At 36.4% G+C, this 67376-nt stretch overlaps 1 protein-coding gene across 2 annotated transcripts; it reads right to left on the reverse strand.

Moving 5' to 3' along the window:
- Nucleotides 1-34592: 34592 nt before the first annotated feature.
- chst3a (carbohydrate (chondroitin 6) sulfotransferase 3a) lies at nucleotides 34593-50333 on the reverse strand. Of its 2 annotated transcripts, XM_038293074.1 has the most exons (4): nucleotides 50151-50333; nucleotides 44965-45130; nucleotides 39848-40390; nucleotides 34593-38611 (listed from the first exon to the last, which is right to left on the reverse strand). In XM_038293074.1, the coding sequence occupies exons 2-4, from the start codon at nucleotides 45042-45044 to the stop codon at nucleotides 37915-37917; spliced, it is 1320 nt and encodes a 439-aa protein (XP_038149002.1). In that variant the 5' UTR covers nucleotides 45045-45130; nucleotides 50151-50333; the 3' UTR covers nucleotides 34593-37914. The 2 variants fall into 2 exon arrangements, with proteins under 2 accessions (XP_038149002.1, XP_038149003.1); XM_038293075.1 differs by lacking the exon at nucleotides 44965-45130.
- Nucleotides 50334-67376: the final 17043 nt, after the last annotated feature.

Below are 67376 nucleotides of genomic sequence, written 5' to 3' on the forward strand. Positions count from 1 at the left end.
TAATAAACACACAGACAAAATACCCTCATTTGTTGACACAAATCCACTATTTATATGCAGGATCTGACGATAATTAATGCACAGATCTGAATTACCAGAAAATATATTTTATGCTGTTTACTTAGTCATTGTAGAGACTCCTATTAATAGGAATTTATTTGTATTTTGAGTCTGCTCGATTATATGTTTTCACAGTTTATTTAAGAGATACAACAATTTATGTAAAAATTAAGAAAATATTCCAATAATTTAGTCAAAAGGGAGTTTATTTCTCATGTCTTTCAATCAGCATATCTGGATACATTTCTTGAGTGTAATAATAAATAAATTAGTTTTAGGAACAGAGCAAACAATCCATATCTTAAGCAAACATTTGTAAGCTCCCACCGTGTAGAAGGATCTCCTGCTAACAGCACTCCCTCCCATCTATCTCCACGGCTAAGAGCAAGAAAATGTCAGGAGCCTGGGAGGTTTGAGAAACATCAAAAGAAGAGCCTCCCAAATAACTATGGCTCTGTTTTTCTAGCATCCCATGAAAAGCACTTCCACAATGTTAACTAACACCAAAGATAGTTTACTCTGTTGCTCTTTGCGCAGACCTTAAGCTCAAGCATTAAATTCAGATTGCTTTGGGGCCTAAGTAAACCTTGAATGACCGCTGAGGTCGGCCTGTGTTTTTATTTCTTTATGAATAGCAGTTAGGCTACTGTTCTGGTTTCTTCCCTTTCTTTTTAAAATGCCAAAGCTATTTGGTTAAATCATTAGAGATGTTATGGTCATACAATGGCTCAGTCGAGTAGCATCCCCATGTAAGACTCAAAGGTTATTTTCTCCATGAACACCTTGAGGGTCCACTGATCCCCTTTAAGTGTCTGTTGGAAAATGCATTGACATTTTACGTAAATGAAAAAAACCCTTTTCAATAAACTTTCTATAGGCTTCAGGCAGTTGTGCCCACCGTCAGGAACCACTCAATTTAACTTGGTATAACACATTTCTCTTAGTAAAACTTAGTAAAAGCATTTTGCTAATAAAAATTCTCTCTTGTAAATTTTAGGCTAAAGGAAGAGATGGAAAAAAATCTATGGGAATGTGTTACCATTATTGGGTATTTTGTGACTTTGTCTATCTTAAAGATGGCCATTAAGGCAAAAGCTTTACCCTTTATATAAAAATCTATAAGGCCTTATATTATTGTGGACATTTTAGTACATAACTTTTGCAACATTTTTATTTTTTTTTCTGATTATTTTGTTTGAATATATTCTGCCAGAAAGCATAACTGTTTAGTCAAAATCTAAATTCATACAGTAAAAACTGGTTTGTAAAGAAAAAAAGGAAGAAACCTCTAAGTCATTTCAAAACACCACTGACCTATGTTCTCTATATATCTGGACTAAAGATTAGGGTTTCCTCCTGGCCACAATATTGCAGGATATGGTGATTAGGTCTGATAAAGCTGCACATGAATCTTGTTGCCACGGTTTTAATAAGATATGTTTTGCAATAGAAGAATCTTGTACATCACAAGCTCAAATCCACACCTACAGTAAAACAAAGAATTGCATTATGTTCATCAGATACAACTGCTCTTCTTTTTTTTTGGTCAGAGTAAATCAAAGTTTTAAGTGGTCCCAGATAAAAGTCAGTTCTTGTTTAGAATCTTAAAGTTTGAAAGGGGATCACATTTTCTACATCATCAAAATGGGTCTGATGTAAGCATTTCTCAAAATCAGTGTTTTCCAACTAACATGATGGAGAATAGGAGTTTCTCTTAGAACTTGTGTACTAAGGCATCTTTAACACTGCTAATATCCTTCTGACCCTTGAGTACACAATAAAAAAACATGCATGACTTCTTATCTGTTAAAATTGTATGCAGAATAAAAATGTAGGACATTAAAGCTAGTGTGTTTCTATGAAATCAATGTTACTTCAAAAGTACTATAGATAGATAGATAGATGATAGATAGATAGATAGATAGATAGATAGATAGATAGATAGATAGATAGATAGATAGATAGATAGATAGATAGATAGATAGATAGATAGATAGATAGATAGATAGATAGATAGATAGATAGATAGATAGATAGATAGATAGATAGAAAGATATTAATGAATATATAACCAAGAGGTGTTTCTGTTATTGTGCTTTCAATATTTTTGAAAAAGATGTGCATAGGTGAGTATACTATAATCACAAAAAACTGGGTAAAAGTTTAGAAATCCTGCTTATGTGCATCCAATCTGAAAAATGTTAATTCAATGCAGATTCTGTGTTAAATGAGTTGGGCATATTTCTAGGATTCGATGAAAACTTGCTTGATATTATTTAGATAGGTCAATTTGCCATTTCACGCACCAGTATACCAGCAATCTGCAATGACATGAAGACATCTTGTGACAGGATTAAAAGTTTAAGATAACAATACAAATCACACACATATCAACCCTACCTTATCTTCTCATCTTTGCTTTCCAAAGTTATTTTTGAATCTGCTACATAACTTACTGTTATATCTTTTATCAGAGTGAAGACTTCTATGCATTGTGGTAAACACACTGTAAATCAGGCATGTTCATATATCAGCACAAAGCAGTTACTTCAAATAACCTATAATTCAGGGGGCTGGCAGCACTGAAGGGTGCTGTAGTACAGAGTTGGCTGGAGGTCTGTGTTGGATAGTAGCTGGCCAAGCTTCTGAGTCCCGTCAGGCTGAGTTGGTACACAGAGATAACGTGGGTAATGGTGTTTCTGGAAGAGTGAGGCCAGATGAAACACACCGCACCAACAGATACCACAGGCACGCTGGTCCCTTCTGTTGGAAAATTTCATTTTTTCCGGCAGGAAGCCATGAATGCAGAAGCTGAATCCAAATCCGGTTTTCCACACTTTATCAGCGTGTGGCCCACCAAGTGGTGAGATGGTGGGGGTGGCGTGGGGCTGGGCGGTGGGGGGGTTGACCCACTCAGGCGAGACCCTCCACTTTAATCCAATTTACAGCCTCCCCCAGCAAAAGATAATTACAACCCTTAAATCAGCTAGGAGAGGACTAGAAGAAAAGGCCTCACTCACCAAAACTGTGCCTCTGGCCCCTGAAGTCTCCACCTAGAGCAGGAGAGGGAGGGCTCTTAGCAGGGCTCAAGCAAAGGCATTGTGACAAACTAAGAGTGTTTGTAGCTAATGAGGCAAAGTGATTTTTTTCTAGCAAATGGATGCCTGCTGGGCACCAGCAGAATGCACCCCGGGACTTCTTTTTCTGCCTGATGTTCACCACAGACGTAGGGGAGGTATATTTTAGGTTGGTATTTCAATATCACTGTTTGTATCAGGCTACTTTGATATACGGACTCTTCACTTTTGCAATATGATAATAAATTGTTTAATTTATTAAACATTCACTGCCCATTTTCAACCTTTAAAGTTTTTTCATGTTAATTTTTATTTTGCTGTCTTTTTCAAAATTTCTTTTAATTAATTAAACCCAGATTAAAGAAACAGAATTAACGGTTCAAAAAGAATGTGAGGAAATAATAAAAGTGAGGTTCACAGGGGAGCGGAAACTCCCCTAGTTAATTGAAGGAAAGACACTCCCAAAGTCTCCCATTCAAAGCCCAACAATGGAGATCACCAGCGAGCAGAACCTGGAATGATATAAGGGGAGTAAAAAAAGAAAAACTAATTTATTTTGGAGCTTTTTTCTTTTCTTTTATGCCATTAGCAACAGGCCTACTTTGCCTATAGTCCACTTCCAACTAAGTCAGGCTGGTATCAGTTCAGTTTTGTAAATATGAGGCCTAACATCATATATGAAAGGGTGGCACATCTCCAGAGCTCAACAAATGCAGGTCTCACCGGCTTTACCATCTCCTCACTGTCCGCCTCTCCACTAGTAGTGGCTGAAGTCAAGGGTGCTGTTAGCAGAGGGGGTTTTATTTTGCTTAAAGTCAAGTTGGGTGGACGGGGAGGAGGATGGGGCAATGGGAGAAGTGTGAGCCCACCTGCCACTGATTATCCTCTCAGTTAGAGGGTTTAGTCTTGACCCCTGAACTTCAGAGCTGCCCCACACCACTAATCTGTTAATTAACCAAGAAATACCCTGGAAAAACTTTAGTGAGTCTTTGTATGCATGTGTGTTTAAGTAAGTGTGTAAAGGAACGACACAACTGAGAAAGCAGTATGACATAAGGTGATTCTGTATATAGCTGGCACATTCCCTGACTGCGGCACTGATGGACAATGCTTTTGTTTTTGTTCTTTGTTACTGAGCCATTTTTTACTTGTTATAAAAAAAGATCAAAATGTCTTTAAGTTTAGCCTAACCTGCTAAGCTAAAACTTGCACAGCTGTATTGATATTCAAATTACCAAAATAAACCAGGTGAGCTTCTTTTAAAAAGATAGGATACACTATACTATGAAGTTTCTGAGTCATATCATTGAAGGTATATGGAATACACTGGAAAAGAACACTTCTCTTTCAATGTTAATATTTTTGCAAGTTTATCATTTTAGAGTATTCACAAAAAATATCTCTAATCTAAAAGATTTATATATGGGCATTTATATGAATATATTTTAGATTTTTTTTGTACCACACTCAGACAATTTGGTCATATGTGGAAAATGTCTGAAAATTCTGCAGTAAAACTTAGCTTACCGGCTTTTTTTATATGTATGTCTATTCAGTCACACAAAGTTTTGTCAGGTTTTTATGTTTTTACAAGTACTGATATTGTTTTTTTTTTTTTTATGCGGCAAACCATTGCTTACAGGTGCTGGTCATAAAATTAGAATATCATGAAAAAGTAGATTGATTTCAGTAATTCCATTTAAAAAGTGAAACTTGTATATTATATTCATACATTACATACAAACTCATATATTTCAGATGTTTATTTTGTTTAATTTTGATGATTACAAATGACAACAAATGAAAATCTCAAATTCATCATATCAGAAAATTAGAATATTGTGAAAAGGTTCAAAATTGATGGCCCCTGGTGCCACACTCTAATCAGCTAATTAACTCAAACCACCTGCAAAAGCCTTTAAATGGTCTTTCAGTCTAGTTCTATAGGCTACACAATCTTGGGGAAGACTGCTGACTTGACAGTTGTCCAAAAGACGACCATCGACACCTTGCACAAGGAGGGCAAGACACAAAAGGTCATCGCTAAAGAGGCTGGCTGTTCACAGAGCTCAGTGTCCAAGCACATTAATAGAGAGGCGAAGGGAAGGAAAAGATGTGGTCGAAAAAAGTGTACAAGCAAGAGAGATAACCGCACCCTGGAGAGGATTGTGAAACAAAACCCCTTCAAAAATGTGGGGGAGATTCACAAAGAGTGGACTGCAGCTGGAGTGAGTGCTTCAAGAACCACCACACACAGACGTATGAAAGACATGGGTTTCTGCTGTCGCATTCCTTGTGTCAAGCCACTCTTGAACCACAGACAGCGTCAGAAGCGTCTTGCCTGGGCTAAAGAGAAACAGGACTGGACTGCTGGTGAGTGGTCCAAAGTCATGTTCTCTGATGAAAGTAAATTTTGCATTTCCTTTGGAAATCAAGGTCCCAGAGTCTGGAGGAAAAGAAGAGAGGCACTTCATCCACGTTGCTTGAAGTCCAGTGTAAAGTTTCCACAGTCAGTGATGGTTTGGGGTGCCATGTCATCTGCTGGTGTTGGTCCATTGTGTTTTCTGAGGTCCAGGGTCAACGCAGCCACATACCAGGAAGTTTTAGAGCACTTCATGCTTCCTGCAGCTGACCAACTTTTTGGAGATGCAGATTTCATTTTCCAACAGGACTTGGCACCTGCACACAGTGCCAAAGCTACCAGTACCTGGTTGAAGGACCATGGTATCCCTGTTCTTAATTGGCCAGCAAACTCTCCTGACCTTAACCCCATAGAAAATCTATGGGGTATTGTGAAGAAGAAGATGCAATACACCAGACCCAACAATTCAGAAGAGCTAAAAGCCACTATTAGAGCAACCTGGGCTATCATAACACCTGAGCAGTGCCACAGACTGATCGACTCCATGCCACGCCGCATTGCTGCAGTAATACAGGCCAAAGGAGGCCCAACTAAATACTGAGTGCTGTACATGCTCATACTTTTCATGTTCATACTTTTCAGTTGGCCAACATTTCTATAAATCCTTTGTTTTTATTGGTCTTCAGTAATATTCTAATTTTCTGATATGATGAATTTGAGATTTTCATTTGTTGTCATTTGTAATCATCAAAATTAAACAAAATAAACATCTGAAATATATGAGTTTGTATGTAATGTATGAATATAATATACAAGTTTCACTTTTTAAATGGAATTACTGAAATCAATCTACTTTTTCATGATATTCTAATTTTATGACCAGCACCTGTATAGTGGTACATACAGTATGTGATTGGACTCAGTTTTGAGTAATTGGATATCATTTATTTTGCACCAACTTACAATTTCTCGCAAAATTTAACTTGCATTGAGTCCATTCTGTCCAGACTCACATATATTGGATTTGACCCTGAGATACAAGTGTTGTAAATCTAGCATGTATTTAAATCTACTGTTAAATAGCTGTACTGCCAACTGTTAAAGTTGGGAAAATGTAGTTAAAATGTAAAAACTAAATCAAGTTGTCTTGAAGAAAAAATGTGAGTCATTTTGAAGGGAGATAAAATCACCAGCTTCACACTGTATGTATGTAATTTTAAACCCAAGTTGGTAGCTACCTGCATCACTTAGCCTCTCCCTATAGGAAGCCCCAGAAGCAGTAAGCAAAGCTCCCCTGAGTCACTGACTATGCAGGAATCTCTTATCTTGTTAAAGCCTGTGGAAACAGTGGAACAAAATGACATCGTTTTAGAAAATCCCTTCAACAAAACCAGAGAGCAAAAATGTGTGGTGTGGAGACAAAAATCAGGCCCAAGGATTTTATCTGAAGTGGAAAAACAAAGATAACATGAACTTCATAACTTCAATAATTTCATTAAAGACAGGGAATCACAGGAACAGAAGTAGTTTCTGAGGAAAACATCAACTTACTGTTTCAAAAACAGATTAAAGTGTCTAGATTGTTTTCAAATTTTAATTTGAGGCATTACCAACTCATTATCAACCTGGCATCTAATTGGGTTTGATGGAGCTTGGTATTGCATGACTACTGACATTGTGACTATAAAGATCTTCAGTGGTCACTTTATGCAAAAACATTTCAGTGATTTTCTAAATGTCTGATTTCTGATGTTCATGTCTAGTGAACAGGGAATTACCTGTCCATATTAGCAGAGATCTTTTGGGCTGAGTACTTAACTGGGCATGTCACAATAAACAACATAACAAACTACCTATAAAGTGCAGGTTTAAAATCCTATACATATAAATATTTTTTATTTGGAGCATCCAAGCTTTGCTGCCCTCGTCCTTGTACATATTTCTGAGTAGTTCTAAGAATGCTGTCCTTTAATATAATAATAGTAATATATAATCATATCATGTAATGACCTAGTAATAAACATATTATAAAATATCTCTTTCTTGGTTGATAGGACACACCTGGTCGTCCTGCTGTAAATAAACAAATATCTCCATAGTTGCTGAAAGGTAGCTGATAAGTGGTTCAACAAAGTCAATTAGTTCCGTGTTTATTAGTATGTGACAGTTGCTGGGTCATGCAGATTAACTCACAACCCTTGGAGGGATGGGACAACAGTAATGGTAAAACATGGCCAGAAAGTAAAGGTAGCAAAAGGAACACAGCAAAGTCTGCTCAATTAATTATGTGGATTAATGAAGTTCTGGTTGATTAAACGTTCGTAACATTAAAAAAACAAAACAAAACAAAAAAAAAAGCCTATTTTCCTCCTACTATGACATAATGGACACTTGTGCACAAACTATGGAATCCTTCATGGTAATGGAGACCAACACATTATATGGCTAAAAAAACAACAATAAAAACAGCTCCTCCTCCTGATCACTGCGTCAATTAATCAAAACTAATACCCTTGATTATTAAATAACAGATTTTGTAAACGTTTGACCTCAAACCTACAACCTTCCCTGACGGCAGGGTTATTGGTTGAAAGTAAAGGTCTATTTTCAAATGACCAGAACATTACCTGTCAAGAAGGCAACAAACAGACTTTCTTTTAATGTACATCTTTGAGCTGCTTTAGCTGATGTTTTTGTAGAAAGTCCAAAAATAAATATCTTGACAATCACACAGCACATATTTAGACATCTATTACATTAAATAATTGTCAAAAGAATATAATGGATCAAAGCAGCTATTGTTCTCTAAAAGTTACTGATGCAAGAAGTAAACATGTTGTTCAGGTAACAGAACATACTGTTTGATATTCTCAAGTATATACACTTTTTCCAGTATTTAACCATATGTTACTGCAAAATTGTAGATGTAAATAATTAGGGTAAATCTATTGTTGATAAATAAATGCTTCATATAATTGATTGGAAACTGAAAGATACAGTCTTAACCGTTTTTAGGGCACTCAGTAAAAGACTGTAAATGTCTAACTTTCAAGCAAAGAGCTCAATGCAAATAACTGAAATCTAAGTATGTCATTTTTTCTTAAATTGGAATAAGAAAATTTACATTTATAATAGGGAAAAAAAGTTCAATCTCCTATTTCAAGTACATAATATCAAAAAATCTGGTTTTATGGATAAAATGCTCCTTCCACTGGGAGATTTTCTTATTTACCTACTCAAATTAAGGGTAAATACACTTATTTTAAGACAGTTTCACTAATATTTAGATCATTACCTTATTATCTTTGTAACATTAAAAGAATATGGATATTTTGATGGCAAAAATGAATGTCAATGTAATAACAAGAAACGCCAAAATATTTCCCCGAACATATTAAGGAAAATAACAAAAGTGGGGGGTTCCATTTCTAAGTGGTATGCAAGTGATGAAAAACTGTAACTTGCCCAATAAAGGGTCAACAATTGATAGTACAAAAAACTATGAATAAGTTACTGTATGTATCATCAAAATGATCCATTCATGGTTCACATACTCACAGTTCTTCCATAATCTCCTGATGGACCAGATCTCATTGCAACAGACAGATGAGCGCCTCAACCACCCTGATATCAAACTGGTAGGCAAACTTCAGTGGATTCAAAGACAATTTCAACAGGAAGCTTAAATGTTTGCAGATGAGCCTCTCAAGGGCCTTTATCTCATGAGAGGTGAGTGCTTATGGCCTGTAGATGAATGGGGTATGTGGCCCTATGAAAAGTATAGTAGTGTTTCTGTCTCTTCAAAATTCAAACACAAATGTTTTACCAAGATTGTTTGCCAAGAGGAAACATTTTGGGATTGTATAAAACAAGTTTATAAATATGTATATATATATTTTTGCCTGAATCAATTAACTTTCCTGTCTTTCAGGCTTTAAATTCTAGGACGGTTTCTTTCCTTGAGTAACCTAATGAAATGTTGACAGGCCTTTTCAAGATCATGTTGCATCATTGTCAATTGATATGACACTGTAAGTGTAGGGCTGCCCCCCTTATTCCACTCCTCTACCTTACTTCTTTTTCTTTTTGCTTTTGACTTAACAATTCTCTATACCCTTTTTTTTTTGCCTCATTAAATTTTTCTACCTTTCTCTTTCGAGCTCATGAAGCTAGTCTGAAACTTGGCTTTCCTGTCATCAGCATGGACTCTACTTTAAATAGTTTTAAATGTTGATATTTAACCAGCTCCAGACATGACACAAGTTGAGAACACTTAACTAGAATCAGCCTTTTGGAGTGTAAGTATTTTGTTAAATATTAATCAGAGTTCAAATTAGTGTGTCCAAGCTGGGTTTTTTATCCTCTTTTTTCAACCCTAATCCAGGCACAGTGGCTCAAATATTTGTCCCATCACACGTTCCTCAAGTGAATTTGAACTGCAACAATTCATGTGAACAAAAGAAAAAAAAAAATCCCCCTGGCAGAATTCGAAACACCACTGATGTGTCAACATATCAAATAACTGTGTGATATGTAAGGGCTGCATTCATTTCTTGTTTTGGTGCTTGTTGAACAAGGTGGCGTGGGATTGCACTCCCTAACCCTGTGGTCTGTCCTCTAGGGTAAAAGGAATCTAAGTCACTCACTGCACATCAGGCTTTTCCCCCCAGGGTCTCTGGCACCGGCAGAGACAGGTTAACAAACTGTAAAAGGCTTCAGCTGAGCAGCACACAAACAGTTTTCTCTTCACAAAAGGAAGGGGCTCCAACAAATGCCATAAGCCTATAATGAGATAGCTGATCTCTGTTTTAAAGAAGAAAAGAAAAATGTTTCCCCTCTCTACTCTGTGGCTATTAGAGTCGGTAAGAGTAAAAAGGGGAAGCTGCCCCGTTTTCTTAGAACCCCTCGGAGGCTGGCCAAAATGACAATGCTGGTGAATTAATTGGTGAAAAAGTGAAAATCCAATTAATGTGTATCAAGCTGGCAGTTTTGCATGATGATGGCTCATTAGGAGACCAAGCTGAGAGTGGGAGAGTAGAGGGGTGGAGGGGCTTAAACCCTACTCATTAGACCCCTGACTTTCTCAGTGGGGTATTAGGGACTGACTTATTTATGCAACAGGTTGTAAACAAAACCTAAATGTAACGCTCACTTGGTGGATTTGAACCTATTGAATCCCTAAATTATATAGGTGGGGAAAGCTGTGCAAATTTTCAGTCATCCAGGTCATGGCCAGCACAAAACAGATGTTTTACATAGATTGGGTTCTTCTTCAATTTGGGAAAGAGTTACTTTGTTTTTGGATGTTTTATGTCATACATGTGCATATTTATGTTTAATTATTGATACCCCTGATAAATATGTATAAAAACCTTTAATTAAACTTATCTTTTATTGCACCTGTCTTATTCCTATGCTGAAGATGTTTTCCCTTGCAGCAAGTTTATTCATGTTAGATAACAGCAATAAAATAAAACCTTTTCAAGGCTATGTTTTTAACATCTCTATGGGTTGGTAATAAAGAAAAACCCTGAAAGTTTAGGAAGAACCCTTTCTGCCCAAGCAAGCATTACAGGTATGGTAGTATTACATGTCAATAGGTGTTTAATATACAATGTGTGGAACATTTATCTTGCATGCAAAGCTCACAAACTGAATGTGTGTTCTTGTGCTGTTTTTTCTGAAGTCTTTTTTTGCTGTAGTTGTTTCCACATTTATGAGGAACGGGATGCAGCTACCTTTTTTGAGTGGTATGTTGTCTTTTTTCCCCCTGTTTTGAAGAGTGGTAAAGAGTGATCATTGTCTGTATTACTGATTACCTTAAACATTGAATCACAGTTTTCAGAAATACTTTACTTATTCTTGTTTTGGATAATTGTTTGGCATGCCAATAAGTGGGACACTGATTATTTAGTCTGAATATAAATGTACAGATTCCACTGAAACAAATAAATTAGTTTAAAAGTGGATTTGAAATAAAAACATTTGAATAAAGAGATTTTTATATTGTAATAAAAGATTTATAGACAATTCATATGTCTTTTAGTGGAATGTCAATAATCTTGTGGGAACTATGTATTTAGAAGAAACAACCATTTTCAGTTGCAAATATTAACAACGGTTAAAGAAAAAAGTTGAACACTTTTCTCTTTGTCCTAGGATATACAGCATACATTTCATGTAAAAGTGCACTTAGCATAATATATTGGCTATGAAACATCTAATTAGTGTCTTAATTTTTCTCTATTGCTATATATGAATGAAAAAAAAAACAAATTTTGTACAAATTTTTCTCTGTATTAAAATCATAAAGTGTTAAATTTAACTCCACTAAAGTGTTTCCAATTTTAAAGAGATTATAAGAAATTTAAAGATGAATAAAGAAATGCACATTGACATGTAACAGTTTAATGTTGTAAAATTTTCCATGAAACACTAACAGGGGTGAAATGACCATATTGGTTCAATGTAAGAGGAGATGATAAGAACCTCATGGGTACTTCTAAATCTAACCACATACTGACAAAATAAAGAATGTACCGTCATGCTGTTGCAGTCTGCTTTTGTTTGTCCAGCCTGTGCCTCAATGTGTAAGATTAATATTGTTGCCACTCTCTCATAGAATAATGTCACTTTAATCTTGTTTGGGGCGAAATTCGAAGTGGAGTGTGTCTACTTGTTTCCTGAGATTACTTCATCTTTCTTTTGGCTGCGGTGTGTGACTCTGCTGCCTGCTGTCCCCTGGCGTTGGATGTCCCATTACCCTTCACACGCCGCAACTTTCTGCTGTTTGCACAGCGCTGGCCACAGGACCTATAACAGGGGACCACTATTCTACTTGTGTTGCTTTAGTATAGCAAATCTCATTTTGCCTGTGCGACTGCAGCAGACTATTGCCGGAGGCTGCTTTATTGTGCAAATTTTAGATAGTTCAAAACATTTCATGCAACCAAAACCATCAGCTACTTTGCTTTGCCTTTATTTTATGCAGCTTAGGTCTTGTTTTTTTTTTTTTTTTATTGTAGAAAAAATGTGAGCACATGAAATACTCATATTCGACTACTTTCTAACAAACACAAACAAAATTGAATTAGAGGTTCCCTTTTTCAGATCATTTGCCATTTGGTAATTCCATTTCCATATTCTATTTTGATCATTTACAATATTTGTTTTACAGCTCAAGGCTTTACACTGTGTTGGCCTCGACGTTAAGAGGGAATGGGCTGCATTGCGTCAGCCATAAATCTGTAATGAGGCTTGATGTAAACACCAATGAACAAACTACATCAATTCCTAAAGCAGCATCTCATCATTGCAATCTCTGGCATACAGACACAACATAACCTCTGACCAGCAATTCAAAATCTGCTTGCTCTTGGCTTATTGTTTGACATCTGTAATTACTGTGTCTGTTGTTTAAATATGGTGGATTATTCAACTGTTTTCCCTTTGATACTGTAGGCATGAATAAACTGTTCTACACGGTACCGGTCAATGTGCAAACCGCCAGGGTTGCTGTCTCTGCAGCTTCCTTATGTCTGAGGTAAAAAATCACATTTTGTATGGCAAGCTTTACACTATTTGGAGAAGCAGTGTGTTTTTCCCCTCTGTTCCTAATAATCTATTCTGCTCAGCCAGCTGCATACGTTGACAAATGTTTCCAGTGTTAGGTATTTACCCGGTGAAAGGTAATAGATGCAAGGGTTTAAAAATGCCTGATGGAAGAAACAGCAAGCACACTGGGAAATGAAAAGAAATACACAATAGGCAGCATTTGTCTCTTCTTTGCAAAAAGAAGGAGGAAAGGTTTTTTCAAAAGACACTTCAATATAATGCAAAGGCAGTTTTTTTTATTATTATCATACAAATAGAAAGCAAATCATTTTTGGAGGATATATCTAAAGGACATTTCATGTTATTCATGTTGCTGATGTTCTGAATATTTCATTTCCTTCTTTGTTTTTTTCACATTTTACACATTTTATATAAAAGGGACTCGTAAAACTGGCTTCTAATTGTCACAAACAGCTGCATGGTCTCCATGACATAGAAAGCAACAAAGCATGAGTGCAGTTTGTCTGGCTTTATATAAGATCAGATTATTAAAAACTCTGGCAAACTGAGTGTGAGTCATTACCACTGAAGCTGAGTTGGTTTCTCTAATCTCTTGATTGTGTTTTGTCAATTATTTTGGTTGCATCTCTTTCTCTCTAGTTTATATTTGTTTACCTTGTTCTTGGGAGCTAATGAAAGCTGTGACGGTGCATTAATGAGCCTCCTCAATTCTGCTGAACTCCACTTCATCTTGCCTCCTCCGCCTCTTTCCTAGCAGTCCACAGTTCCACAATTGTTCTTTTTTCCTTCTTGTCATGCAACTTCCTAACAGGCTTTTTTTTTTCTTTTTCTGAATTATCATCTTGATTTATGAGCAAGGATGGCAGAGAACTTCTCCATGGGGGGTACTGATGAATGCCAGTGATTATCTTGGGAGTGGCACAACAAAAAGGAGATTTAGTAGTTTTATTATAATATCAAATAAGGGATATGCTTTTAAAGGTTATATGTGTTAAATGAAATATATTCAATTAGTGGTGATGAAAAGGACCATGAATTAAAGACTATTTAAATGCATTTTTGGAGGTGGTAATTGTATAAAAGGTGGCCTAAGGTAACATTAAAACCGAAAGCTAAACGGGGTAAGATACTGTAAGGGACAAGGGGAAATAAAATAAAAGTCTCTCTCCATCTGAATATAAATTTACATTTCTAATCAGGAAAAAAGATAATAGTTTTATAATTACTCATGCAATTGTTCTGTCCTCTTCCTGTCCTTAGATAAACTCAAACATCCCCAAAGCTAAATCATAAATTATAAAAAAAAAAAAAAGCCAAATTATATTTTGTTGTTGCCACCTTGGATTTTAAAACAAAACACTATTAGCAAAAGAGCTGAGAGTGACAGAGTTTGTTGGTGCTGTTCTCTCAGGTCGCTGGGATTAATGAATAACTCTAGTGAGAAACGCCTCTGTTCTTAGGTAAGACAAAAATGACCACAGGCAGCCAAAGAATTTGGTGGTCAGTAACTGTTCCCGTGTTTCCCATACATACATTATTATAGCAATAGCGGTGGTGGTGATTGAATTTCTGACCTTTTGTTGAAATGGAAAATGAGGGAGGGTAGTGCATTGCAATTTTTGTTGTGTCATTCATGTCTTAAAATAACTACGGGGAGGAAAGATCATGGCTTGATTCAATTACAGTGCTGTGTAAAGGCTAAAGATGACTGTACTTTACATGAAACCTCACCTGTATTGCAGATTTAAACACTTTCAGTCTGTTAAAAGGGTTCAATAAACAGCTTTTCTTTTGCTGTTTAAAGACAATTTGAATTTTTTGAGTTTTAAATTAAAATTTACTCTAAAAAAAGCTCTTCTTTACATCCTTATTCACAAATAAAACATAATTCAGTTATAAATTCCTGAAGATGACAAAGCCACAGGCAACATACAATAGTTAGGACACATGAAACCATCTAACTAAATAAATTTGCTCTGCAGCTCGGTCAATCTATAACAAAGTTCACATTAAAAACTGCTGACAGCTGTGAGAGAGTTCCCACTTTCATCTATCGCTCTCTGGCTTTTTGGCGAACCTCCACAGAGCTCCTTTTTTTTAATAATCTGTTGTAGGTTCCCACATACCAAATCATAGAAGTCCAAGCAGTCACATTTTTCACTTATCATCAACCTCATGGCACTCCCTTTTTTAATCTTTGTCTTCTCTAGTAAAAAAAAAAACCTACATAATTTGATAAGGTTGAAATGATGGGCCTCAAGTCTCACTTTCAGAGCCCACCCAGGAACTCTGTCTCACTTTATCACCTTGTTTGCTGAAAGAAGGAAAACAAGTTCACTAAATGAAAGCTATTAATGTTCGTCTGTTGGATTTTAATGAGAAACTCGCTGATGAGGAGCAAAAAGGTTCTGGATAAACATGTAAGAAATATGTCCAATTTATTTCTTGTGTGCAAAATTATAACTCATTGTTTTAAAGTAATTCTTGATCATGAAGCAATCAGTTCTTATTTGACTTTCATCACTCACTGAGTAGCTGACAGGGTTTAAACAGGTCTCTGCTGCCCCTTAGGGGTGGGATTTAGAAATAAACACTGTAGAAGCAAAATAGGGCTCAACTTGAACTGTCCTTTTATTTTTTATTTTATTTTTTTTTCAGGAGATTTTGTTGGCTTATTTGTTTGTTTTTTTAATCAATATACACTTACACTTTCACTCCAAAAACTTCCCACAAATCCTAATACCCTGACCTTTCAATATAGAATATTTAAAGCTTTGACCAATGGACTCCAGCATAAAAATGACAAATTAAATTGATCAGCTCTTTGAAAAGAACAGTAAATACATTTTTTTTCTTCTTTTGAAATTATCTAGTTATTCACATGGATTCAGGGGGCAAAAATAGGATATATAGATCTTTGCAGATCATAAGATCAAAAGTGAGTGATCTACAGTTGCAGCAAAGTTATGAGAGTTGATCATAATGAAAATCATTCAGGTTATGGTGTATCTTTTTAGTATAGTAAGTTTCAATAATATATTTTGTTTATCTTTTTCAAATAAATATATTCAAATATTTTCTTTTGTTTGATGGATTTATGCTTCCATTTTTTTACTGGATTTTTTACTGGATTTAAAAGCAAAATGTATTGTGTTTTATATTTAATCTCTACTACTTAAACTACCTGAAAAAGCAAAGGTGAGTTTGCATGTATGTTAAAGTCGAGCAGGATATGCTAGTTGTGGCTTCTTGAAGGTAAGGAGTCCAGAACAGGCAAACACTATTTACCTCAGATGACGTTTCATGTCACAACATTCATTACAACAATTTAGATTGAAGCTATACTGAAAAAAAAAAACATTTTAACAATCTTTATTGTCATCTTTATTTGAAATGTCTAATAGAAAAAGACGTTTAGAATGATATACCTTCTTATTGTGCTATTATTTACCAATCTCAATTTAAGCATATGTAGTTTAACCTGTTGCTATTAAAAATAAGAGGCAATATACACTTTTTTCAGTGCAAAAAAAAGTAAGTTTCTTCCCACACTGCCAAAACATGACTTCCCTGGTGTGTGCATGGTTGTATGCTTCTATGTACAACTAGCCTCTGAATCAGCCTCTAGAAATGATCGCTTAAGAATAAATATTCAAATGGAAGAATGTAAACATTTTGACCAAATAAACTTTACTCGCTGTTAATCAGTTTTACTATACCTGATATGTAGATATGAACACAATATGGCTAAATAGTGAATTGTAGATTAGTTTGTTTGTTTAAAGTTTAACAGAGAAATGGTAAAGGATACAGAAAAGAATATGGCATTATGTGGCAATATCTTCTTGTGCCTTTTAGGTCACAGCATCTATCTTTTAACATGGATTAGCGTATGTTAAAAAGTCTAGCATTTCTGACTATCATATAGCTTGCTGCTGATTAGACACAACACCCAGCTGTTTTAACAAAGCCAAGTTCGATAAATCTGCAAGAAAAGTCACATGAAATACTGAATGGCCGTTTTCTGAAAAAGATGTGTCCTGCATTAGGCTTGTCCCGATCCGATCCACGTATCGGATCGGGACGCCGATATTGGCAAAAAAATGCGTATCGGCAAAGCATGTAAAATGCCGATCCAGACTGCCGATCCAGTTTTTAAAAAAAATCCGGTCCGTATTTTCCAGTTTCGCCGATTGAAACTATCCATTCCACTATTTTGCGCCAGTGTTTCCCTGTTTTGAATTTTTATTAAAACTTACAGTAATACTTGCACCTTTAACTGTTTGCGGTTTTACTGTAAACTGTGCAATTTCAGATTGCTATTCATAATTTTGTCCAGTTTGTGTTTATCTCTTAATAAACAGGTAAGTTTGTTGTTACCAAGCATTGTGTTTTATTCAATCTCACCTAATTTAGCTGGCTAGATGTTATCAAGAGTACTAAAACCCTTTTCAACATGAGTCTTACAACTAAGGCTAAATACTTTAACTTAAACTTAAATACATGCTCGGATAGGCTGGTATCGACCAGTATCGGTATCGGATCGGAAGTCCAAAAACAATATCGGATCGGAAGTGCAAAAACCTGGATCGGGCCATCTCTATCCTGCATAGCTGATATGAAGAATGGATAATTCCAGTAGAATTTCAGTTTTATCAAGAAATAATTTAGGAGACGGGTTTTAAAAAGGATTAACCTCCCATTAGGTGTATGGCTACAGTCTTTTTAGTGACACATCACATTCACATTTGTCTTCTTGTATCGTGCAATTAGATAAATCACCAAAATCAAACAGGAGGAGGAGACCCAAAGAAAGGTCAAGAGGAAGTATCTGCAGTGTCATATGTGTGGTGTTATAATCCTTTTTTGTGAGGATTAGTACATGCACTTAACCTTCAGCCCCATGCCACGGCCCCTTTGGGCCTCTGACCTGAGAAATATGTCTACTCTTTTCTCTTGCCCTGAAACTTGTCATTAGGACAATGTGGAAGGAAGGAAGAGATAAAGTTGCGAGGCTGTCCTTCTGTGCAGTGTTTATTTGCCGTGTCAAGAATTGAGAGATTACACCGTTTCTATGCAGCAAGGGAAGAATCTGGTCAAGCATTTCCTCAGGCTAAAGCCATCATCTGAAGAGCCTGAGAAGGATTACTGACACCTGCATTAGGAGCTAAAAATCCAGACTCAGGCCCATTTGCTTGGAGTGTAGAGAATGTTCATCAATCATGTATTTAAAGTGTTGAGAGGCCATTTGGAAGCTTTAGAAGCTGGTAGTCAAAAAACTGTGTACAGTATCAAATTGCTTTTCTCCCTTTTTACCTGTTTAACTTAAGCGGAAAATATGCTATTGCATTTATTTATTTCATTATTAATCTAGTTATGCACTCTTATAAATTGTTACCTGTGTTCTGTGTTTGGTCTGTAGACAGTCAGTCAGAGGCAGCAAGGATGGTAACACTAACCCTCATGCTGTCAGCTGTTTGATTGATCACCAGCAGATAAACATCAGATTGGCGAGAGAACAGGACAGACATTGATCCCCAGAGGAAGAGAGAACTTGTCACATATCACCATACACAAACCTCTGTGAAGCATCTGTCAGAAAACAGAGACAAGAGAGAACTGTACCTGTGTGACTAACATGGGAACCCACAGACAGCTGTCAGATGTTTTAATGCAGCCCGGTGACCAAAGAGTACAACTCTGTCTGATTTCCTTCTTATGAAATTACTGTCAAACAGACCCTTAGTATTCATTCAAATCTCAGAAGAAGCACAATTGCTGGGCATGATCTTTATTGGTGAAATACACTCCCAATAGGCCCATGGTAACTGGTAAAAGGTTGACATGAAAAAGCTATTTTAATAAGAAAGTCATTTGAAAGGCAACTTTAATTTTAATAGAAGGGGGGAAAGCAAATATGTAGAAAAAATGTAAACTGGTTAGTTAAGACCAAAACAGAACTGTGATTAGAACATACAAAATTATATGTGTCATAAAAAAAAAAACACTTTTACTCTGACCTTCCTACTGTAAAAAAAAAAATAAAATAAAAAAAGAAAAATGGTAGTGGCAGCGTTATGCTGTGGGGAAGCTTTTCATTAGCATAGCTAGGCACGGTTAATGGGAAAAGAAATTGAGCTACATACCAGGCAATCCATGAGGAAAATGTGATATAGTATGCTAAGAAAAATTTAGGTTTGTCAAAGGTTGATCCTCTGGTGTGTTAACATCCCCAAGTCTACAGCTGAAGATGCAGTGTTTTGGTTTAGAAAGACTAGACCTGGAGACATCTGAAAAGACTGAAGCAAAATGTGAAAACCGGTGTTTACTGACCTCTAGTAATCTAGTCTAATGGGAGTTTTAACTGGCATTAAAAGTAAGTACAGTAAACACTCAGGAGAAAACTGACAGATTGTGCCGATAGTTTCAGTGGGTATTTTATGTAACCACCAATACCTTCAAGAATAGCCCTAACTCTATTAAAGTGCAGTAGCGATTAAAAGGCTGCCACTCAAAACATCTTTCATTTACTCATTACTATATTATGGAGCTATTTGAAAATGGAGATTTGCTCTCCTCTGCCTTTTGTTTGAGGATGGCACAAAGGGCATAGGTCTGGAGTCCAGTCTACCACCTTTACCCTCAGTTTCTTTAATAATGTAGTAATTGTCTTGTGGGCTCTGTTTCAGTGTGTCACAGGACATGTATACATTCATGTTGTCTCAATTAAGTCATGAATTGTTGCTCCTTACAATTGACAACCTTCAAGCCATTACATTGCTGCCACAATGCTTGATTTTAGACAAGACACACTTTTATTGTGCTTCTCACCTGGTTGCTGTGACAGCATATGGATCCAATAATGTGTGTCCTTAGTTTACTTACCATTAGCTTGCTGCTTTCTGGTGCATCTTCGCTGGACTAGACTACTTTCTGGGTACATCCATGCAGAACAGAACAGTGTAATAAAGTTCACTGCATGTTATCTGTTTATCTGTTACCTATTTTTCAGATCCTCACATAGTTCTTTACCATATCCTATCATGTTAAAATTGTGAACAGCATTAGACAGTGTGAGAGCAATATGAGTAATTTTAACACACCTGCTCCCCATTTACACCTATGAATGAGGAGGGAAAATAGCTCGTCTGACACAATTTTCACTTCACTTACTTTCATTGCCCTCTGTTTAGACCTTAAAGAATCTGGTCAAACATTTTCTTGACCAGATATTAAAAAATGTTGATGATACATCAGATTGTTACAAGGTTAACAATACAAGCTATACAGTCCCTACTTTATATCAATGTCATACTGTCAGGGATTTTCAATGAAAAGATAAAGTAATGAAATTACAAACATTTGAGTGGTGCACTCACTTTTTTGAGGTACTGTACTTATATATCTATATGGTACTGTATTTATATATCTATATATGCATTTCAGTTTGTTATTATGTGACAAAATGTAAAAACTTTTGAAAGAACTCATAATTGCTGCTAGGGAGCAAGAAGGGAGACCCATCCTGAGTGAGATACAATGAACAGTTTAGAAACTTTTTTTTCTCCCTATTTGGTTGTCTTGGAAAAGAAAAGCCTTGGAAGTTAACACTGCCTTGTATCCATCTGAACTAAGCACTGATGGATTCTCACCTGGCTGGGTCCAGAATATGTTTTTCTCATTGTTAGCAAAGGACCTCATGCAATGCCTTTCTTAAAAAAAGAAAAAAAGTAGGAGGGGAAGAAAATGAATTGGAGCGAATGGTTTTGTCTGACAAAAGGAGGCCAGCCTTGCGTCGACAGGAAGAAAAGCATTAGCACCCCTTTATGTGGTTGGCGGTGGATTTCCGCATGTTACACTGTCAGTGTACTTTTCTCTTAATTAAAACAGTCACAAGTTTCACTGGGCGGTGAATCAAAGGGCGGCTAGACCATAAGGCAGACTCAACCCCATAACCCCACCAAGTGTTTTTGTGTGCATCTGAATGTGTATTGTTTAAAAATCAGACGTACACCCACTCAGGGACCAGAATGGAGGGAATTTAAGCTTTAACTATTCCCACAGTCAATGATTCAGAATAGCTAAAAACATAGCTATGAAGACAGGAAAGACACATGGCCATCTAATCGATCTTAATGCATGTATCTTATTTAAATGGATATTGCATAGAAGTTTCCTGATGCTAGTTTACATCAAGTTTCATGACAAAAGGTTTATTTACAGATCAAATCATTACAAAGACCATCCACCCTCTACAGCCACACATTTAGACAATGGCACTAAACCACCAGTTCCTCTGTCATTTCTAACTTCCAGATTGCATGAAATCCAGATGCTGAAGTGCCAATAGTTTCCAGAGTACTTGCTTCATTGATTATGGCAGGGCAAAGCTGTCTAATAACATTTCTTTAAAATCTCAGTGGTTGGGTATAATTGTGCATTATTTTCTCCTTGTCCATAGGTAAATTATCTTTTTTTTTTTGTTTTTTTAACAGTCCAGGATTCCTTTTTTTGCACACAGGTCAAAGAAAAAAAAAACCTTAATTATGCAATTAGTATACAAAATGGTTTAATTGGCTAACGATAGCTCATGTAATTTGAGAGGAGGCCTGGGAGACTAATAAACCATAGGATGCAGCAGAGACAACATAGGATAAGTTAAAACTCAAGACTGACGCCTTATTATTCATGACAAAGAAATGCTAAAAACAACTGCTGTTTTTTCTCACAAAACTAATGTCTCATTTTATTAAAATTTCAAATCAGCTTAAAATAAAACAGGATTTTTTTCTTCATATTGATTTGATAAAACTGATAATATTTATAACGAAAAACCCCAAAAAAGATTAAATCAGGGGCTAGATTCTATGTAGATAGGTGAACTTTGATCAATATTACAGCATCAGCTTTACGGCCGCATTATCTGGCAAAGCTGACATTTCCAGTCCTGACATTTCCAACAGACTTCTCTGATAGGGCTTTACATTCAGCAGACACTAAACTAAACACTAGAAGATTTTGTAACCTGTCAAACAAAAATAATCTGACAGTGAACATGAAAGTTAACATCGCATTTAGGGAATGAAAGGGTTTTTTAGTGCACATTATTACATAATATTATTACATAATATGGCTGCTCAGTGGACAGGGGGTAGCAATGCTGCCTTGCAGCAAGGAGGTTCCGGGTTCAATTCCCAGCCCAGGGTCTTTCTGCATGGAGTTTGCATGTTCTCCCTGAGCATGCATGGGTTCTCTCTGGGGATTCTGGAGATCAAAAACATGACTGTTAGGTTAATTTGCTTCTTTAAATTCTCCTTAGGTGGTAGTGTGTGCATGAATGGTTGTTGTGTCTGTGTTTCCCTGCGATGGACTGGCAACCTGTCCAGCGTGTACCCTGCCTCTCGCCCATAGACCGCTAGAGATAGGCACCAGCACTGCTCATGTCCCCAGCAGGGATTAGCATGACAGAAAATGGATGGATGGATTATTACATAATCTTCTTTTACAGAAAGTTCTGCAGGCAAAGGTTAATGCTGTTTGAATTCCATTGTATTCTTTAACCGCTTACCTTTATTTTTTACAGGGAAGTTATTAAGAACAAGTTCTTATTTACAATGGCGGCCTGAGAAATGAAGTAACCACTTAGGAAAAAGGAAGTAGGGCTAAAATAAATACAATACATTTGTAATACATGCATAAAATCCAATTTAAGATGCAACAGACAACCCAAAAATGACAATGTAGAGAAGCAGCTGCAAGTGTCTGTGAACAAGGATGATATAATTTTTTTTAAAGGATGAAATTGAAATTAGTCTATCTAGTTTATGAATATTTTGCACAGCGTTCTTGTCATGAGCGGCAGCAGACTAAAAAGAAGCAAGACCAAAAGTAGTGTTAGTTTCTGGAATACTTGTAGATGAAGTGAGGACCGGTTGATGTAAGTGACAGGCTTTGGCTTCAGCAGGTGACAAAAACCTGCCTAAAAACTATTAATTATAGAATTTGTTTACATTCATTATTAGAACCAATGCAGAATGTCTGGAGAAGTATGAAAATGCATGGACTGACTAAGCAAGCAAAGTGGAATCTGGAGTTTAAAAAATTGTAAAAAAAAAATAATTGAAAATATGTGTTTATAACACTTTTATATTTTTCTAAAACAGAATATCAGTTATATTTAATAATTCTAATAATAAAATTGGACCTGGAACGATAACAACACCATTTACTAATATAAGAATTTACATGAATCGACTGAAAAACATCGTTTTGGTTTTAAAAGCATAAGTTAAAAAGATAAGCAAATAAAACATGACTTAGTGTCGAAAGCATGTAACAAAGCTCTCTTCATCATGGCCTTTCAGCACTGTTTTAGTTTAACAAGATTAGAAATGTTTGCATAAACAGGTAATCAGTCCCTAGCTAGATCTAAACATAGCAAATCAGTAAGAACACTTTAGCCAAATAGGCCAGTGGTTGCTAAAATAAGCTTTTTCTGAAATGTGCTGACAGTAAACAAGAAGGTAGGAAAAGGAGCCTGTATGCTTTCTATAATAGTGCATCAGCCTGTTACTGCCTGTGTTAACTAATTTATGTACAAGCTTCTTACTTGATGGACATGGTTTTTTTTCCCTTTGACTATTTGTCACTTGCTCTATTTGGACTCTTAGTGAAAATCATTCCAGACAGTGAAAAGGTATATTTGAATGCTGTCTTACCTTACCTTCAACTCTGGGTAAAAACATACTAAGAAAAGCCTGGGAATTGAGTCCATATTGGGTGTGGCCCAAATCATACAAGCAGCCAGATAAGAGGGAAAGAGTCTCAGCTGGTACATTTAAAGACAAACTAGATCACATCTGAAAAGTTATGAAAACCTCACAAACTTCAATACAGTTAGGTACACTGTCACTACAAAACATTATTGCAAATGTTTAGAAGTGTTATCTCTTCTTTGTTTTTTACTGTGGTTATAATACATTTTCTTCTTTTTAAATGTTAATATATATTTGGATTTGGATTTATTGTGTTTGTGATCCATGAGGTAAAAATAAACTTTTGTAGTCCCGAAGGTTTGACAATACACCTTGTTCTAGCGGTATACAGGTTTGTGTAAATTACAGCTTTAGTCCTTGCAGTTGCTGCCATATTTTTTTTTATGTACAGAGAAACACAACATTTTATTTAACAAAAACAATTATATCAGTTTTATTGTGAACTACCCAGAGGATGTTAGTTTGTGTGTCTGAAAGATAATTGTAAAACATATGAAGCACCTTAAAGTGTCTGTCAGTTGAGTAGCATTATAATTTGCCCAAGTTGGCAAAATCTGACATCAAAACCTTTGAATTCTTTGACTCTAATCCATCCAAAAAAGACTGATTGGACCTAAACAAGTGAAAACTACTTGGGGTTGATGTGAGGAATAAGCTAAAGAAAAATAAATATTTGATAAAACTGGGTATTTTAAAAATAGAAATAAAATAATTCTGATGTTAGGAATTTAATCATTATTTTTTAAGTCTTTTTGCTTGTTCTTAAATACAATTTTAATCCATAAAGGAATCATGGTTGGTATTTTAATGTAGTCAATGTTTTGTTGTGTTTATCATGCTATGGGTATCCACAAGGCATTTTTAACTATGATCAGTGAGGCTAAAGTTGTTGTTAATATGTCACACACACTACATTACACGGTAAAGGAGTTTTTTGCACTCAGGCTTTCAGTTAACTTAACATTTATAGATTTATATACATTTCTCTATCTGATGCTGGTACGACAAAAAAGGACGGTTAGCATTGAGCAGTTGCTGTGTTTCTTGCCTCTGTCACAATGATGGAGTGTCTGTGTGATGGGAGCAGTGATTTCCCTGACCCCATTGTATTCAAACAACATGGGCTCCTTGCACAGGAAGAGCAGAGGAAACAATGGTGCAGGTGAGTATGGAACAATTTCCCCTGAAGCGCTCTCCACCTGTCAGTTTAAAAAAAGATGTGCTTCTGTGTTGAGGCAGTGTTGCCTCCAAATGAAATTAAAGAAACATTCAGAATTGAGAGATGTAACATGACTTCTAACCCTTAAAAGTGATAATTGGCCTCTTGGCTCCTTTTGATTTAGATCATGTAAAATAATTCTAATATGTTGATACTGAATACAGTTTGTGCTTTCTCCAACTCATAAAATCACAATAAAGTACACTTTAGTGGTTGTAATGTGAGTATATATAATGCAGTTCAGGGCTGTGAGTACTTTTGCAAGGCACTATTTATTCAAAACGGAGCCCTCTGTATCACAGTGCCCTTTCTTAGTTTAAAATGCTTCCTCTTCTATGTTGGTTTTATAGTAGAAAGCTTCAATGCTTAAAAAGAGAGGGAGGTAGGAGAAAAATGTTTTGGTGTAAGTGATTATGCTGTGTTTTCTTTTGAGTTTTTGAATATTTGAAGGCAAATAACGCAGGAGACAAAGTATAAACAACAGAAAATTATAGAAAATTTGTTCAGATTTAAATGGCTGAGCCTGAGCACACCTCCACATACTCATATACTTTTAACATATAGCTATGTATATATTAATATGGATAAACACAGTGCTGTGTTCACAAATATGGTGTATCTTATGTACACATAAAAATGCACATGGAAACAACATAATCCGAATGATATTTAAGCTTCTGCTGCCCTCTACAGGCCTAACTTAAAATAACTCAGTTGCAGTCACGCACAAGAGCTCCATATTTTATCTTTCACACATCTGGGAAGTTATCTAAAGGTAGATTTAAACATTTAAAGACATCAATGAAAGTTAATGTTTTCAGATTTTCCCAAATAAGGGGTTTTTCCACATGTAGCATGGCTGTGCACATGGACTGAAGCAAATTGTAAAAGCAGAAACAAGGACTCATTCAGTAACACCTGAGCCATATGAGGGCTTTCAGTGTTCTGCACTATCCACAGAAATTATTTACCTACTGAAAGGGCCCCTCTTGGAGGAAACGTTTGCAATGAGAGAGGTACCAAGAGTGTGTGTTTGTCTTTTTATGGAGGGTTGAAAGCTCAGTGGTTGGGTATAATTGTGCATTATTTTCTCCTTGTCCATAGGTAAATTATCTTTTTTTTTTTGTTTTTTTAACAGTCCAGGATTCCTTTTTTTGCACACAGGTCAAAGAAAAAAAAAACCTTAATTATGCAATTAGTATACAAAATGGTTTAATTGGCTAACGATAGCTCATGTAATTTGAGAGGAGGCCTGGGAGACTAATAAACCATAGGATGCAGCAGAGACAACATAGGATAAGTTAAAACTCAAGACTGACGCCTTATTATTCATGACAAAGAAATGCTAAAAACAACTGCTGTTTTTTCTCACAAAACTAATGTCTCATTTTATTAAAATTTCAAATCAGCTTAAAATAAAACAGGATTTTTTTCTTCATATTGATTTGATAAAACTGATAATATTTATAACGAAAAACCCCAAAAAAGATTAAATCAGGGGCTAGATTCTATGTAGATAGGTGAACTTTGATCAATATTACAGCATCAGCTTTACGGCCGCATTATCTGGCAAAGCTGACATTTCCAGTCCTGACATTTCCAACAGACTTCTCTGATAGGGCTTTACATTCAGCAGACACTAAACTAAACACTAGAAGATTTTGTAACCTGTCAAACAAAAATAATCTGACAGTGAACATGAAAGTTAACATCGCATTTAGGGAATGAAAGGGTTTTTTAGTGCACATTATTACATAATATTATTACATAATATGGCTGCTCAGTGGACAGGGGGTAGCAATGCTGCCTTGCAGCAAGGAGGTTCCGGGTTCAATTCCCAGCCCAGGGTCTTTCTGCATGGAGTTTGCATGTTCTCCCTGAGCATGCATGGGTTCTCTCTGGGGATTCTGGAGATCAAAAACATGACTGTTAGGTTAATTTGCTTCTTTAAATTCTCCTTAGGTGGTAGTGTGTGCATGAATGGTTGTTGTGTCTGTGTTTCCCTGCGATGGACTGGCAACCTGTCCAGCGTGTACCCTGCCTCTCGCCCATAGACCGCTAGAGATAGGCACCAGCACTGCTCATGTCCCCAGCAGGGATTAGCATGACAGAAAATGGATGGATGGATTATTACATAATCTTCTTTTACAGAAAGTTCTGCAGGCAAAGGTTAATGCTGTTTGAATTCCATTGTATTCTTTAACCGCTTACCTTTATTTTTTACAGGGAAGTTATTAAGAACAAGTTCTTATTTACAATGGCGGCCTGAGAAATGAAGTAACCACTTAGGAAAAAGGAAGTAGGGCTAAAATAAATACAATACATTTGTAATACATGCATAAAATCCAATTTAAGATGCAACAGACAACCCAAAAATGACAATGTAGAGAAGCAGCTGCAAGTGTCTGTGAACAAGGATGATATAATTTTTTTTAAAGGATGAAATTGAAATTAGTCTATCTAGTTTATGAATATTTTGCACAGCGTTCTTGTCATGAGCGGCAGCAGACTAAAAAGAAGCAAGACCAAAAGTAGTGTTAGTTTCTGGAATACTTGTAGATGAAGTGAGGACCGGTTGATGTAAGTGACAGGCTTTGGCTTCAGCAGGTGACAAAAACCTGCCTAAAAACTATTAATTATAGAATTTGTTTACATTCATTATTAGAACCAATGCAGAATGTCTGGAGAAGTATGAAAATGCATGGACTGACTAAGCAAGCAAAGTGGAATCTGGAGTTTAAAAAATTGTAAAAAAAAAAATAATTGAAAATATGTGTTTATAACACTTTTATATTTTTCTAAAACAGAATATCAGTTATATTTAATAATTCTAATAATAAAATTGGACCTGGAACGATAACAACACCATTTACTAATATAAGAATTTATATTTCTAATATAAGAATTTATATTTCTAAGAATTTACATGAATCGACTGAAAAACATCGTTTTGGTTTTAAAAGCATAAGTTAAAAAGATAAGCAAATAAAACATGACTTAGTGTCGAAAGCATGTAACAAAGCTCTCTTCATCATGGCCTTTCAGCACTGTTTTAGTTTAACAAGATTAGAAATGTTTGCATAAACAGGTAATCAGTCCCTAGCTAGATCTAAACATAGCAAATCAGTAAGAACACTTTAGCCAAATAGGCCAGTGGTTGCTAAAATAAGCTTTTTCTGAAATGTGCTGACAGTAAACAAGAAGGTAGGAAAAGGAGCCTGTATGCTTTCTATAATAGTGCATCAGCCTGTTACTGCCTGTGTTAACTAATTTATGTACAAGCTTCTTACTTGATGGACATGGTTTTTTTTCCCTTTGACTATTTGTCACTTGCTCTATTTGGACTCTTAGTGAAAATCATTCCAGACAGTGAAAAGGTATATTTGAATGCTGTCTTACCTTACCTTCAACTCTGGGTAAAAACATACTAAGAAAAGCCTGGGAATTGAGTCCATATTGGGTGTGGCCCAAATCATACAAGCAGCCAGATAAGAGGGAAAGAGTCTCAGCTGGTACATTTAAAGACAAACTAGATCACATCTGAAAAGTTATGAAAACCTCACAAACTTCAATACAGTTAGGTACACTGTCACTACAAAACATTATTGCAAATGTTTAGAAGTGTTATCTCTTCTTTGTTTTTTACTGTGGTTATAATACATTTTCTTCTTTTTAAATGTTAATATATATTTGGATTTGGATTTATTGTGTTTGTGATCCATGAGGTAAAAATAAACTTTTGTAGTCCCGAAGGTTTGACAATACACCTTGTTCTAGCGGTATACAGGTTTGTGTAAATTACAGCTTTAGTCCTTGCAGTTGCTGCCATATTTTTTTTTATGTACAGAGAAACACAACATTTTATTTAACAAAAACAATTATATCAGTTTTATTGTGAACTACCCAGAGGATGTTAGTTTGTGTGTCTGAAAGATAATTGTAAAACATATGAAGCACCTTAAAGTGTCTGTCAGTTGAGTAGCATTATAATTTGCCCAAGTTGGCAAAATCTGACATCAAAACCTTTGAATTCTTTGACTCTAATCCATCCAAAAAAGACTGATTGGACCTAAACAAGTGAAAACTACTTGGGGTTGATGTGAGGAATAAGCTAAAGAAAAATAAATATTTGATAAAACTGGGTATTTTAAAAATAGAAATAAAATAATTCTGATGTTAGGAATTTAATCATTATTTTTTAAGTCTTTTTGCTTGTTCTTAAATACAATTTTAATCCATAAAGGAATCATGGTTGGTATTTTAATGTAGTCAATGTTTTGTTGTGTTTATCATGCTATGGGTATCCACAAGGCATTTTTAACTATGATCAGTGAGGCTAAAGTTGTTGTTAATATGTCACACACACTACATTACACGGTAAAGGAGTTTTTTGCACTCAGGCTTTCAGTTAACTTAACATTTATAGATTTATATACATTTCTCTATCTGATGCTGGTACGACAAAAAAGGACGGTTAGCATTGAGCAGTTGCTGTGTTTCTTGCCTCTGTCACAATGATGGAGTGTCTGTGTGATGGGAGCAGTGATTTCCCTGACCCCATTGTATTCAAACAACATGGGCTCCTTGCACAGGAAGAGCAGAGGAAACAATGGTGCAGGTGAGTATGGAACAATTTCCCCTGAAGCGCTCTCCACCTGTCAGTTTAAAAAAAGATGTGCTTCTGTGTTGAGGCAGTGTTGCCTCCAAATGAAATTAAAGAAACATTCAGAATTGAGAGATGTAACATGACTTCTAACCCTTAAAAGTGATAATTGGCCTCTTGGCTCCTTTTGATTTAGATCATGTAAAATAATTCTAATATGTTGATACTGAATACAGTTTGTGCTTTCTCCAACTCATAAAATCACAATAAAGTACACTTTAGTGGTTGTAATGTGAGTATATATAATGCAGTTCAGGGCTGTGAGTACTTTTGCAAGGCACTATTTATTCAAAACGGAGCCCTCTGTATCACAGTGCCCTTTCTTAGTTTAAAATGCTTCCTCTTCTATGTTGGTTTTATAGTAGAAAGCTTCAATGCTTAAAAAGAGAGGGAGGTAGGAGAAAAATGTTTTGGTGTAAGTGATTATGCTGTGTTTTCTTTTGAGTTTTTGAATATTTGAAGGCAAATAACGCAGGAGACAAAGTATAAACAACAGAAAATTATAGAAAATTTGTTCAGATTTAAATGGCTGAGCCTGAGCACACCTCCACATACTCATATACTTTTAACATATAGCTATGTATATATTAATATGGATAAACACAGTGCTGTGTTCACAAATATGGTGTATCTTATGTACACATAAAAATGCACATGGAAACAACATAATCCGAATGATATTTAAGCTTCTGCTGCCCTCTACAGGCCTAACTTAAAATAACTCAGTTGCAGTCACGCACAAGAGCTCCATATTTTATCTTTCACACATCTGGGAAGTTATCTAAAGGTAGATTTAAACATTTAAAGACATCAATGAAAGTTAATGTTTTCAGATTTTCCCAAATAAGGGGTTTTTCCACATGTAGCATGGCTGTGCACATGGACTGAAGCAAATTGTAAAAGCAGAAACAAGGACTCATTCAGTAACACCTGAGCCATATGAGGGCTTTCAGTGTTCTGCACTATCCACAGAAATTATTTACCTACTGAAAGGGCCCCTCTTGGAGGAAACGTTTGCAATGAGAGAGGTACCAAGAGTGTGTGTTTGTCTTTTTATGGAGGGTTGAAAGCTGAGCTGAGCATCTGGATAGTATGACTGTGAAGTGGATGTCAGCATCAAAACAACACAAGGTAAAAATAAACAAAAACATATTAATAGAGTAACAGACAAAAATCTGTCTGAACAATTTTTTTATTTTATTTTTTTAAGCATTATTTTGGATGAACTCAGTTTAGTTCATGTGAAAGGGGTGAAAGAGGCTTTTACTGAAATGGAGAAACGTGAATCGGAGCCACAGAAACTGAACAAGCGAGGGTGGGTTTCCTGTTTTCTGAGCTTTTTTTCCTCCCTCATAGAGTACAAGCGGCATCATTGAATCCATGTGTGCCCAAAAGCATGCTGTGCATATAAATGTCCTTAGAACCAAAACCAGTGGCACTCAGAAAACTAAATATTAGAAAATTATAAAAAGAGTTTATTTAGGTAAATAAGTAAATACTGAGGTCACTGTACACAACATAATTTAGAGCACTGTGAAAAGTATTTACCCCCTTGGTTTCTGATGTTTTCATTTTAGGTCCTGAAACTGATTTTAACATCAGTCTGAAAACAATAGTAATACAAGATACATTTTTCTGAATAACTGTTTAAATTTTTGAAAAAAACGTAGACCAAACAAACCTGGTTTTGTGTGGAAATATCACCTACTTCAATTGCAACACAAGCATGATTACCAGCACACCTGCAGATTAAAGAAAACCTGTTTAAGTGTAACCTAAAAGCACGGGAAACATTCTTTAGGACCTTTTTCAGTATCACATTATGTCCCAGTGTAGATAAATTCAAGACTAGTAGAAAAGAGAAATTACTATTACATAAAAAAGGCATGTATTTGAAGACAACACCTTAAAATATGTTGCTTACTTGTGATAAACAAAAAATTTAAGAAATCAGCCAAATCATGCGTATTAGAAAGTTTGTTCACCATTGAGTATAATGTCCAGATGCTTGATGGGGCGACACCACTTTCATATGTTCTAAAGTATAATCAGCATGATAATGTTTATGAAGCATACAGTTTGCAAAGGTCTCAGAACTTATGCTAAAAACCAGCTGAAAATGCTAACCGAAGTTGCGTTACAGTGAATCACGTCTTGCACCAACAGGGACTAAAGGCCCATATAGAAGGGAAACAAACATTACTCACAGTGTAATAGTAATGGGCAGAATGTTGTTTGAAAACACACTTAAAACAAATACATGAATTGTTGGATAAATGCCTCTGATCAAATTTCAATATTTGTCAATGACACTTAATGACATTTCAAGGAATAAAATGAAGTTAAAAACTTTGCCCCATGGTTTCAGAAGATACTGAGGGCACCCCATGTGGTCCTTGAGGGCCCCTTGGTGCTCACGTTGGTGACCCCTGCTCCATGGGTTTCTTGCTGCAGAGGGCCTGATGCACCTTATAGAATAGATGGGAATATGTGAAAAGAACATTACAGGAAAATACTGAACCAACATCCCTGACCTCAAACAGGAAGCTAAACCTTGGGTATAAATGGATCTTCCAAATTGACGATCACCCAAATCATACAGTCAAATTAACTACAAAAAACTTGGGAGTAGCCACTGTAAAGCCATGCTCTCAATACAGTGAGAAATATGAAGGCATAGATGAAAAGGTTTGTGTGAGCTAGTCACCTACAAAACTGACTCAGTTACACGGGCTCTGTAGAGGAACCATTATTTAAGCAAATCATTGAGAGAGGCTTACAGGAAAAGATTTAAATGTTGGACCCAAGTAATACAGTTCAAAGACCATTAAAATGGGACCTGAAAGAAAATTTAATTAATTTTTTTTTTTTTTTTTTCTGAAATTACAAAAACTGAAATAAAAAATGAATCATAACTCTCCTAAAACCAAATTTTATCCATTAATTGTCAGGCATTGTGTAGCTGAAACCAGATTTTTGCATGCGCTTTATGCAATCACCTGCTTTCAACTGTATACACAGATAAAAGTGGTACCACCTTCCTTACATTTGACACATTATGGAACCTCTACTGCGATTAACCAATCATACCAATCTACATCTTTCAAAAGTGCCCAAATCTATTCAATAAAAATGAAAGCATTACAAAAAACACAAGACGATCCAGTTATTATTGTTTGGGCATATACCAACAAATAAAATTTGATAAAGTAAGGTCCGCTCCATCTCATTTTTAGTGATTGCTCAATTTGCCAATTTTTTCCTTTTTCTGTATGGTTAATCTTTTAACTGTCCCATCATCTGGCTCCTCCAAACTTGCAGATTCAGAGTTTCACAATTATGCTACTACCCGCCATTACAATAGTTTTATATGGCAAGCTATAAAAGGCCTTTTTTAAAGGTGTTTCAAGGTGATTTTGGTGTGTAAAACTTTTAGAATTTTAGTGCTGTCCATTGAGAAATACAGTGTCAGATAATTTAAGATAAAATTAGTGTGACACAAATGCGACACATTTGATTTGAATCTGCCACTGTTCACTACATTTGGTTTTATCCCATTTGTCTGCAGGCAGTGCAAAAAATATTGAGTGGTACTGAAGTTAGGTTGATACATCTGTCAATCCCTATTGAACAAAAAAAAATTACCTCTGGGGTATGTATCTTTCTGTAACATATGGACAACAAATGGGAGACCCTACCACAGCACGTGGAATGTCCGTGCGCCAAGCATAATGAGCCTTTAAGTAGTACTAGTTGCAAATTTAACAACTACCTTTTCTGCTTTTGGATGTCTTTGTTTTTACTGTTAAGTTTACAAGTGTTAACTGTTCTAAAGCACACCTTGAACAAATCTTACCTTCCTTCTTCCACCAAAGGGTTAGGTTAATGCGTTTTGTGAGTTGGTGAAAGGGGGGTTGGGATTCCCAACTGTTTCTATTTAGCAGGGAGCTGCAAAGGCAACATATCTAGCCCCTATAAAACAGCTACTCTTAGAAAGGAAAATGTAATAAGTTTTCAGCTAAATAAAATTGCTCCTAAAAGAACTATCACCATGTGGAGGATAATGCAACCATTTTTTATTACTATTGACAACTCTCCTCAGTAATTTCATTTTTGAGGAATATCACTGTCACAACAAGAAAAACAACTATAATAAACTGTAGTGCACTTCTTGATTAATTTCAAAGTGCTGCAGTTGTGGTCAAGATTTTGTTTTCTTTATCAATAAGAATAGAAACATTTAGCTCAATTAGAAAATGAAATTTTCTTTTGGCTAGGTAGTAGAGCATTTCACATGGGCAGGCTATCCTTCTTGCACAGATGATGATGCATCAAGTCCGTAATCAGGTTTTCAGTATTTATAAAAGGAATTTAAAAAATTCCTTCAACTAAGGGCCAAGCAATAACTTAAGGAGTCAGTAAAGTTGAAGGCATATAGTTAACAAATCAGAAATAGCCTGTTTTGATTACAACTTCACTTATAGTGAATGGCTCGCTTATTTAATGGACCTACTCTCCAAACTCAAATATTATTTCCAATGATTTTGAGGGAGAAAGTAATATCTTTAGTTTTACAACAGACGTAGAAACAGTAGAATGATCTGCTTGCCCGGCAGCTGTTGTAACGCGTACATGCTTCACAGCAGCTGGGATAGTAAAGACAAGGAATGCAGAGCTGAATGGGGTCCCTGTTTTAGTGTAATTCACACGCTGCCGTTTGGGGAACCCAGGCAACGATGTGCATTTAAACAATACCCTGTTCATATACATCTATCAATGCTATACACATACAATTTTAAAACAGGGTTTAATCTAAATTCATGGCACATTTTATTATCACTCAAAACCCAAATCAAATACATTGAGGTTTGGGGCTGTATCATTTTATAAGGAGAAACAGTTCAAGAGGTATAAATACTTTTGCAAAGCATTGTTTATAAACGACAGGTTAAGTGTATGTTTTACATTCTTTTTCTAACTTATCATGTCTGAGAGAATTCTTCAAAAGTAAGACTTTTTAAAGATCTAAAGTGCTCACATTAAAATATATGTACTGCAATCACCATTTTAAAAGAGTAATACATTTTAGAAAAGTACAGCTCTAATAAATAAGGAAGGTTCAGATATTTAACATCTTGTTTCATCAGTAAAAATGTGTCAAATAAAAGTACACGCAGCTAGCAAATAATACTCTGGCTTGCTTCATGCTTGCAAGAAAACCATCCTTAAAAATGCTTCTCCTTCCTTTTAAACTTCTATTTAGGTATCGAACATAACATAATACTTATAACAAACACTCAGTAAAAGAAGGCATGAGATGTAAGAAACAAGAATGAGACAAACTTGGTAAAAACCAAGATTGATACATTTTACTAGCAAAAACAAAAGTGAGAAAACACTGAAAACATGATGAAATGTTCTTTGTATAGGTTTGAGCTGGAACCAACCAATGCTTTGTAAATGAAACAAAATGTAGAGTAGATATTTGTTCAATAAAAAAATGCTTTCAACCAAATTTTGAATAAAAAAAGAAACTTTTGGATGTACAAGACAAAGACTGAGACTCATTTTAATAGAAAAAATACAGATATCATTGAATCCAAAAGAAAGTAAACACATTTTTAAAGTGATACCTTTGAAAAACTGCTTTATTTAAGAATAGGTTTCAGCTTTAAAAACACAAAGTGAGGATAGGTCCACTCTACAAGAATCCCTGAAGCACATTTTCTTTCCTTGACAGCATGGTAGCATTACTTGAGCCCCAGCCAAGCTGAACACAATGCTTTCATTGAATCATAGTGACAGTAGTTACCTTTATGGACCACCAATGCAACACCACCTGGATTTCACTGAATGATATACAGACTTAGGCAAGGACGCACACATCACACATATCGCCTAAAAAACAAACAAAAAAAATATTTTCTGATGATTAAATTACTCTATGTTGGTTTATTTTCCTAAAATGTGTTAAATTTTATTTTATCAACTAACACGAACTGAATTTCATAAACAGCAGTTCTCCAATAAGTATTTCTTTTAATGGTGTAGGTTTTTATCTAGATAGTATGATGAGTAGAGCAACATAAAAAAAAAAACGTGGAAAAAAAATAAAGCCTCACAATCCCTTGGAGGCTTAAAAATACCAGTCGATGCTCGGAAACATAGATAGCTGAAAAGCCCTCTGAGGTAAGCGATGTATAGTTTTTCCTATCTTTATAAAAAATTAATGTGTATAAATCTATTTCAATCTCTTAAGTCCAAAGTTGCTTTATGTTTACAAAGTATTGCAAAAGAGCATTTTGTAAGGTTTTGTGACATAGAATAAGCTGAAATAATTTCTGGGTTCGATTCCTGGTCCAGGGTTTTTCTGCATAAAGTGTGCATGTTCACCCCGTGCATGTGTGGGTTCTCTACGAGTACTCTGCCTTACTCCAACAGTCTAAAAACATGACTGTTAGCTTAACCTACTTGCCTGAATTATCTTTACATGTGAGTTTGTGTATGCATGGTTGTATGTCTCTGTGTGTCTCCATGTTCCCCTTTGACAAACTTGCCTGTCCAGGGTGTACCCCTCATTGCACCCACAGACTTCTGGAGATAGGCAATAGCTTCAGCACTCTGACAGAATGAGTGGGAGAAGACGGATGGTAGTCTAAATATTGATAATGCAATTGAGTGGTATTTCACCTCCCCCTCATTTGCATGTTTTTAGCAGTCTTGCCACTCTGTAAGAGGTTCAGCTTGATGGAGGCCAAAACAAATCCACAGGATTAGGACAGGGTTGTCAGAAGCGTGAGCAATGGAGCAAAGTGTTTGCTCCGTGGCAAGACCTAAAACAAAACCTAGGATTCAAAACTGATGGAGACCTATTATTGAACTTGTAAATACAATATCTGAATACCTCTTTTAGTATTATGAATGTGACTTGGGATTAATTGATTTTCACCATGCCACTATAAAACATGAAATATCCAAATAGCATTATTAAGAAAATGCATTTTTTTTCTACACAAAAGGAACTGCGGACTGCTGTGTTGTACCCAGATAGCCCTCAGCTTTACATGGTGGACATGCACATGACTGACACTGGTCAAATTGGGACTACATCCTACAGGAGAGCCAAACGTACGGCTGAAGCTCTCAGTTATAAAACCCATAACATACTTAGGTGAGGACATTTGCATGTGTGCAATAATCTATTTTTGTTAAAATCAATGAAGTGGGCCTATGCGGTCCGTTACACAAAGGATTGTGGTCAAATATATAGCCCCCAGCGGCACCTAGGGACATCAGGAGGTCCCTATGCAAACTGCATCGGCGCCAAAAAGCATACTGCTTCCTGGTCCTAGCTCCCTCTTAACTGCCTGCACTGTTCAGAACCCACTTATTAGGGTAGATGTACTTCCACTATGACTTAAGAGTCAAATAGCTATGTAGCAAAATGTAAACTCTTAACTAATTTGGATCTGTATTAGGGACATTCCTACCACAGACACTATCCAAAATTACCATATAGATTTTGCTTAACACTAGAAGTACTGTCGTCTTTCATTAAAGCCCTACATTCCATGCAGCACTCCTAATAAGCCATGTCTAATTTGATATTTAAGGGTCATGGTACAATTCAAATGACTGGCAACTGAGGGATTTCAGTACACAGTAAAGTTGTTGCCTATAAAATAAAGGTAATTTGTTGGTAAAGGGAGGCACATTTTTAATATTATACTTGTGTAATTTTTTTTATTTTATTGCAACCGCAGAGTAACGTAACCCTGTCAAGAAATCTTGCCCAGGAGATTTCTATATGTAGTTTTCATATTCTCCCTTAGCTTCCTCTTTAGGTACAAAATCTTGCATGACACATAATCCGAGCTAAGTAAATTGTCCTTAAGTGAGAATTTCTTGTGCATGATTTGTACAGCTCACCAAAGAGCTAATGAATTGGCACACTGTGTAAGGTGTACCCCACCTCTCGCCTACTGATCAATAGAGACTGATCAATAAGGAATTTTGTAGGTACTGAGTATGGATGAAGGATTTATTATTTTAGCTTTTAAGTTTTTACCTTATTTCCTGCAACTGTGATGTCTGTACAGCACTTTGGTCAACACCGGTTGTTTTAAATGCACTTTATAAATACATTTTGAGTTGGGTTGAGTTTTGTAAAAAACTGTATTTGATTATGGAAATTGTTTGTCTTCAAGCAAACTGATAGACTTATTAATTAATGTCTTTTCATCTTCCACAAATTTGTATCCAAACAGCTTCATGGTGGGACCGCACACTTTCTGCACAACCTGAACAAGTGTAAAGGGGATTTTAATCCTCCATTTTTCTGCCTGTTCTGAAGAGTTCTTCTGTGTGGAATATATTCCACTGGCTTCCTCTGTAGTCTGTGTGTTCCTCAGGATCCACTCCCTTGCTTGGGAGCTGAAAGGTATCCCTGTAAACTTGTACATCTCCTCAGCTTTTTGCATTGGGTAACGAGCGATATCCTCATACCGCACCAACAAGTAGCGCCCTTTAAGCCAATTTGGCTTGCTAAGTCCAAGTTCTGCAGATACCCTAACTTGATCACAGTTTCCTTTAAGTCTCTTTACTTCCTCATCATTTTCAGGAACCTGGCCGTCCTGCGCCCAGGCTTTCCATGTCTTGTATTTTGAAGAGAAGGCCACCATGCGCGATGCTAAAATGGCTCTTGGATCTCGGACCAATTGGATAACTGTGACGTCCAGATGAAGGTCTTCAATCAAAGGCCGCAGTGTGTCTAGCTGTCTCACACGGACAGCTTTTATGGCATGGTGTTGTTTGGAGAGGCAGGACTCTGATGCAAGAGTCAGGTTCAGTGGTCCACACTGGCGAATCTTGCAATGATACCTAAGACAAAATAATAAATATCATCAGACAAATGTGGTTAAAAAATAAGAACTTTGCTACATTTTGCAAAAGGTAGTTTAACTAAATGTTTATTAGTTTATGAATAACTTGATGAGAAGATTACAGTAACCTAGAAATGCCTGTAAACCTTTTAACAATTTGTCAGTTTACAAACTTCAAACAAACCTAGGATTTGTGTCACAAACCAACATAAGGAGGAATATGAGTAAATGAGCATATTGAGAAACCATTTATTGGTTCCTCAATAAAATCCAGTGAAACCAAATGCCTTTAAAAATCAGCTGATTAACAAAAAAATTTGAGTGTGATTTCATCTTAGCCTAAATATTTCTTGACTGAATGTCTCTGAAGTGAAGACTCTGCAACATAAAAACAGGACTAAAAGGTCAAGAGACAACTCTGGAGGAGCTGACAGTGACTGGAAAAGTCACTGTTAAAAGAAAGACACAGAAATTCCTTGTTGCAGTTTTTCACAAGCCATTTACGGGACACAGGACACAGAGAAAGGTGCACTGGTCAGATGAGACAAAAATAAACAAGGAATGTGGTGAAAGTTAAAGGATAAGTGGATAGTCTAAAATAAAATAATACTCTCTCTCTCTCTCTCTCTCTCCCTCTCTCTCTCTCTCTCTATATATATATATATATATATATATATATATATATATATATATATATATATGTGTGTGTGTGTGTGTGTGTGTGTGTGTGTGTGTGTGTGTGTGTGTGTGTGTGTGATAGACTACCAACAAATTCCAGACTGAAACCCAAAGAACCTGTGGCATGCATAACAACGGATATTCCCAAATGTTGTTGATATAACTGAGCTTGGGCTTTCTTGCAGGCAATAGTACTAAGCGTCTCACTTCTGTAAATCTGCTGAATAAATATTATTTGACTCGTGGGGCAGAATAAAAATCCTTACATACAATTTCCTTGTTTATTTGACTAAGAAATACTAGAAAATTATTTATTGTTTTAATCCAAGCAGATATGAGCTACTTTTTGTTGGTCGATGGCACAAAAAAACACAAAAATGTGCAGAAGGTTTGTGTTTGCAAATCACTTTAAACATAATTGCCATCCCTTCATTACAGAGACGTTAATAATATAAGTCATTTCAGAATCCTTGTTCTGCCATTTTGCAAAGTTAAAGTAAGTTTATTGAATTTGAGTAGCAGTATATGATACTAGTATTTGGAGAATATACAATACCTCTCAATAACATCTTTGACCACAGGAGTACAAACAGGTTCTTCACAGAGAGATAGACTTGACTCTCTGCGAAACAGATCAGGTGTGACGTGGTTCTTTGGTGAAGGAGAGATGAACTTCTCCAGAGGAGAGAAATCACAGAGGAAGAGAGCCTGGAGGATATCCCGATAGATTCCTGGCAAAAGAGTCCCATTGTTCCCCTCTGCTGCTGTAGCCAGCATGCGCTCAACATGCCACAGAGGCTCAAATAAATAAAACATGGTCTCTCCATGTTGGTTGAAAAACTCCCCCACAAATGAGGATCCTGTCCGAGTGCTGGCCATGAGCAGCACATGCTTGCGACCGCCACTGTTTCTTTGTGAACTAACATGTTCCATTTCATCCACTTTTTCCTTTTCTATGAAATCAGACTTGTTGTTTGTCGCAGTAGGTTGTTGGGCAAGCAGTAGTTCTAGTAAATCCACAGAACTCCTTGGTGCTGTGTCATTTTCCTTCTGAGAGGTCAGCTGTGGAGTCTGCCTCTGAATCAGCTTATCCGAGACCCTGGTAATGAAAATAAATAATGAAAATCATCAAATCTTAAAATGTATGAAGCAATATTAGATATATCTCAAACTAGATTTGTTATCTTGCTTAGCATTTATAGACCTTGAACCATTTCATGTGTCACATTACAATCAAAAACTTAGAATTCATATGATTGACCGACGCAATATAAAGAAGTAAATAATGACAACAAAGATCTAGCTTCTTTAAAATGCTCTCATTGCCAGACTGCAAAGCAAATCTAATCTAACTAAAACAATATTTTTTTCTTTAAAATGACAAAATGTGAAATTTAATTAGAATTTAATTAGACATTATCAACTCACATGTCTGTGTATTTTGGTAAATTTAAAAAGAATTTAATTTGCTTAAACAGTCACACTGCATTAACACAAAACAGAATTGAGCTTCCTTTTTCTTTTTTGGTGTCTTGTTTCGCTGAGAATAGACTTCCTGGAGCTAGCTGATAACCCAACATATTTGCCTCCACATGCAGACCATTATGACTGTGGTTCTTCTTGGTAATTGTATATGAAGCTTTATCAAAAAGTATTTAGGGAGGAAATAGTATACAACGGACATGGATAAAGAAAGGGAGGTGAACAAGAACAGGGGGATAAGAAGTAAAGGGACAGAGAACAAGCAGATAAGAAGAGACAAAATAAAACAAAACTGCAAAAATAGACAACACAGAAGACATACATTAACTCCTAGAAGCCTGCTTCCACACCTTATGAGATGAGAGGAAAACAGGAGAGATAGAGGAGACGCCAGCCCCAGATAATCAAAGGCATCCCACATCACTGGGACACAAAGAAGGCAGGCATAGCAATGGACGCATACACAAGAGATGGGCAGATGAGAGCTCCAGGAGACTGACCCCTGAGAGGGTCAAACCCCAAATAGGCCCAGTCCCAGAGGGGCCCGAACCCAGAGGCCATACTCCCAAGATCCCACTGGGCTGTGAGAGCGAGCCCATGGGCTCAGCCAGCAGCTGGTCATGCCCAAAGTGGACTCTAATGAGAGCCCACGGGTCCAAGCCCCAGAGGAGCACCACCCCCTAATGGAGACCCCATGGGGCCAGGAGGCCTAGGCAGCACCCAACCAAGTATTCAACCCCGCACCTAGAGAACCATCAGCGCACCAGCGGGAAGCATAAGAAAGGGGAGGACACAGGCCTTGCTCATACTTAGGGCCTACAATATTCTAGTAGGTAGGGGGAGGCAAACATTCAACCTGACAAGTAGATATAAGACAAATTCACATTCATCCAGTCACAGAATCCCTCCCTTAGGGACATATACAGTACAAGCGCCCAATGGTGACACACACAGGGGCAGGCACTAAACATATTCTTACACTACTCATACAACATTTGGGAGCCTGCTTATAAATGTCGAGTGGTGTTTTTACCTAGAAAAAATGGGTGCAGCTGAGTTAAAGGAAAGCTGGTGTCACAGAATCAGCAGACTGAAACCTTATTAGTAGTACCTGCATCGTGCTCTGTCATGCTGGATACCTTGCACGTATGCACTAACTCAGCTCAGTGACTGCCTGCAGTGCTGACTCACAGGAAAAATAAACACAGAAATCAATGTTGATCTTAATTCTCCTTTTCAAATTTGTACAAATGAGTTCTTCTTTTAAGCTACTAAAGCACTCCTTTCTTTAGTGGTGTCAAAGCAAGATTTACAGGATAGGTTTGCTTCTCTCTGACTATGACATTATAATATTACAAGTTTAGGAAGTCATGTGCTTTCTATTTTTTCCTCACACAGCTTTATTTTTTTCTAAACCACAATGCACCTGTAAGGACAGCAGGAGACTTAGAAGCAAAGGGGGGCATAAAGTTCAAAGGGACTTGGACCACTAGCCCATGTTCCTACATTAATTTATTACAATTTTTTCATGTTTTCCTAACAAAACTTTATTTATTATTTTTGTGTATGTTTAAAAATGCTATTCTAAACATTTAGGTACAATGTACGAATTACAAACAACTTTAAATAGGAATTAAGTGTCATTATCTAGAGGTTTCACACATTATAGGAAAGCACAAAGTTTAATTTGGCATCCAATTTTTTGATTGTTGAAAATAGCCAATGCTTTTGTGAAACCTGGACTTACTTAGATCAGATTTTTTTTCTCAATCTGTAACTGTCACATGTCAGAAAAGCGATCTAGTATTTTACAATAATGCAGATCCCTTAAACTAAAGTTTGCAAACATTAACATCTTTGTTTTGTATAAAACATTAAAAGAGATTAGCAATCATATTGATCCAATTGAACTTAAATATAAATATAAAGTTGTCTAGGATGGAGTATTTTAAAATGAGTGTGCAATTATTAAAAAAGAAATACATTTATAAAGGATCATCCAAAAATTTTATTTAGAAAATGTAAACATAACATTTGAAAATCAAACACTTTACAAAAATTTATTTTCTTTGTTCCAAACTTATCTAGTTCTTTAAAATCACAAAAACAAATTCTTGTCTTTTTGAGACTGACAAACAGACATTTTAGAAAGTGAAGTTACAATATATAGTAACCATTAGATAACAGCTTGATGGATAACTATGTATGTGCCAGACCTGAATAGGTTAAAGGAGTCATAACCTGGTATTTTACTTCTCCAATTCTTCTGAAAATATCTTTAAATTCACGTCTAATTATTTTTTGGAGAAGAAAAATAAAGCTGATTCAGACCTCTTTTCATACCTTTTTTTTCAGAATCAGAATGAGATTTGTTGTAGGTTTGCACTTACAAGGAATTTGAATTGGTGTTGATGGTGCAGAAAAATAGATATTTATACAGAATATATAGCTATACAATATAAAATATACAATATACTATATGCAATAGATAGTACATAGCTATATACTATATGAATGGTAGACTGTGCGTTAATTTAACACAGGAAGTCTGGAAATGCTACGTTGGTGTAGCTTCTAGGTCCTGAACGGGGGGACGTAGAGAGGCAGTGTGAGTGTCAGGTGGGGCACTTGGCCTTGTTGATAAGGCTGGTTACAGATGGGAAGAAACTGTTCTTGTAGTGAGAGGTTTTGGTCCTGATGGACCACAGCCTCCAGCCAGAAGGTAGTGAGTGAAATAGTTGTTTTTGTTTCGCCTTTTGTGAGAATTTGGCTCATGTGTCTTGAGTGACCTCATAAAAAAAACATATTAAGAATTACACAACACATGAAACACGGATATCATTCAAAGAACAGAGATTACAGATTGTATAGCTTTGACTGGGAAGGACTGTTTAATGTTAAGAGTTATCAGACATGCAAGGAAAAATGCAATGGGTGTAAGCCAATGATTTTGTTTGTGATGAAATTCATATAGCAGACAGGAACACGAAAATATAACTCATAAATGTTTCCATCCTTTGGAGCATATGAACCACATGATGCAATCACTAATGTCATTGTATGGTTAACTTACACTTGGAATTTATTAATTGAAAGTAGAAGTATCAAGTTAGGGCAGACCAAAGACCACAGTAGTGGACCAAGGTTTTAATGAATGTGTTACCATCAGGCAAATTTAACTTACTTTGTCATATAAACTAGTATTAGTTGGAAACATGCCAAGTGGAGACGTCACAGCACAGCAGAAGTGCAGCTCTAATGCTTTAATTCACAAGCAGCAGAAACAGGTGATCAGACAAGTGAAGTAATATTTGCTTTGTCAGAACATGTTCGATAACGGTGTGCCCATTTTCTTTCTCGCCTGTACTCTTTTCCTTTTTTTTTTTTTTTTTTTTTTACTTGATTCAAATTATGTTGTTTCAATCAAGCTCTTCTAACGTGATCCTTTAAAATGCAAGTTAAAAAAAATGTATGGAAGGAAGTTTCTTGTGGGTCTGAGATAATTAGTTAAGTACCAGAATACTCCTCCACCTGGAGTGGTGTGGGGTGTGAAGTGCCTCATTAGCATTTAAATAGTTTTTTTTTTTTAAGCATAAGAATACCACTTCAAGGGGTAAGCATGAACATGTGCTTTTACCATCACAATTCAGGATTTAACTGTGATTTATTCGAGAACTTTGAAAAAAATGCACATCCAATGTCTTTAACAGTCTCTGTTTTTGTTTCCATCAGAATATGATACTTTTCACTAATGTCATCATGCATTATTTTCACAGGGGTCACATGTAGAGTAAAGATGCATCGATTTGATATCTGGATCAGATATCGGCTCTGATGTCAACTAATCTTCTAGTTTCTGCTCTAAGTGGGTTGCTCTGTCAGCTAAAGCAAGAAGTCTCTATACTTCAGTTAACGATTAATCGATTACTAAATTAGTTGATGATTAATGCTTTCAATTAAACAGAGAAAGTAAGAACCTATCAAAACAAAGGGGATAAGCTGTTCTAAGTAAATGCTGAACTATATTTGAAAAAAAATATATATCAAAATTATTTTTCCAGCATTTAGATTGTGTAAAAATATCCTGATATGGGATACTTTGTTTCTATCTCAAAAGATTAAACTAACAGTCATCTAATTTCATCTTTATGTTAAAGAAATTAAATTTAAACAAGCTTTTGAATATCTTACCTGGAAAGAATGTTGCTTTCTTTTTCAATAATGACCAGAGCCACAACACAGATGAAGACGACTGCATACTTGGTCCTCATACTTGAGCCCTGGCTTTGGAACTGAAAGTCTTGTGTCTAGTTCCTGTTGTGGTCGTAGATTGCTCTACATAGATTAGGATCTATTTCTGTAACATATTAGAGACAGACTCATTAATCATTCTATGATTGGTAGATAGCAGATCCAAAACAAAAAACACAGATTTTTTTTCACCCCATTTTGATCTATATTTGTATTAGCTGAAAAAAAAATAGGTAAATATTATCTTGACTACATGCGTTTAATCTTGTATATCTTTCATTGTCTGTTAACTAAGTCTATAAAAATACCTTTAGGCTTTCATATCTCAGCCAATAAAATGTACTATGTATCACTATTTAATATGTCCCACTGTAACATGGACATGTTCCCCTCCTCTGCCATTGATTCTCCTATTTCTAGGAGTTTGTTGTCAGCCAAAACAGAAGACTGTTCTGATCCCTCCGCCTTTAACCCGTCTGTCTCTAAAAGTCAAGTGAAGAGGCAGCTGGAAAGACTAAATCGTAATAAGTTACCAAGTCCACATAGTGTCAGCCCCAGAGTCTTGAAGACCTGTGCAGAGCAGCTCTGTGGGATTCTACAACACCTCTTCAACCATAAGCCCCATTTACACTACCCTCTGAAAACCAATCCGTGCCGAGTTCAGACCGAGCTTGGATCAGTTAACCATGCCGAACTAGGTTCCTTACGATCATTTACACACCACCCTAGCACGTTTATAGCCTCCTAGTGACGATCTATGGTACTACTGCTCTCTAGAGGGAAACTAGCAAATCAACATGGTTGCGCCTGTAACATTCAGGAAGTTTGCGGAGAGTCAGGCGAAGAAGACAGCCTTTGGTGAATTTACTTGACAGTCGGCTTTTGGGAAGTGGATACGAAAAATGATAGTCTAATCAGAGCTTACAGACACAGGAAATGACGACAGATGTTGAGGGTCATGAAACTGCTAAGCAGAATCACCACTGGAAATCATGGGGGACAGTAGGGAAGCTAGTATTTTTATGAATGTCTGAAATTTCCTAATTACGGAGGCTGGCTGTAAGGGGATTATGGAGTCTGCTCATGCGCTCTTTGTTATCTGAGAACTGAGCCAGAACTGAACCGCGCCAAGCCCTACTGATAAACTAGTACCAGTTTAGCGCAGTTTGGTTGTGTCTGGCGCAGTCCGGTTCAGTTTTGCTTCCCATTTACACTCAATCTCGGTTACCATGCTTGGACCGATGTCGGCACGGTTTCAAAAGGGTAGAGTATATGTGGCTTTAGTTTGATGCAGGGGACAGTTCCAGTGATGTGGAAAACCTCCTGACTTGTTCCAGTGTCAAATAAATCTCACCCAACAATCCTTAGTTACTATAGTAACGTATAGACGTGTTGCCCTGACATCCTAGATAAAGAAGGTCCTAGAGAGACTTCTGATAGTTCACCTAGGAAAAAACACAAACTATCAGGACCCTTTGCAGTTATCATCCTGGGGTTGGAGTTTAACACGCCATCATACAACTGCATCAATAAAATCAATGTCATTTAGAGAAGGCAGACAGCACTGTGAGAATCATGTTCTTTGATTTCTTCAGTTGATCTACCACAAGCCTGACTTTCTTTGTCAGAAACGTCCGAAGACTTGGGTGGAGCAGCAACACTGGCCTGGATCAAAGACTACCTGATAAACAGACCACAGTTTGTTAGACTGATGAGTCAACTGTCTAATCGAGTAGTCAGCAGCACAGGAGCACAGCAGGGGACAATGCTGTAAACATTGTGTTTATCTCTGTACACGTCTGACTTCCAGTACAAGACTAAGTCCTTTTACCTGCAGAAATACTTGGATGACTCTACAGTCATTGGGTGCATTAAAGATGGACAATACGTTGAGTAAAGAGAGCTAGTGAACCACTTTTTGGTATGGTGTGGAAACAATCATCTATTTTTTTTTCTTTTACTTTTATTGTCATTACTGTCAAATGTACAGAACAATTATTACTTATAGTATTTTTGAATCGAATTGAATCAGGTGCGGATATTAGGGGCAGTTAGAGTCTGTCAACCCAGCTGACCAACAATGCTACTAGTATAAGTGGGATGCATAACTTAAAATACAGTATCCTACCGATATTGTATATTTGCAAGTACAGTATGGTATACATTTATAATAGCATTATGACTGCCAAATTAAATTTCTGGCAGCTTTAGTTTATTATATTATTATTTGTAGCAAAATAAAAGAAAATGTAATATTCAGACTCTGCAGATGATATGTAATGAGATTAAATAAATACATCTGTATTGGCAAGTAGTCTGAGCAGAACATTTAAAGGAATAGTACACCCAAAACATGATTAGCCTTCATTTTCTACTCACCCCCATGCTGAACAACACTCTGGAGTACTTTTTTGATATCTCAAATGCATCTGGAGATCTGGGAGGCTTCTTGCTGTCTGCTGACATTCAAATAATGGAGGTCCATAGCGCCCGAGACAGAAAGGTCCATAAAAGTCCACAAAAAACGTGTCAATATTCCTCCATACTGCTCGTCCAATGTATTCCAAGTGTCCTGAGTGGGTAGCGTCCATAATTTACTCGAAACGAAGTCATTTAGAATGTTTTTAGAGCATAAACAGTAGTGTATAGGATTTCCTGAAAGCGCGCGCCAGCGCGTTCACAACGCTACGGAAGCCGGCAGACCAAACCAGATGAAGGTGCGCATTCAGCGTCTGCTCTGCCGATAATGCAAGCGTAGAAGAAGAAATGTGCTGTTTACCTGTGCAAAGAAAGAAACAACGAAAGAAAAATGTCTGAGGACTTCAGTGTTGAGGAAGAGCATGAGTTCTTTGCCGAGCTGAAATCGCACTTTCATCTGGTTTGGTCTGCCGGGGTTTCCGTAGACTCGTGAACGCGCTTTTAGGAAATACTATACACTACTGTTTATGCTCTAAAAACATTCTAAATGACTTCGTTTCGAGTAAACTATGGACGCTACCCACTCAGGACACTTGGAATACATTGGACGAGCAGTATGGAGGAATATTGACACGTTTTTGTGGACTTTTATGGACCTTTCTGTCTCGGACACCATAGACCTCCATTATTTGAATGTCAGCAGACAGCAAGAAGCCTCCCAGATCTCCAGATGCATTTGAGATATCAAAAAGTACTCCAGAGTGTTGTTCAGCATTGGGGGGAGTAGAAAATGAAGGCTAATCATGTTTTGGGTGTACTATTCCTTTAATTTTTTATTGCACACAGTAAGACTCACCATATATAATCATATAAGTAAGTTATCATTTGTTCTTAGCTATCTTTAGTCTAATTATGCATTGCAACAAGATTTGTTGTCCTCAGATCAGCTAAGTATAGAAAATATTGTATTGCTTTTCTAAATATTTTCATCAGGTTTACGATAACCCAAAAAGTTAGAGTGGCCAAGGACTTTGTGTGCCATCCTTAAAGTGATGCCGTTTTAGACTGCTGGAGGACATACTAATCTTTACCCTCCTACTTCCCCCTACAACTTATCATTAAGCTTCACACTTCATGAAAGACACTATCCCCTGAATTAATATTTATGTTACCCTTTCTCTTTTCTGGAAAGACCTCCCTGAAGGAGCTACTGCCACGGTATATGTTGTTTAAACACAATAGCCATTGTTTGTTGTGCTCCATTAAATACCACAACAAAAAAAGTAAAATTAAATACAGTCAATATGTAGGATAAGTTTGTATTGGTAAAATGTGTATTAATTCTAAATAATTGATAGTGATTTATTTTATTATTACTTTTTTAAGGTTTCCAAAAGTCACATTTGCAGTAAACTGGTGCACTTGATGTAAACTGAACAAATTTGCTCCAAAATTATAGGTTTTTACACTGAATAAATAACATCAAGCCCATTAATAGGCTTGCCATTGTTTTAAGGATCCATTCCCAAAAAAAAAGCTGTTTAAAAAACGGAGGCAGTTATGTACATGTCTCTACGATTAAGGTGCCAGGTCCCCAATCTCCAGTATTCATAAAACAGGTCTAAACCCAGACAGTGAAGTAATAATGAATATACAAGCCTCCACCTGCCTGGAGATCAATGATCTAAATCAAATCTTGAAGAACCAGTTTTATAAATTATTCCCATGGTTTAGAAGTGTTTTCTCATGTTATGTAAACTGACTAAATATGATAAAAATGTCATAGTAATTAATCTCTAATACTGTGTATAAAAGATGTAAGCATTTAAAATACTGTTGTGATAGTATTGATGTGAAATCGGCAGTTTTTAAGTAGATAATTCAAAATAACAAAGAGGTATTTGACTAAATATTACCCAATTACTTGAAATTGGATAAACCACTGTATGGTGAAGCATCTGAGCACGTTTAGATGTGAAAGAGTCATTGGAGCATTTGGCAACAACTTAGTACCTGTTCCAGCAGAAAAACGCGTCATTACCTAACTGCAAATTGCATTAATGGTTTCCTTCAGAGCAGTGGGGGTGGTGAAAGCTGCACATTTATTTTGAAAGCTTTTATCTCTAAGTTGTTGTTTTTTTTGTTTTGTTTTTTGAAGATTAGGAATTGTTTCAAATTGCATTTCTGCATTCATGAAATTCAATTTTGTATTTAATTCATAAATGATTTCGGTTTGCATATTTGAAATTTACTACCATGTGGATGTGATGTCTGTGTAGTTGAATACAGCGCAGGGTTTTGGGGGAGGGGGCATCCGCTATTTAAATGCGATCCGTTACTGACTACTTTTTGAAGCCTACTGTCTCCGTTTTGGAAAATTTGAATTAAAATGTATTTAGTTAATTTAGTCTTAAATCTGGTTTCATACTAAAGCGAACCTCACGCATTTCCTGGATCATAGTTTCAATTAACACATTAGGATGCACGAAAATCACACTTATGACTGGATATTAACCACTGGAAATCAATCAGGGTTTTATCATCCTTTAACGCATAAGGCGCTCATTTCCACATATAACGGCCGCGCTGATATGCGTATAAGCTTTTCGTGCGCCGCTGACGCGCTTTCTCTTTTATTTACCATCAGCTTTCACTCATTTCCTGTCAAAAGAAAGAAGGCGTGAGATTTTGTAGTGGGTTAAACAAACCTTCAGCAGTTCTCTCCACAGCATTCCTGCAAAACTCTCTAGATCCTGAACCAAATCCAGTCTCCTCGTCTCATCCTGCTGCTTTGTCTTCACGGTGGACACACTGCCTCATTGTGAGGCATGGAAGAGGGCTGCTCTCCTCAGCCTGCTCAGCTTAGGTACCGACAAGAGGCTGCAGCTGAGCAAGGCAAGAGAGGTGGAGCGATGATGCGAGAAAATGTATAATATTAAGCGAAACATTTGAGCCTCAGATTGGTTGGATTTAGAAACCCTCAAACATGGATTCTCTAATTTTCTGATAAAATGCATGGGAGAATGTATGATATATTTTTTTATATATATTTGCCGCACCTTCATATGCTATTTCAACCTTCTATGTTCAATATGCTTAGATACATGGCTTACTCTGTATGGGACAGCCTGTGTGTAGGTCACATGACATAATATGATTGCTCCTGTGCAAAAAAAAACTTTTCCTACAGTCCTTACAGTTTACATATAAACTTAGTTTTAATTTAGTAGTTTAAACCTTTTCTTAAATATTTGACCAATTGCAATGTAGGTTGTGGGTGTTTTAAACATCCATTCAGGAGCATCATCCATAGGTTTGCTGGTATTTTGGCCTACTGCTTTTGACAGAATTAGTGTGACTGGAAGTATTGTTGTTTTGTTTACATTCACCTTTACAGGTTACATTTTCTATGGTACTAAATGTAGGGCTTTCACTGGAAAAAACGATCAAGAAATAAGTAAAACTGTCTTATATTAAGTGTTTTTACCCCTAATTTGAATAGTTAAATGAGATAGTTTGCCAATGGAATGAGTATTTTTACTCTTAAAACAAGATAATTAGATAATATGCACTGGAAATAAGAGAATGCAGTTGTGTTTTCTTATTTCAAGTGTAAATTGTATTGTTCCATTGGCAAAGAGTTCCACTTACCTCCTCAATTCAAGAACAAATACACTTATTTTAAGAAAAAATTACTTATCTAGATCTAGATTCTTTTCCAGTGTTGTAATGGAAACTCTTTCTAAAGTATAAAAACTGCTGCTCCTGCATCACTTTGAAATCCTTTTTGCATGTGCCCAAATAAGGTAAGCTTTCACTTCCTGTCTGATGTGACTTATGGTGTAGTCTGATAAACAACCTGAGCACAGACAATGCAGGCGAACCGACATCTGTAATAGTAAAAGGAAATGATATCAAGCACAGGAAGAGTTGGTCATGGTGCACAAGAAAATAAGACTGAGAAGCAGTCTGAGTAAAGCCTAATTAATCCACATGAAAAGAGAAATGTGTTCTTTTTCTGAAGGCGATAAGAACATCTGAGCATTCCCACTCTATCAGAAGCCAATCTGCTGAACTAAAACAAAATCCTGCCCACTGTAGCTCAGGTCACTTCCACAAAAGAAAACACAACAGCAACACAGTGGAAGAAGGGGTATATATTGATTTTTAAATAATAGAGGAAGAAAATGCTTTACTTTACTAGGAAGATAATATATGTTACTATTTGAATTTAATTTCTGTCTGCAGTCAGACGCCCCTAAGTGATCTCACTGCTCCTCCACCAGAATGTGGTTATCACATCAATAACCACATCCTCTAAAATTTAATTGTAAGACAGAATTGAAATTTACCTCTTTTTATTCTAAGTAAGGCAGGTTTTGTGTTTAAATGATGATGAGTGTAACTTCTTTGAACTTAGTTCAAGGACTAAATTGTAAATGCTTGGAAGCTGAAATCGCAATACATTGCTCTCCAGTGAAGGTTTTTTTCCTATTAACAAAGATGACTTTCAAACCATCAGTTCTCTGTCCATAATATGAACATTTTGCTTGTCAAAGTTGTGTTTTTTGTTCTTGAAGTGCAAGTGTACAGCTGAATCTTGCCCAGTGCTACTGGCTTACCTGAGCTGTGCCATGCGCCTTTAGGGGTTTTCTGACCTGAAAACATAAAAGGAAAATCATCTCTCCTATGTTATTCCTAATTAACAACACACTCTAAACCCTGAATAATGACATACCTGTTTTTGGACACAAATTGAGAAAAAAAGTTCTGCTCAGACTATTATTGTGCCAAGAACTGGCAGTGAAAACCCCCATGACAGCATACTCCAAGAACAAAATTAAGTCATTTTGTTCTCACAACTTTAGGAGCAAATTGATTTTTTTTTTTTTTTATGAGGAAGTGGGTCAGATAACAGAAACAAGACACATTGTGTGAAACAACTATGGCAAAAAAAAAAAAAAAAAAACATGCAGTTGAGAATAATCTATTACTAAATAATAATAATATTGATCTACAAGGATAAACTGAATACACAAGGAGAAATGAATAAGAAACTACACCTAAATGAATCAAGTAATGTCGCAATAAAGGCCGAGGTTACCATTAGGCAAAACTAAACGTTTGCCTGGGGCCCCATGACACTCCTCACACATGTATGAAAAGGGAAAGGCAAAGAGAGAGAAACAATTCAATTTCAATACAGTTTATTTATATAGCACCAATTCTCAACACATGTCATCTCAAGGCACTTTACAGACACAGTTCAACCAGATCATACAGTCAAACTGATATAAAGTTTTCTATCTAAGGGAAACCAGTTGATTGCATGCACTCACTGACTCAAAGGCAATCCCTCACACCAAACATGCTTATAGCAACAGTGGAGAGGAAAAACTCGATTTTAACAGGAAGAAGCCTCCAGCAGAACCAGACTCAGTGTGAGCGGCCATCTGCTGAAGCCGACTGTGGAACTTGTCCACCAGCTCAGTCCAACAAATAATGAAAGAGAATTCTCTGAAAATATCCATATCTATATAATTTGGCTGCATTGTGTGTTGTCTTCAAAGGTTGTAAGAAAGGCTAAATTATATTCAATACCGTTATATTTCATTAGATGATACTAGTATTGATTTAAAGTAATGTTGAATTGATCATACAATTTATTTTATTTATATATGTGTATGAATATAATTTATATATACATACACATCCATTTGGTCTTACTTTTACATAACTCTTAAACCCCCAGCTACTAGTTTGCAGCACACCGCATCTTCTGCATCATAGAATCAATAAGCTCTTGTGAGATTTTACAGTGCTATATTATAATAAAAATCTCAATGCATCAATATGTCTTTTTACTGCACTGGGTTATACTGGATGAATCTCATTGTAAAATATGTATTGCGATACGTATAGTATTGGCAAATTCAAAGGGCCCAGTGCCTACCATTGCATTGAACCCCCAATTTTGTAAACTCTGGTAAAAAAATATACAGCAGAAAAAATGTCAAAACACAAATTGTTTTGGATTAGGATAATTATAGGTTGATTCAATATTCTGGACTGGGACTCTCAGAAACTTGCTGATTTGTTGCTTATCACAAAGGGCAACGAACCAAAGAGTTGATTTCATCAACTGGGTTTCTTAGACAAATCAGATTTTAATTAACTAAACTTTGACTGGAAAAGCTTAAACTGGACCAAAGTGGTCTCCTTATAATTGAATTGAAAGTTAATATGACAAGGCACAATTCTAGAAAATTTAATCTTTTATTCTCTTGTAAAGAGGTCTACTATTAAGGTACACCATTATGACATTGTCATATTATTGTAGGTTTTAAACAAGAGTAGTGGCCAATTCAGTGTAAATGCTTGAATGTTAAATGAGACCCAAGAAAACTCATGCAGCTGCTCAGATAATTATGTCAAATGAAGACCCCTACTGTGACTGCTAACTACCACAGCCCATTGAACCCTACCCAGTAATTAGAAAAGCTAAAAAGAGAAAGGAAAACGAGAAACCTGAAGTATCAGGGAAAAAATAACGTTCTCAAATGTAAAGCCATTATTTGACCACTTGGAGGCAGCAGGGTAAAGCGAAAGTACTAAATGGGTTTAAAGAGAACAAAAGTCATATTTGAACCTCTAAAGCATGTATTTAAGGAAGCAGAGGAAGCAGACAGGGGTCATTCTGGGTTTTTTTTCTTCAAGTTATATATATATATATATATATATATATATAAATATATAATTGTAATAACTATTTAATCTTAATAACTATGTGTGATTGGATTGACTTTGTTTGAAGAGTTGAATTAATTTAAATTTCTTGTAAATTGATATTAGTAAGCTGTTTAGCAATGTTGTATGTTACTGAGTTAATGCTGCTGACAATGGGCCTGAGTGGTGCCCCTTCTTTGTGAATAAACAGAGGCTAGTGCATCCGAAAGATAAAACCCCCAGACCAAATATGAGCGGGGAGGTATATGCTGTTCAGTGCAGTGAGGAATGCTCTGATCTTTATATTGGAGAAACTAAACAACCTCTCCACAGACGCATGGCCCAACACAGAAGAGCGGCCGCCTCTGGACAAGACTCCGTAGTACACCTACACCTTGTGGACAAAGGACATTCTTTTGAGGACCAGAATGTCCATATTCTGGATAAAGAAAATAGGTGGTTTGAGAGGGGCGTGAAGGAAGCCATCTATGTTAAGAGAGAAAAACCAACTTTAAACAGAGGTGGTGGACTCAGATTCCAGCTTCCAAAAACATACAATTCAATCATAGACATGATCCCTTCCAGATATCACCAAACCCCCCACCCCATCACAGAGGAACGAGGGACCTACCCGCTCCAGCCGGTGAACAATACCTCCTTAACGACCAACCCTTAACAATCATAGACAGGTTTCAGGTATTACAGGAGACAATCCCCCCCTTAATGACAATCCCCCCTTTAACGACCGACCCATAGAACCATAGACAGGTTCAGATATTACAGGCTAACGATGGAACTAACGACCCATTCATCGGTTTCCATTGCATGTTTCCAAGCAATACAAGGCGTTGTCTATATAAGACTCAAACTCACTGCGGATCCAGACATTTGAATTGAGAAAGCTTCCTGGAGAGGTGGCGAAACGTCTTCAAATCTTGAAAACCAAGTCCAGTGGATATTTTTTGAATTTTTACGGAAAAACAAATATGTATATATATATTCTGATATATCATGTATCTTCTCATATCGTATATCTAATCATGGAGAGCTGCCATGCCAGCACAATTTTTTATTATTATTATTTTTTTTTTTTTTACTTTTTTTTGCATTCCAGTTCAGTACTAGCACATACTGAACATTGTCTGCTACTTTCACTACAGTGCATCACCAACTCTTTGCCAGTAGGAGGCAGCTGTGTAATTATAACACCAAAACATTTAGGAGTGACAGTTTGAGTTTGACTTCTACAAGCTATGTAAATTACTAACAAGCCAAAATTATTCCAAAAATGTATTTTACCCTTTCCCTTTAATGTTTGTAATAAAAATACTTTTTTATTATTTTTTACAAAATTAGGACACTTTTATTAACATCTTAGCTTAAGGACTTGCTTTAGTTTCTTAACAATGGTGTATGTAATTTTTGGCAGTGTGTAGAAATAAAGAAATAATTTTAGAATAACTTTGATTTTGTTTTCATGTCACCTTATGCAATATTGTTGAAGCGCATCATTCAAGAAAACTCAGAGTTTTTTCATTACTTACATTAGCTGTCTATATAAGCTTTTGAAAGGAGAATGGTAGATTGGCTGTTGGTGATTTTGGTGGTAATTGAGTGAGAGGTGAAGCTTCAAAGTAGTAGTTATTGTGGAAAATTTGCAGAAAGAACTTTGTAGATTAATACAAACCCAGGTCAGGTCTGTAAATGGATGCCACTTTGCATTATTGTTAAAAACTCTGTTAATTGCAGCCTTGGAAACATTTATAATTTTGACGTTTTCCCTTATTTTTATTTTTTTGCTATGTAAATGGGATAGTGTGGGGTCCTCTGCTGTTTCCCTTGACACATTTGACACTCCAAGCAGGGTTCAGGTGCTATGTCGCTAATTGGTCCATTGGTTTAAAAATAATTGTGGCAGCCTTAGTGGAGCATGGTAAGTATTGTACTTGGGAAAGAGGGGGAAGAATGTGACAGTGTGGGGTACTGTCAATGATGAGGTGCCTTGGCTACTTGGCCCAGGGATTTGCGTTTGGGTTACTGGTGTCATGATTTTGGTTTTGTTCAAGTTTTATCTCTGAGTTTTCATTGGTCTTATTTTTCATTCTGTGTTCTAGGTGTTTTTGATTGTATTTCAGTTCTTAGATATTTCCCGTTTTCCCTCTTGTGTCCGTCTCCTTTTCCCTAGCTCCCTTCTTGCCTCCGTTCACACCTGCTCCCAATCTGCTAATTAGCCTGGTCTTTGTTTCTTTCTCCCATTTATTCTCCTCCTGCCCGGTCGCTCTTTGCTTGTTTGTCGTAATTTTTTTTGCCACCTTCTTGTGAGTATTCCTGGTTCTCAGTTTTTGTGGATTTATGTTTTGGATTTTTGCTTCTGTTGGAGTTTTGGTTAATTAAATATTCAAAAAATCACTTCAGCTTTTTATGCCTGCATTTGGGTCCTGTCAAACCTCCACCCCACTGTGACAGCTGGTCTTTGCGCATGACCTTCACCTGTTAGTCTGGGGATTGAATCCTGCCCAGGAACTCTGTTGTGTACCTTGCCACATAAAGTTGGACTAGCTGTTATGATTTTGATTGGTTTTCTGCTGCATAACTAAACTTTGCTTAAGCTTAACAGCAGGAAATAACAGACTAACATTATCCTTCATGATGTCCAGGTAGTAGGCCAGATTAAATGTAATGTGCCAGTTTTTCACCAAATGTTGCCATCCAAAAGGGTTATATTTTTTATCGAGTTAAAATAATATTTGAAGTGAAGCAAATTTTCAATAAAGTACCGTACAAATGCAAGTACTGTACCAAGGGGAACCTTATGGCGTTCATAATGGTCCACTTATCAAAGCAAATCTCTTGGTTATCATCTCGCACCTGGACATCTAATCCCAGAGCTACATTGGCACACAAGACAGACTCAAAAAAACAAAATAAAAGAAATAACAATATTTTACCTAGATTCCCTTTTTATAAAAAAGGTTTTTGGCAAAGATGAGACAGGCTTTTGCATTCTTCTTATTCTGCAGGCGTTTTGGAACTCTACCATGGATAGCATTTATGTTGAATCCCTTTTGTAATGTTTAATCATAACCAATAAGTGTGTTGGAGGCAATTACGACCTGCAATGCCTGAGATGTCCTGGGTTCCTTTATGATATCTAAAAGTCTCTTAAAAAAATTGTGAGGTCATCCAATCATAAAAAGGTTCTCCTCTGTCTCAGCTCTATACTGCAATTTGCTTCAGACCAGATTCTTTGTAAATGGCTTTGTGACCATTGTATGACTGATGTTTGCCAATTACTGTTTTTTTATTTTTTATTTATGTACCAGGCATGGTATGATTTTTTTTTAGATAGTTTTTATTTACAAGTAATTTCTTGTCCTCCAGATTTGCTAGTAATCCGGTGTAGGTGTGTTTAGTGAAACTGGACTGAACATTGGTTACATTTTACAAAGTAAATTCATAATAAGACCATTACATTTTTAAATGCAATCAAATCTGGTTGGGTATTGGGTAAAATATGTTGTGTTTACCTAGGTTATCTGTCATAAAGAAAATAGGATCAGAAATCTGAAATGCATTGTAACAAAATACCTTAAAGAGGGCAAGTAAAGAAACAGTAACACAACTAGGAATGAGGACGGTAGGGAACATCACGAGGAGAAAGATAAAATATTTAGCAAGATCAAAAACAAACAAACAAAAAAACAAGTAAATAAAATAGAGCATAAACAAACAAAAAAAAAATACTTAATATGAAGCAACTTCAAGATGCAGCCATTTTCACCTTTATTTGTGTAAAGGTCCCCCATCACACTGACCTTAGAGATTCAAGTAATAAAAGAACACACATGTAATAAAATACATAGACTACAACAATACCACAAATTTGGTTTGTTTTATTTCTTCAGTGGCAACTGCTAATAATGATCTCAATTCATATGAGCTGATGATAATTTGTCCCAATGTTTCTTTTAGGATTTTGTACGGTTTAAAACTGTGTATTCACTTTTATGGCAGTAAATATGTGCCATCAGAATTTTAATAAAAAAATACCTCTGAAATTTGAATGTTGTATATTAGTGCTTACTTTTTCAGTATTAAAATAAATTCAGAATATATTTTTAACCTAAAAAAAATTCAATGTCATTATTTGTACATTAAAAAAAAACTTCAGTGTAATTTTTTTTACATGGTTGCAATTTTCAGTTATTCAAAAAAAATCACATTCCTATTTCAAAGTGATCAAATTTTCAATATACATATTTTTCACAGTTTAAATTTTCAGTGTTAAAAAATTCAGCCTATAAAAAATTCAACTTTTCAAAATTCAAATGCAATATTTTCGTTGTCCTCCAATTCAACTTGCTCAAATTCACTGTCTCAAATTCAGTGTCTAAAAATTCGCTGTAAAAATGGCCAAGGTTACTTCAGGTCACAGACATTAGCAATGGATGTCCGATTCCAACATCCACCTAATCACGTGACACAACCGTCATATTGAAGAAGTACCAGTATCACCCAGGTTGGCGACCATGGAGGCGAACTCAAACCCAACGGTAAGTTTAATGCTTTCATATTTCTGTAGTATATTTTATTTTGCGCATGAAGTTTGATACATTATCTTAAAGCCTGATTTAAAACACTGGTTTGGGCCGTTGTTAATCTTACACCGTGTAGTGCCGGCATATTACTTCTCTCTACCTCTGAGCACCCCCCCCCCCCCCCCCCCAATTTCCCCCGTTTTATTTAAAAAAGAAATACCACTTGCGCCAAGTCTAGCTCGGAGGTAGCGAGAAGTAATATGCCGGCACTACACGGTGTAAGATTAACAACGGCCCAAACCAGTGTTTTAAATCAGGCTTTAAGATAATGTATCAAACTTCATGCGCAAAATAAAATATACTACAGAAATATGAAAGCATTAAACTTACCGTTGGGTTTGAGTTCGCCTCCATGGTCGCCAACCTGGGTGATACTGGTACTTCTTCAATATGACGGTTGTGTCATGTGATTAGGTGGATGTTGGAATCGGACATCCATTGCTAATGTCTGTGACCTGAAGTAACCTTGGCCATTTTTACAGCGAATTTTTAGACGCTGAATTTGAGACAGTGAATTTGAGCAAGTTGAATTGGAGGACAACGAAAATATTGCATTTGAATTTTGAAAAGTTGAATGTTTATATGCTGAATTTTTTAACACTGAAAATTTAAACTGTGAAAAATATGTATATTGAAAATTTTATCACTTTGAAATAGGAATGTGAATTTTTTTACTAACTGAAAATTGCAACCATGTAAAAAAAATTACACTGAATTTTTTTTTAATGTACAAATAATGACATTGAATTTTTTTTAGGTTAAAAATATATTCTGAATTTATTTTAATACTGAAAAAGTAAGCACTAATATACAACATTCAAATTTCAGAGGTATTTTTTATTCAAATTCTGATGGCACATATTTACTTCCATACACTTTGCTTTAGCACTCAGGGATTTATGAACATAAAAGGCTCCTAACCTACAGTGTACTCTGCATGAAGAGATTAAAGATATGACCTAGTTTTAGAGTGGACTGGGACTAAAAGCGGACTTCTGCCTTTGGCAAAATGCTAAGAGATTATCAATAATAATCCAAAATGCCAAAGCTCAATTGGGTATCTTTAAAACAGGTGCTTGTACATACAGAGATTCTAGAAAAGAACAGAAGTAGTTTAAATGATCTGAAGTTTCTCTGTATAGACGTTGAAAAGCTTTCTCTGACAGGTAAATACACTCCTTAAAAACATTAAAGGAACCTCGTTTAACCGCTTTTACCTTCTTTTCAGGTATCAATATTTTGCAGGTGTAGATGGTGTTGTTAATCAGTTTTATATATATGTATTTATTAGATATTTTGGTATTAATAAAATGAGCATCAGACTCACTAAAGGGGAGCAATGAGGCAACGCCCAAAACAGGATGTTTTTTTGTTATTTTTGCAGGTGGAGGTCTTAGACATCAAGGTCAGTATAGCTTGCGGTAGCAGTACGCCCCAACCCGGCAGTTGCAAAGATAATCCCAACTCCACCATGGCACATCACAAAGTACCATCGCTGGAGTGTTTGCTGTGTTTGCACAGTCTCAGAGGCATGGAGGTATATTGGGGAAACTAAATATTTGAACGACCTGCTATTTTGCAAGATCTCCCACTTAGAAGTCATGGAGGGGTCTGAAATTTTCATTGTTTGACTTAGACAACTTTCAAACAGCAAAATTTCATTTAGTACAGCTTACAGACAGTAAATGAGCACCGGCTTAGCAGTGAAACGAACATTTTCATTTCATAAATTGCAGCAGTGATCAAATGTAAACAGTGTGGGAGAAAAACACATGGGGCAAAACGCAATAATATGGAAGTTCAGAGTATTTTAAGACAAATATACATGTAAATATGCAGTATTTTGGTTTGGTGTCATAAGTGTTATGCAGAGTCAGTGACTCAATTTAGAGTTTTTTTTTTTTTTTTTTTTTTTTTTACAGTTCAGCAGTCTGATGGCAGTGGGGAAAAAGCTGTTGCAGAATCTGCTGGTCCTGCAACAGATGCTGGCAAGCCTCTTCCCTGAGTGCCACAGGGAGAAGAGTCCATGGTGGGGGTGTGAGGGGTCGCTGATGATTTTACGGGCTCCGGACATGCAGCACTGGGATGAAATGTCTAATGGAGGAAAGAGGAGCCCCGATTATCTCTCTGCTGTTCTCACTACTCTTCTCACGTTCTTCCAGTCTAAGGCGCTGCAGCCTCCACACCACACAGTGAGACAGCTGGTCAGAACGCTCTCTATGGTACTTCTATAGAAGTGGTGAGGATGGGTGGGGGCAGGTGGACTCTCATCCTTTGCTGGAAGTACAAGCGCTTCTGTTCCCCTCTTGACCACTGAGGAGGTGTTCATAGTCCAGGTGAGGTTGTCAGTGATGTGCACCCGCCGTATCACAGACAACCTCTCCTGGACTATGAACATGTAGGTGCATGTCCACTGTGAGAGACATAATCTATGTTAATATGATTCTATAACTATTTATTTATATTATACAGTTGCAAATGAGTATTTGAACCCCTGTCTATCAGCTAGAATTCTGACCCTAAAAGACCTTTTTGTCTGCCTTCAAAATGTCCACCTCCACTCCATTTATTATCCTAAATCAGATGCACCTGTTTGAAGTCATTAGCTGTATAAAGACACCTGTCCACCCTATAGAATCAGTAAGAATCCAACTAGTGACATGGCCAAAACTAAAGAGCTGTCTGACACTAGAGACAAAATTATACACCTCCATAAATAAGAACCATTGTTTAGCCTGTTTCACCAGGTGAGAGATGATCACGGTCATGGAGAGGTCAGGGGAAAATAGTATCCCCAGAAATTGTGTGCTATCCACAAGCTCTATGACCTCCCGTTGTATGCAGAAAGGACCTTGTTCAGTCTCCCTGGACCTCCATTAGCTTGCTTTCACCTTCTTGGTCTTGCTAGTGTTCAGGATGAAGTTATTTTTAGAACATCACAGTTTCAAATTTTGTACCTCTTCTCTGTGGTTGTCTCATCAATGTTGGATATGAAACTCAACATGCTGGTGTCCTCCACAATCTTCTCAAGCATTTTTGTTGTCCGGATAGCAGAGCAGTTATGATTAAAGTGCAATGGTGGCTGGTGGAGGGGGCTATATATTCAAAATAAATTCAAAAAAGTTATCACACCGGTATATTCATATGGATGCTAACAAGAAAAAACATTATAAAAACAAAACATAATTTCATGTACAGGTTTTTGCACATAATTCTTTCCCTTCTGAGGCTTTGTGGAGGCAAATCTGTATTTTGCATGGTCAAATATGGTGTTACCAACCTAAAAAAATAATGTACCAGTTAATAATTAAGAAGTTATTAGTCAGCTTTATATTTTTAATATAAAAAAATACTTATTTCATAAGAATGTGTTTATTTAAGAGCAACTATACTAATTAACAAATAAATAGAAAAAGTACACCATGATATATTATTTTCCTTGTGAAACCCAGATTGTTCATGCTTCTTGCCTTTTCTAAAAACAGCTACCTATAAGTCCTACCTGTCTTTATCCACGTTGGGTCAGATCTTGATGTTTGAAAAAGGAGGCAGGTAAAGCAGAATAAAGTGTTAGCTTCACTTCATGCAGGTAGCCAACTAATTTTGATGTTCGACCGATCAGGTCCGAAAGATTTCACCTCCAGCTTCTCTTTGCTTCCCTTCCATTACTCGACCTGTCAATCGCCTGCACTACAACCATGATGACAGTTCCTGTCACCTCAGGGCGTAGCTTTGGTGTGACCAGAGCTCTCCTATACATCTATATTGCAGAGGAGTTACTGTACATGTAAAACTTTTAATGAGTTTCAATGAGAAAACATTTTTGCACCCTAGGGAGGAAATATGTCACCAATCTGATAAAAAAAAGCGTTACTCATCATTAAAGATAAAATATTTATCTTGCACATCTAAAAATATATTATATATATATTAATAATATATGTATGTATTTCAAAATATTTAAATCTCATGATTTATTTTTCATTAGGTTTTTTTTATGTCTTACCATAATCAAGGTCCTTGGGTGGGTGGGGCGCGCCCTAGTACCCCCTATTGGCCAGCTGCTACTGAAAAAGTGACTGATTTCGGATTAGTGTTGGTCTGGGTAAGCATATCTATTTAGGGAAGAACAAACAGGTGCAGGACAAAGGATTGGAGTTAGACTACTTGTTTAACAGTTTGCTAATTTAGTGGGTCCTGGGTTTCTACTGGTGAATTGTGTTACGTTTCATGTGGCAAGAATATGTAAGGAGTTTTTAGGAAGAAGTAAGTGGCCTCCACCATACCCTGATCCAGTGTAGTTGAACATCACTTTTATTTTCTTCCAACAGAATTAGATTGCATTTCAGAGTGTCCAAGGGCTTAGTGATGCTCTTGTCAGAATCTGTAAAGAAATGTCCAAGGAAACAACCGTCATCTTATGAGGAGTAGTGTTGTAATCAAGAGTGCATCAACCAAAACCAAGACATTACCCAGACCAGGGAGTACCTAGATGAAGACAAGGTCAAGACATTTGGAGGACAATTTCATGACATGGTCAAGACATTTAGAGGGGACCAAGACAAAACCAAGACCATATATATAAAAGAAAAATTATATTTAATTTTTTTTTTTTTCGAGTTAAAAAACTAAACGGATAAGTCACAATAAATCGTCCATTTCATAGAAAAATTATAGATAAAGCAATGAGTAAGTACCAGTTAATTCAAATGTGCTGTGTGAAAAAATCTCACATTTAAGTCAGGTATTTTTTTGTTAAAATTTTTGAACATTAGTCTTTCCTTTTTTCACTCAGCTGCTTTCCTCCTGTCGTCTCGCACTTCTCTAAACTGAGATCGCTCAAAGGGGTGTGTTTCAATCAGTGTCACACTGGCAGCAGGCAGGTGGCAGCTGCATCTACAGTAGAGGGTCATTATTTCACTCTTATCAGTATGGTATAGGCAAAGCCTGTTACCAAGACAAGACTAAGAACCTTGAGAAAAGACTAATCTTAAGTACTTCAACGTTAAACAAAGAGCAAGCGCAGTGTTTATAGGCATACAAACCACTATTTTGAGTCAATGCAAAAACATTTTAGCAAATTTGCAGCCTGGAACATCAGCTTTTCATTTTCTCTTTCTCTGACTTTTGATCAAGCCTTGTGTGGGTTGATAATGTCAGTTTTTCAAATGATGGATATCCAGCATGATTGTTTTTTTGTTTTTTTTCTCACTTAATGTGCATTTAAAGTGTTCTTTCTATTTTCTGAGAAGTGCAATATAACATCGTTCAATCAGTGTTTGTGCTGAGAGGATTTAAAATAGAGTATTTAAATTTATATTGCCTTGTACCTCCAAAATCTATTTACCAAATACAAACAAGAAAGGGCATGTTTTTTTATTAACATAAAACATTATCACTATTACAGCATTCATTATCGAATGAAAAGCATTCACAGTGTGTGATTAGGAATCTGGTAGTCCAAAGTATTTTTCATGTTTTAGAGATAAACTGCTTAATGGTAGCTTACATGATTACTGAAAGTGTTTTATTCCCTCATTTTTTAGAGGCAAATACACAACTTTAAGCCAAACTAGTACAACTTGGAGCTCTTCTAGTTAACATGGCTTCCTGATAAGCAGCCAGGAACGTGCTGAAAAATACAAAAAGATAATCTTACATGGCAAACCAAAATGAGAAAATCATCATCTTGATTGACTGTGGTTAAATTTGTCCCATATGATTTTATTTAACAAACTAACAGTTTTTTCTTAGGACTCATTGTTTTCCAGCATTTCTACATAGATGTAATTTTGTGTATTTTTCTTTAATTCCTGTACTTATATGATGTACAGCGATGTCAGAAGCAAGTTTATTCCTGCAACATATCGTTTTTTTTGCCCACAATCTTGTATATAAGACATAAAAATCTCTCACCTTTTGGCATAATTTGCCACTTTGAATCCCAAATTGGCCATCGAGGTGAATCGTAGATCTGATGAAAAATAAATAAATGGTAGGCAGGGCCTAAGTGCTTGAGTGATTCCATATATAGTTTGATATAACGTTGGTTACACACAAGAGTTTTGCTCTGATATTCAGCAGTTTTCACATTTTCACCCACAATTATTCATACCCCAGCAGATTAGGAGTACTGTAATCTTTTATTTACAAGGATGTGTGCTCTGAATGGTAGTAACATGTTGCTACAGGTTCCTTGTAATATTAAGCTAAGGCGGAAATTCAACTGAAGAAACTCTGATTACTTCCATTCAATCTGAGGCTGATCCGCCTCCGATGCAGCCAATCCACTTCAAGCTACATTTCCTCGATGCCCAATCATCTTCCAGCACTCAACTTAAAAGCCACTCCAAATCATCTCTAGGCCTGCTCTTCAACAAGCGCAAGATCCGTCGCTCCTATGTCGGACTTTGATTCAGACAACCCACCTCCATCCCCTTCTCCACCATTGTAGTAAGCACATCCGACTCCTCCTCGATGCTCCTTCAACCTCACCTCCAGTGTGTAGTCCCTCCAGACTTTCATGGAGTTCCCTGTCACTTTAAACGGTCCGGCAGAAGACCGCCATGATTGAGCCTGGTTTCTTCCCAAGGGGAGTTTTTTCTCTCCACAGTCGCTTCATGCTTGCTCTTCATGGACAGTTTATGCAACCTTGTTCATTCCGTGACATCTAACTCAAGCATCGCCCTGCATACCAGCCTCTATGGATTAACCAAACTTCATCTATCTAAACTCCACCACCAGTTTCAGGCCCGGGGGAAATATCCTTATTCTCATACATCAGTTTATCTGCATTAAAGTATAAATCAGCGTTTATGTTTCCTGCCGAGGCCTGAGCGCCAAAGTTCAAACTATTGTATCAATAAACTCTTCTAATTGCATCTTTCTCTCTCTGTGAGTTTTTCAGATTGAAATGTTAGCGTAACATTTTACCAGTAACCGCCAACAGTGTCCCAGATGCTGCAGCCCCGGAGAACATGCAGGAGTCCGAAGCCAGGTCAGGCAAACAGATCAGAACAAGAACAGGCAGGCTCAGAGGTCTAGGAGTCCGAAGCCAGGTCAGACAAACAGATCAGATATGGTACAGTCAGGCTCAGAGGTCCAGGAGTTCCAAACACCTTAAATAGAGGCAACAGCAGGTGGATCACGTGAGCAGGGATTAGAAACCAGGCAGGGATGGACAGGTGAATGGAATGAATAATTAATCCAATCATCGGTGCCAAGATCATGACATTCCACCTTCAAAGAATTGGGTTAGGTGTAAATTACTGCTTTCATTTCAATCAGTTAACCAAAACAAATTTTAAATACATGCTAGATTTAAGAATAATGTGGTGCTCAACAGCATATCAATCTTTAGTGTTTCCTCTTTATTTACTCAGCAGTTCTTTCCCCATTCCTTAAACTGTTGCCACCTTTGTTAACTGCCAGTTGTGTATATTTTGTTCATTTTATTTATTGCAATGATTATGTATTCATCAAACTGTTTGTGAATATTGCTCTTGAAATAAAGACTGACTGTTGAAGTCTCAGAGTAAAATGCCCTGTATGTTTGCTTAGATATTCACGTGTGAGGGAAAATCCCATTACTGTCAAGGTTTTCTCCTCTGCTGCTTTTGATTTCATGATATTTGTTTGTTTCAGTGTTGCCTCTAAACCGTTTAAGTTAGCATATCCTTTCGAAGATGACGGAAGTAGTCCATCTGGTGATTTGTCACATGAGCATGTGGGTAAGCACACATTTTTTCTGCATACACTACATCCAAAGAAAGACAGGGTTAGTTAATATCTATTAAGGACAATCATCCCAATCTAGTTTTTCACATGTAGCCATATGCTGTGAAGATAAACATAATTTCTAAGGTTTTTTCAAGGCAATGTAATGACTTAGTCACCAAGGGGAAAAGAGATCAGCATGTGCTGCACTGATCCCAGACACAGGATTAGAAACTAAGCAGATGACTAAAGACGAGAAACAACCTTCCAGTTGAACACATATATGATCTCATCCTTGAAAAGACTCTGCACATGTATGTGCCATTTGTAGTCAAAACATTTTTAATTATCAGTCTTAAAAATATTATAATTTAACCAAGGTCAATGAACAAATGGAAGAAATTGAAAAATGCCTGAGTTTTTTTTGGAGGAACATAAATGGGTACACACATTTGTTTATATGCTAATTTTGCTCTGAATTTATGTTTAAAGAACTGTGTTTGCAACACAAGATGAGGAGGGATTAGAGCACTGTGGGTTAATCTTCAGCACTGCCATCTGCCATTACAACGAACAAGAAATCTCAAGGTATGGCCTAAAATTAACTAAAACACACAGATACATGTTAACAGGGGATTTGTTTTGATCAACCCCTTAGGAGATTTTGTGAGGGTCTCAAAAATTCAAAACATTGATGAAGTGTAAACTTTGGAAAGCTTTTGGAGGATATGAGCGCTAAAGAGAGTCATGTTTCTTGTCTTTCACAGACGGATTTGATATAACAAAAACATTTCTGAAATGATCCCGACTTGGGGATCTTTAAGATGGGGTCTTTAGAGCCACTACAGAAATAAACCAAATTATATTTATTTTAAAGCGCTTAAAGATATGAAA

The sequence above is a fragment of the Cyprinodon tularosa genome, unplaced genomic scaffold (genome assembly GCF_016077235.1).
Source record: "Cyprinodon tularosa strain WSP-4 unplaced genomic scaffold, ASM1607723v1 ctg32, whole genome shotgun sequence".
NCBI classification, from domain to species: Eukaryota; Metazoa; Chordata; class Actinopteri; order Cyprinodontiformes; family Cyprinodontidae; genus Cyprinodon; species Cyprinodon tularosa.

Coding starts and splice junctions, on each gene's coding strand:
- chst3a (XM_038293074.1), bottom strand. CDS start 45,044: ATGAGGACCAAGTATGCAGTCGTCTTCATCTGTGTTGTGGCTCTGGTC. Junction 40,391..44,964: donor GAAAGCAACATTCTTTCCAG/GTAAGATATTCA, acceptor TTTCATTACCAG/GGTCTCGGATAAGCTGATTC. Junction 38,612..39,847: donor GTCAAAGATGTTATTGAGAG/GTATTGTATATT, acceptor ATTTTGTCTTAG/GTATCATTGCAAGATTCGCC.